This window comes from Lycium ferocissimum, chromosome 10, assembly GCF_029784015.1.
Source record: "Lycium ferocissimum isolate CSIRO_LF1 chromosome 10, AGI_CSIRO_Lferr_CH_V1, whole genome shotgun sequence".
Taxonomy (NCBI): domain Eukaryota; kingdom Viridiplantae; phylum Streptophyta; class Magnoliopsida; order Solanales; family Solanaceae; genus Lycium; species Lycium ferocissimum.
In genome coordinates, this window is record NC_081351.1 from 40,613,049 (window position 1) to 40,673,570 (window position 60,522).

The following is a 60,522-nucleotide window of genomic DNA, read 5'->3' on the forward strand; positions in this document are numbered from 1 at the left end:
AAATCCTTCAATTCCCCAAATTTTTTAAAAAATTTCCCCATTTTTTTTTGTTGGCCCCCCCGACCTCCTTCTATCAGCCCGCCCACTTTTCCAAAAAAAAAAAAAGAAAAGAAAAAAGAACACACCCAAATGATAAAATCTCAAAACTCACCTCAAGTTTAATCTTTAAATTTAAGGGATAAGGCACCGTTACCCCACCGAACTATGCCGAATTGCTGAGCACACACCTTACATCTTCCCCAGGTCCTATTACCCCCTAAACTTATTTAAAACGGAATAATTACCCCTCTCTAAACGATGCCCACTCTCATATGGGAGAGTGACACTACACTCCTTGCCATACACGTGTATTTTTTTTTTTTCTTTTTTTTTTTTAATTTTTTTGACTTACGTGTCAATTTTTTTTAAAATAAAAATAAAAGCCGAATTTTCATTTAAAAAAAATGAGTTTTAAAACTTAGTCTTTTTTTAATTTGAAAAATTCATTTTTTAAACCCATTAAAAAAAAAACTAAAAACATGGATTAAAAAACTGAATTTTCTTTTTAAAAAGGATTTTTAAACCCTTTTAAAAAAAAAAAATTTGTTTTTTTTTTTAAAAACTTGGATTTTTTGAAAAAGAAAAAAAAAAGCGAAAATGATTTTTTTTTAAATATGGAAAAATGGATTTGTTAAAAATATGGAAAACTTGATTTTTTTTTAAAATGTCTTAAAAAATCTTGATTTTCATGATTTCATTTCTTAGGACACTTTTTATTTTTTCAAATAAAATGAAAAAATGTTTTTCTTGCAAAATGTGAAAAAAAACTGAATTTTTATAAAATTTTGAAAAATTAATTATTTTCTTAACATGTGGAAAACCCGTTTTTTAAAACTAAATGTGGAAGACTAGATTTATTTTCAAATTTTTAAGAAAATGCAGATTTTAAGAAAAAAATTGTTTTCCTTTTTTATGTTTTTTCCTTCAAAGAGGTAAATTACCCTCTACACATCAAGCGTTTAGGTGTGTAATTATTCCGTTTTAAATAAGTTTAGAGTTAATGGGCAAGAAAGGAAGGTGTGTAAGTAGCGAAATTTAGATAGTTCGGTAATGGTGCCTTATCCCTAAATTTAACTTCAAATCTTGGTGCAGCCAGTACTTTGTTTGATGAACATGCATGTGTTTATGAATGATGAACAACACGACTATTAAGTTGTGGGTACTACTATGATTGAAGTCAAGCAAATGCTAAAAGTTTCCGGTTCACATATTAATGACCATAGGCATGTCACCCCACAAAGACATAGGATTTAACTCCACTTAAATCCAGTGGAGAAAACACAGATTTCTTCTCCATTTCGGAGAAAGAAACCAGAGGTTGGATGGTTGGACAAGTTTGATCTAGTAATCACAACATAGTTTTCTTCATATTAATAAATTTCAACCCATTTGCATAACATCCATTCGACATACTGAGGCAACAGGCTGAACAGTGTGCAACTCAGATCAATCTAGTCCAACAACACTGAACTTTATTAGAGAAATATAGATGCTTTAGTAGACAGTAGGATAGATAACACAGTATTAGACATACCTTGCCTTCATCAGAATCTGAATGTCGCTGAGGGAAAACTACTCTCATATCATTATACAAGTAGAATCGTCTCCCCTCTTCAACATCCATGCCATTGGTCTTCGTGGGGTAGGGGCACAAGAACCAGAGATGTAGAGCATAACGAAGAACGCTAGAATTAGCACTACTCTCATTCACCTTTGAAGAACACTGTCTGTGTTAATTTTCAAGAACAGGTTGTTTCTATGGTTCAAATATTTATACTTTGTTAATTACTCTGACTCCAAGTATTGGCTGCACCAAAATTTGGAGTTGGATTTAAAGATTAAATTTGAATTGAGTTTTGGGATTTTATCATTTGGGTGTGTTTTTGTTTTTTTCTTTTTTGTTTTTTCCATGGAAGAAGATGAAGCTAGAAGCATTGATAGGCGAGGTCGAGTGAGGTGGGTGACAAAAAAGTGAGTAATTTTTAGTGGGTAATTTGAGGATTTGGGGATTTCGGTAAGATAAGCATAAGTATGAAGTTTGAAGACAACAGAGGTATTTTTATTAACTTTCACTAACGGAGGGTATATTTAACCCATAAAACAAAGTAGAGGGGTATATTTGACCCTTTTCCCTTTTTTTATGTTCACATATTAGAAAACACATTTTTAATTATTGTATGAAAGGTTAGTGTTAGAATATTTATTTGAGTTAATTATTATATGACTTGTGGTGTATGTTTGAGTTAAAAAAAAGCTTCACTGAAATTTTAAAAAAATGAAATAGTCGGGAAAAATTATATTTTGCAAAACGTGGTAGCCAACATTTTGCAAAATATGATTTTTGTTTGTAATTTTTTTTTTAAATTTTGAAATCATCTGACAATTTTTTTTTCCGTATAACGTTGGTTTATCGTGGAAAAGGAAACCCCCTTTGATTTTTTATTTTTTTTTGGTGGCAAATTCATGCCCTTTAGTCTTCGGACTCTTTGATATTCGTACTAATTGCAAGTCTCTGTCTCATCATCAATATAGAAGCAATTGCCTATGGTCTCAAACTTTTATTACATAAATATACATGGCCTGACCCGAGGTTAATGGGTGCTCGAGCATCCGTCAAACACTAACTTCTTACTCCCTCCGTTCCAATTATGAGGGCTGACCTAAGTCAAACTGTTCTTTCTTTGACTCAATTTCAAACATGGATTATTCAAGTATTTTACAATAAAATTTAAATATTTGAAAGTTACGAAAAAGTACTATAAATCTGCATAACTAATAACTCACAACAAATGAAAAGAGTTGAGCAAAATCATAATCAAAGAAAGAACTGTTTGACTCCCCAAATAGATCAACCCTCATATAAATTGGGACAGAGAAAATATTGAATTAAATTAAGACGGAGAAAATATTGAATTAAATTAACTCATAAAGTATAGGACTATTGAATAGCTTTAAACTAAATTCAAAATTCGATGAATATAATCCGGATTACGAGGGTGTTTGGCTATGGTTATAAGCATTTTTCGGCTTATCTCAACATTTGGTAAAAATGAAAGTGCTTATAAGCCAAAAATAACTAAATAAGTCATAAGCCATAAGTTAGTCTCCCCCCAACTTATTATTTTTGAGCTTATAAGCACTTTTAGTTTGATCAAGACTTTTACTATTCTATCCATAATATTATTTCGTAATTCCTGAAATACCCTTACTCTAATTAAAACCTAACCCTCTCCGTCACGTCGCTTCCTCACCTTACGTTTTTAAAACGTAGCAGTTCTCTTCTACCAACGTTAGAAACATATGAGAATCTGAAGCTCTTCTCCATTAGAAGCAGTCGGATTGCTCAGGTTATTTGTAATAGCTGAATGTTTTAATTTAAGTAGCAACAAACAAAACTTCATTAATTGCATATGTGTTTATTCTATTCAAATATTTTGTGTACTATTTGAGTATGTTATACTAACGAACTTTAGTATAGTTATTAACTATTTTATTAATTTATCTTATCATAAAATAAATATATTCATAAGAAATATTTTATCTAATCAGTTTTAAAATAAATATATTCATAAGAAATATTTTATCTAATCAATTTTTTTATACAAAATATGAGGCATAAATTATTGTGTATTTGAACTAATTTGGGATTTAAAAAATTATAAAAATAACGTTCTTATTAGTGTAAACAACTTTAAGGGTATTTAAGTTATTTTAACAGAAAAAATACTTATCAATATTTTTCTTGCCAAACACTTCAGCAGCTTATTATCAATTTCAACGCTTTTATCCAAACGCGTAATTATTTATTTATCAAATCAGCTTCAGCATTTAAAATACCTATCAACAGTTAATGCTTTATCATATAGTTACTTTAAATCACTTAAGCCAAACCGGCCCTACAAAAAGTAGTATTCCCCTGTAACATTTTCTTAAATCACTTAAGCCAAACCGGCCCTACAAAAAGTAGTATTCCCCTGTAACATTTTCCTTATATGCTCTTTTCTATATTGAGTGGAGTCAATCATTTTCACACGCCGTCCATTTGGCAATGCCCACTGTGGTCCATCCCATAACCAATACCATGTGCTTTGATTTTTCTCATCAGTATCCACGTGTTCTTCTTGTCTTTATGTGTATATAAATAAGCCTATAAATAATGAACAGTGCACCTCTCAGTTCTTGCTCACAAGTGAAAGCAGTCTCAGAAATTATATGCATAGTATAGCTTTGTAGTAATTATATAAGTATTTTATATGTATTTGCTTTTCTAGGTTCTTTTAGAAAGAAGGAATTAACTTTGCTGCCATGGAAGTTCAAGGAAACTCTGACAGTACTTCTCTTTCTAACCAAAGGTACTTCTTGAAAATTTCATATTGCTCCAAGTAATTATAATGCAATTTGTTTTTTTTTTTTCCTTCAATTGGGGTATTCTCTTTTCTTTTTCAGAGTTGGTTATTGCCTTTTTATTTTCTGATGTTTTTTGGTAAGATAGATGTCTTGTCCTTGACACTGTGAGCTAATATGTCTTTTGAATAACTGCTTAATGCTTATGGTCTGTTCATTTGTCATATGGTGATTGATAATTGATGTTTAGTTACTCTTTTTTTTTCTTTTTTTTTCTAGGGTAAATGGGTAAAAAAATGCCCCTCTCCTTTGAGAAAATGGCTAAAAATATCCTCTGTTATAAATTTGGGTAAAAAATACCCCTCTCGTCATTAAAGTTTTCAAATATACTCCTGTCTTAACGAAAATCCTCAACATAACCCGATTTCATTTTTAAATTCACTCCATTTAAATCCGACCCAACTACATAGAAAACTCATATGCCATCAACTTGTTTCTGAGTCCTACATCTGGATCCACTAGACACAGGAGTGAGTAACCGATATGCGTTTTTTATTTAATTGGGTCAGATTTAGATGGAGCGGGTTAAAAAATGAAATCGGTTTATGTTGATTATTTCCGTCAAGACAGGGGTATATTTGAAAACTTTAATAATGATAGGGGTATTTTTGATCCAAATTTAGAATGGAGGGTATTTTTAGCCCTTTTCCCAAAGTAGAGGGGCATTTTTGACCCTTCACCCCCCTCTTTTTTTTTTTTTTTAATGAGATCTATATTGAGGGTGAATTTTGATTGAAAATTTGCCAAAACCTAGGAGCCACTATGATGAAACTGTTTCATTGAGAAGCAGAATCTGTAACTACAGTGTAAAGCTTCTTCCTTTTGGTTCTTTTTTGTAGGGTTACTCTAATTTTTTACCTGCTTCCATAGATTTTTTTTTTTTTTTGATAAGTCAGGATAATTTGATTGCTAATACACCAAGTTGGTGTCACTGCACATTGTGGATTTATATCAAACCTTCAAAAGAATTCAACTAATTGTCTGTCGAATATAGGATATCCTTTCTGTGCCAAAAGTACAATTGCCACAAACAGGAGCAGCTGATTTTCATAGTGGACATCTAGTTCTTTAAAACTTTAATATTCCCTTTTCTTGAATTTTTTTAGATCACTTAATTATTTTAGAAAAATTTAACTTTATTCCTCTATCTTACTTGAAGGAGAGCCTTGGAGTAACGGTAAAGTTGTCTCCGTGTGACCTGTAGGTCACGGGTTCGAGCCGTGGAAGTAACCACTAATGCTTGCATTAGGGTAGATTGTCTACATGACTACATCGCATCCCTTGGGGTGCGGTCCTTTCCCGGACCCTGCTAATGCGGGATGTTTTGTGCACCGGGCTGCCCTTTTTTCCCCTCTATCTTACCTGTTTTTGGTAGATTCTATATTATTTAATCAAAATAATTTGACTGATAGCCGGTAGCGCTGCACATTCTGGACATCAAGCTTTCAGAACAATTCAACCAATTTTCTACAGCTGGTATCATCCTTCCTACGTGAAAACACAATTGAAACAAAAAGGCGATACTAATTTTCAAATACTGGACTTTCTACCTCTTTGAAGATTCTTCCTTTCATTTCTTTCTAAGTCATCCAAAAACTGCTCAGAGAAGTAGCCTTGTACAAATCCATTTCTTTTGGTATCCAACTTCTTCACACTCCAATGTCGACGATGTTCTGAAACATTTTTAGATAGCACCCATGCCATTTCAGACACACGAAGGATCGGCAGAAATGCGAAGCTGTGTATGCCACTTCCTCACTAAATGTGGTTCATATACAACACCAACTAACAACTAATAGTCTTCTGTTTCTCAAGTTGTGTGTCATTAGCATAACATTCCAACACGCATACCTCATGAAGATCTTAGGTGCTTTCATCTTCCATATAGTTCTCTACTTGGACTAGAATCACTTATATCAATCAAACAATTATAGTGTGGCTTCGCCAATAACCTCTTCATAGTTAAACCCCTTCAAAACACTGTTTTAAACTAGTTTAAATTATGTTTGAAATATTTATTAATATGGTCCCATTTCCGGTCTAAGATAGGTTACCGAAAGGATATCCCAAAATACCTGGCATCATCTCGTCGAAGAAGTCCAGCTACTTGCGCCTCCTTACAATTGTAATCTGCAGCAAGCAAGGAAACTCATATTTTAGAATTGAGTTCCAACACCACATATCCAACCACAGATGTATACTGTTGCCATTAGCATCGTAAGACATTCCATTGGTTCATGATTCCTTTCTGTAAAGGTCATGATGCACTTGGAGAAGCATTCCTGTTGCTGACATACATATCTTGTGAGGATCACCCTCTACCATAGATAATTCTCTTTGCAACTAGACCTCCATAGCAGTGGCGGAGCCAGGGTTTTTACTAATGGAATTCAATATAGGAAGTAAACACATGAAGAAGCCAAGGGGATTAAACATAAACTATATATACATAAAAAGAAATTTTGACCTTGTACTTGTATATACAATATAATTTTCCTGCAAAGGTGGTTCGGATGAAACCCCCCTTGTGCTTCCTACCTCTGCCACTGCTCCACATCCATTTTCTGAAGATGGACTTATTGCAGATGAGAAATATGCGGATGTCTCGGCCTCTCCCCTCGGCTAGAGCTGTTAGCTTATTCTATTCCACAGATGGTATCTCCTTGCCCCCATTACCCTTCCCATAAGAATCCTCTCATTATTTTCTTGATTCTGTTAGTATATATGGCACGTTTAATGAATAAAAACATAAAAGTAGTTGGTATACTCGATATAGTTGATTACTTGATTTACCTTTTTTTTTTTTTCACGAATACTGGATCTTAGACCACTCAGTCTCCCTTCTATTATGGGGACCAAGGTCCTAAATTCTACATCTTTAAACTTCCCTCAAAAACAAAAAGAGTCGTGACATGAACGCAGTGTCCGTGCTCCTGTCTTTACCTCAAACCCAATTAGGTAAGGTCTTGGCCTTCTTACTTCTACACTCCTTTTTGAGATTTTCTATTATCAATAAAAACCTGCACATGTACATTGCCTGGGTGGTTATATTTAAAATCCACCAGGGATGCACTGTTTAAAGCACCTATTTATGAGATGGATCTGTGAAACCGATTGCTTTACTTTTCCGCTATTTTGATCCTAGTGGTGTGGTGCTAAAAAGATAGACTTCGATTCTAGATTTTGACCCTTCCCAGGTAGTTTGAGGTGACATTGATTCACGATTAATTTTTACCCTTCCCAGGTAGTTTGAGGTGACATTGATTCACGATTAATTTTTACCCTTCAATGCAGTTTTCTTTCTTTCTAGCATCTGATCCTGTGGACTAGAAAAGCCATGGGGTAAGTGTGTCGTTCTCATGTTCTGGTCAATTCTTACCATTACTTGGATTAGCATATTCTCAAATGAAATTGCTAAATTATGCATTCACCAAATCAATATTTGATGTAAATGGAGCAGCAAATGCATTTATATAGTCTCGAACTGGTCTAGATTTGTGTAAGGTACTCCCCACTGGTTTTGTACCTATATCATATCTTGTTTTTTCTCCAAAATCCCATCAAACGAAATTCTTCATTACTTTTTCTTCAACTATGGCTTGGGAATAGACTGTGTCGTAGAAAAAAATAATTCAATGTCTGATCAAATGTATATGAACTTGGGAATCAAGATAGCATTTGGAGAACCCGTTGTACTTCCTCTAATAAGTCAGATTTCAACAAATTTTTTGAAATCATGATGTTGGGAGAAATGTTTTATCCGATTTGTTCTATTAGGCTATTGCTGGTCAGGGATGAAGTTAACTGAAAGCTGAATTTACTATCACAGGGAAAAGAAAATAGATACTCTAGTCTCTAGGTATCTTAATGATAGGCATCAGCTTTGATGACATGGGAAATATATATTTTAACTTTTTCAAGTTTCAAACGATAAGATTTCAGATATAGTCTCATGATAATTAATTATTGTTATACTGTGACCTTTAGCATATCTACTCTCAAAGTTATCTTTTACTGATCTTCATGAGAATCTATACAGCCTTATTTTTTTCATTTTGGTTAGTCCAATAGCCTTGTTGTTAATCAAACGAAAAGAAGATGAAAACTGTATAAATGCGCCTAGGATTTACTAATGCCTTTAATGAAGTGGCATGATTTTCTATCAAAGTTCTTCCTCATGTTTTATGTTCAATTTATTTGCTTGGTTCGTTTCCTCTAATGAAACTTAATTAAAATGCTTTTATATGATATTATTGTATTTCAGTAATCAAACTACTTGTGAAGTTGTACTATTAGATCGAGCTCACTTTTCTCTCTCATTATTTTCTCCTTTAGGTCATAAACAACACTGAGCGTAGAAGAAAGTGACAAAAGAATTATAACAATTAAAACTTCGAGATAATATTTGTCTTCCTTTTTCCCTGTGCCCACCCTTTTTCTATCTCTGTTGCTCTGTTTGTGATCATTCCTCCCTCCTCTCCCCCAAATATAAGTAATGTCTTTATTTTATAAATTGTTTCTTGCTCAACGGTTAAGATGCTGACTGGAATATAAGAGTTCACTTTGTAATTTCATCTGATATATCAGGTTATTGGGAAAAGTCGCTTTAGTCACCGGAGGGGCAAGTGGCATAGGAGAGAGCATAGTGCGTCTATTTCATAAACATGGTGCAAAAGTATGCATTGCTGATATTCAAGATGAACTTGGACAGCATGTTTGTGGGACCCTTGGTAATGACCAGAATGTGTGTTTTATCCACTGTGATGTTACTGCAGAAGCTGATATTAGTAACGCAGTTGATTTTACCATTCAAAACTTTGGTACACTTGATATACTGGTTAATAATGCCGGGTTGTCTGGCCCCCCTATTCCAGATATCCGTGACTATGAACTTTCTGTGTTTGAGAATGTGCTTGACGTGAACTTGAAAGGTGCTTTCCTTGGAATGAAGCACGCGGCTCGAGTAATGATTCCGCTAAAGAAAGGATCGATAGTATCTCTGTGTAGTGTCGCGAGTGTCCTTGGGGGCATTGGCCCGCATGGTTATACAGCTTCCAAGTATGCTGTTTTGGGACTTACGCAAAATGTTGCAGCTGAGATGGGAAAACATGGTATACGTGTGAATTGTGTTTCTCCTTATGCTGTTGCAACTGGATTAGCTCTTGCTCACTTGCCTGAGGAGGAAAAGACCAATGGTGCACTGGAAGGTTTTCGTGCTTTTGTTGGCAAGAATGCTAACTTGCAGGGTGTGGAATTGATGGCTCACGATGTTGCTAATGCTGTGCTTTTCTTAGCCAGTGATGAAGCAAGGTATATTAGTGGGCATAATCTGATGATTGATGGTGGTTTCTCTTGTGTTAATCACTCTCTTAGGGTCTTCAGATAGGTACATGTTGATCAATCTTTTAGTGAACTTTCAGAGATTGTCACACTGTTTGTGATTTTTCCATTAAATTAAGACTACGTATTTATTCTTTTAGAAAAGGAATATCTGGTTGTAATCTGGTCTTTCATAGGATTATGCCCAAAAAAGAAAAAACAAGATAGGACTATGCCCAAAAATGAAAAAACAAGATAGTTCTCTTACAGATGTTAAAGGATGAGATTGGCAAGTTCAGATATAGTTGCTTTGTAGCTTGGTGTATAATCGTGTGTGGTGCTGGTATTTGTTGTGACATAGAAATTAACTTCTTCAGTCCTAAGTGCATGTGCAGCTGAGATGCGCCGATGCGCCAGTGAGGAGGTGTGAGAGGATGGCAGTGGTGGGCCTGAAGAGAGGGAGGGGTAGGCCAAAGAAGGCCTGGGGAGAGGTGATTCGGCAGGACATGGAGTTACTCCAGCTTACCGAGGACATGACCGGTGATAGGAGGGGGTGGAGGTCGAGTATCAGGGTAGAGGGCTAGTGGGGGGCCGCGAGGTTTCCTTTCTCGTATTAGGAGTATTTTATCCTGCTTCTATGTGTTGGTCTTGCCAATCTTTCTTTGTTTTATCATGACTTCGTTTCTTTCGCTTATTTCTCATTTTCGCATTGTTTTGATTTGCTTGTCCGTATGTCGACTCTTTTCCCTTGTTTTCCTTGTTTTCTTTTGGTAAGGTGTCTTTTGAAACAACCTCCTACCTTCCAAGGGTGTGTCTGCGTACACTTTAACGTCTCCTTTAGCATCTCCACATTGTGGGATTCAACTGGATATGTTGTTGTTGTTGTTGTAGTCCTAAGTAATTACCTATCCTGTAACCTCTTAGTTTAGATATCTTAGTGTATAAACTTGAGTTAGCATTTTGGGATCATTGCTCATTTACCTGTTATCACATATCTGGGAACAACTGAAAAGAACAAAAAGCATCCTTACATATCCACGTTACAACATCTAAAACCAAAGAACAGATATTATGAGGATTCATTGTACATTGACAAGTTTTATGTTGGTTACTAGCCTACATCAACTATCTTCCTTCATCCAGGCTTGGAACCGGCAATGTGAGCAAGCTCATGTTGCGGCGAAATTCTTATAGATCCATGTTATGGTATATAATTTCTTCCGATAGTGCGATTTTTCCCCCTGTTACAACTTTGTTTTTACCTTTAAGATCTTCAAGTCTTGACATAGGAGACTATTAAGATCTTCAAGTCTTGACATAGGAGACTATTCCAGCAATCTAGGTTTCAGATTTGGAATTTTATTGCTGTTCGAGAACTCCCCTTGAAGTTCCGCAGATCTTGTTTTCATTTGAAAGGCTTTGCAGTTTGCATAAATAGACTTCCTTCTGAAGCTGGCTTAATATGCACATATTTTGGTTTGGATTTGGTGTGCCTTGTTGATTATGAGATGAAATTAAAAGATCCATCTTCTCTCAAATGTCCTTTCATTTGTATTAGCATTGTTGGCCTAAAAATCAACATTACTACTATATATAAGAGAAGATCTCAAAGTTTTGTAGTCCTCACATAAATCTCTCGTCTCTTTTTATCCCTAATTGAAGTATTAATTACTTTGCAAATCTTGACACATTTTGGTAAATTTTTAAGAATTTTAAGGACTTTTGGCATGCTACTAAAGATGATGATGACATGGAAAAGGTTGTGGCCCCCACAAAGCACACTCAGACATAGTTGAGTCTTTTATGTGAAAATATTACTATTCAAACTTATTTTAAATTATATTTTTTCTTAAGAATTTAATATAGACACGTAATAAATTACCATGTCATTTAAATTCTATCTAATATAGGCTAAATTATTGAGTTAAAATGTTATTCTTATAATATCATTTATTATTTATTAATATTATTTACCATTTATCATTTGCTATTTTAAATTTTTATTCGTTTGATTAAACATATTTTTTTTAATTTCTCATGTAATTTTAGGACGTATGTCTTTGGCAAATATAAGTAATTAATAAAATTTCACTTAAGGTAGGGTTAAGCTTTAAATTAAAAAATAGACACAAATAACTTGTATCATTATTAAATAGGGAAAAGTTATTCTTATACTATTACCCCCCAAACTATATTTCATAAGGTGTTAAGTTTTACTACGACACACCTTTCCTTTATGGTCCTATTACCCCCTAAACTATTTTTTTCCTTATTATTCTTTAATATTATTTACCCTTTAACGTGTAACAGTGCGTGCGACACACATATGTTAAGCGCGTAAGGAGTAAAAAAGAGAGGTTATAACGAATAGAACACCACATGTCACTCCCCAAAGTCCATTTGAAGACTACTTCGTCCAAAACACACTTAATTTCATCAACTCCATTACAAACTTTCACCCATTTGCAAGAGCTAATTTTGGTGGCAAATTTTTCCATTTTCGATCAGTGTAAGTTAATTATCGTGTAAATTCTTAATCTTTTCTCCCTCTCATTTCGAATTTCAAGTTTAGGGTTTGAAATTTCTTCCTAATTCGTGTATGAAATGTTAGGGTTAGGAATGGCGAATAGCTTGTTGAATAACTTGTGTATGGATGAAGAAGATGCGATGCTCATATGTCCCAGTGCGATGCAAACATGGCATTTTGCTGAAAATGCGGACTTCGGTGAAATCGCAATCCCGGAAGGAGATTTTGGTCTTGTCCTCACTATGGGGTTTGTGTTCATGTTCTAATTTGGTTGATTAATTTTAGTGTTAGTGTTAATTTGAAGTGATTGTATTCTTTAAATTTAAAGCCACCAATTGGAAGTTTTCAAATGGAGAGATAAGCAAAGTGTTGATGAAAGATCAAAGTTTATTATTCCAAGATTGGTGAACAAAATCAAAGAGTTAGAAGAAAATTACGAGCGTGTTAGGTTGCATTTGCCCGAACTTGAAAGTTTTAAGATGCGTAGTTTGATAATCTCAACATGAATTCACTGAACTTGAAGATTCAAAAGAGGATGAAATTTATTGGATGAGCTTGAAAGTCTTAACTTGATATGATAATCTCAACATCAATTTGGTTGAGCTTGAAGATTCAAAAGAGATAGGTGATTTGAATGAGGTTCCAAGTTTCAAAAGAGGAGACGAATGATTTGGATGAGCTTGGAGATTCAAAAGAGAAGAGTAATTTGAAAAGAGAATGATATGAATGAAAAAAGAATAGCAACTCGTGTAGGTTTAATAGAACTCCTTTGCATAAGGTGTTTTGATGGTTTGTGTATTTGTTGTGTATCTTAGTGGTTTAATCCAAATGGGCAACTTGAAGAAAAATCAAATGAAGTTGCCATAGTACTAATAGAACCTCGTTTTGGTTGTCGTAATGGAACTTCACAATGATCTCGGATAGGCTAAAGTTAGATTTGTTTTGTTGTAAAGTACATTTTGGTATTATAATGAAGCATGACTTGTTTGGTTTATCCTACTTTTCTTGTTGGTATTATTTGAGTAAATTTTGGCAATTTTCAATTTTGGCAATTTTCTTTTGTTATTGATTGAGTCAATTTGGCGGGAATAAGATCACATATATGAAGCATTTTGTTTCAAAATGTTGAGGATGGGGGAGTGTATGCGGATCGCATACAATCTTTAAGAAAAGCTAAAAGTTACTTAGGATTTGAGGCATAACTAAAAGTCTGCCAGTCGAATAAGGCGTAATTTTTCCTAAGACATAGTTTAGTTATGCCTTGTGATACATTTTAGTTAAGCATAACATTATGAACGTTTCGAGCAAAAGAACTTTTCCTTAAGGCATAGATTTTGCCTTATAAGGCAAAGTTTAAGTTATGCCTTAAGGAAAAGTTCGGCTTATGGGTATACTTTTAGTTATGTCTTTTTGGGGCATACTTTTAATTAAGGCATAACTAAAAGTTTACCTTGAAAAGTAAAAAAAAATAATAATATATATATATATATCCCTTCCATAACTCCCTCAAATCTTTAGTTAACATAATAATTTTGTATATCCTCCTCACAGGATATTGGTCTTATTCTTAAACATAACTAAAAGTAACGATTTTCCTAAACTGGAGACTTTTAGTTAAACATAACTAAAAATCCTTTTGCTTTTGTTTCAAAATGGACCAACTTTTGTTTCAAAATGGACGATTTTTGAGTCATAATGCACAGATTTTGAGCCAAAGCGCACGAGTTTTTGTTTCAAAATGGACAGATTTTGAGTCATAATGCACCTCTTCATTTTGAGTCAAAAGCGCACCATTTTTTAGCATAGATTTTGCTTAAGGCATGATTTTGCCTTATAAGGCAAAGTTTAAGTTATGCTTTAAGGAAAAGTTCCGCCTTATGGGTATACTTTTAGTTATGTCTTTGGGGCATACTTTTTAGTTAAGGCATAACTAAAAGTTTACCTTGAAAAGTAAAAAAAATAATAATATATATATATATATAAGGCAAAGTCTGCCCCCTTCGGCAGACTTTAGTTAAACATAACTAAAAGTTTTTAAAAAGGTTATTGTTAAACATAACTAAAAGTCTTCCTTTCATGGACTTATTGTTAAACATAACTAAAATCTCCGCCCTTCCCAAGCATGAGACTTTTAGTTAAACATAACTAAAAGTCCGCACCGATTTTGTTTCAAAATGGACCAAATTTTGTTTCAAAATGGACCAGATTTTTAGTCATAATGCAAGCATTTTGAGCCAAAACGCACCGCTTTTTGTTTCAAAATGGACGGATTTTGAGTCATAATGCACCAGATTGAAGAGTCAAAAGCGCACCATTTTTTAGCCAAAACTGCACCGGTTTTGAGTCATATCACATAAGTTTTGAGCCAATGCGCACTAGATTTTGACCCCAAAACTGCACCATTTTTTGACCCAAAATCGCACTATTTTTTGACACACTGTCGCACAAGCTTTTGAGCCCAACCGCATTTTGAGCCCAAAAACATGATTGTTTGAACTAAAAGCACTCTCGATTTTTTAGCTCTAATATTTAACATCAACTTTTGAGTAAATCTGTCCTGTCAAAATCGAACAAAAGACTTAAACATCAACTTCAATCATCAAACATCATTATACATAGAACTCACATTCAGACCACATAAAATTTCGAAAACAGAATTCAACATTGCATATAAATACTAGAATTAAGACTCATTTCTTACAAGAAAATATAGTTTCAAAAATATAAAAATGGTACAACGAATACCTTTTACCAACATGAACAAAACAATTTGACATTAACAAAATACAAGATTTCTAAATTAACAAAATCAACATTTGATATCAACATTATAGCTTCCAACCGGGTCTCTTGGCAACGAAGGAAGGAGTGGTACTTTGACTTGCATTGTTTGAACCATTAGCCCTATCATATCTTGATCTCTAATCTCTTCAAGCCTTCTAGTTGTGATTGATTTAGTTCCTTTCCATTTCGATTCCACTTGTTGGTTTGAAACCAATATCACCGTTTACATAGTAATGATCTTATTATCTTTCTTGGTCCAAAAGAGATACAATTCTCTCGACTTGGTAGTCCAGCTACAAAAGAAGATTTAATAAGTTGAATTTATTATAAAAAAGTTGATATATAATGTAATGTATGTACTTAAACACACACTATGTTGTTTGTTTCCATCCATCTTTCTTAAACACACACTATGTTGTTTGTTTCCATCCATCACTTCATAACCTATTAGCCCATTAAATTCAATGGAACAGTCCATTGACTTGTCAATGTTATCCTCCAATATCTTCATTCCCATTGGAGAGATGTTGCCTATCCAATATCAACATTAACATATTCACTCATTACCCCACCAACATATTTTGGTTCATCATCATCTCCAAACACTAAGTCCCACCAGATACAATCTAAGAGTTATGAATGTAAACCCACTCATAACTAACTGCAAACAAAGATAAATAACAACAAACTAAGTAATCAAAAATTTTGAAAATTCTATTTTCGATTCATCAAACATCGTAAAACCTTAAAAACCCTAAATTAACAAAACCCCAATTAAATGTAGTAAAGAACTAACCTTTGGACTAAATGCAAACTTAGCCTTCCAACTGACCTTGAATTTACAAATTGTAACACCGAAGAAATCACAACACTATTCTTGTTTTGAACTGGAGCGAAATTGACCCTTTTGGAATGAAGAACTTAAGATGCTAGATGCTTTTTTCCACTCTATAAAATTCAATTTTAAGATTTTGGGATATAATCTTCAATGATCAAAGAAGGTTTTTTATCAATTGATTTTTTGGTTCGGGTGAAATTTTTGATCGGGTAATATTTTGGGAAAAGTAAATACGATTTAACCAAGGTCAATAAATTAAAAGGGGAAAGAAAGTAGGACTTGGGGCCCAAGGCGCGTGATCACACACCACAAATATAATTGGGATAGTGTACAATAAGCCTTCACGTCGGCGTTAAAGGTGCAAAGAATTAAGGAAAAAATAGTTTAGGGGTAATAGAGACTTGTGGAAAGAAAAGGTGTGTCATAGGAACTTAGGGTATAGTTTGGGGGGGTAATAGTGCCTTTCAAAAGTATAAAAAATGTAAATTATAGTCCTTCCGTCCCAATCAAAAAAATGAATTTCAAAGTAGGGTAGTTAATTAATCAAAGTGTACGTGCATACACTTTCAATGTAAAATATATCTAATAAATTACTACATATTAAAAGAGGAACTATAAAATATAATTTTGTAGATATTCTGAATTTTTTTGAGAAGAAACTGTAGTCAATTGTAAGAAGTATATATTTTACTTTTTTTAATATTAAAATATTTTGCAAATATATGGGATATTAATATGTTATACAATTTAGGACAAAATAGTTAAGTTTAACATGAAAAAGTTATTTCAATGTAGATTTCATTAAATGGTTCATTAAATTAAGATAAGAAGTTATTCTAACATGCATCTGTTGGAAGGAAAAAAAAAAGCTTAAAGTAACAACAATTTAATTGCATTGACTTTTCGGTATTTTTTTTGTGTGGTTTAATTTGAAAGAACAGCTACAAAAGTATTTGTCAATACCAAGACTTTTAATAATTATATTTATTTATAAGTTAATTTTATTGATTTCATCGGATAACGGTATTTTTCAAAGTGTTAAACCGATGTTACAAAAACAAAGAAGTAAGAACAAAAAAAAATTAAAAAGATATTTAAAAATTTAATCATTAACGCCGGTTTGCACGAGCCAAACAACACTAGTGAATTAAGATGCTGGCTGTTTGTCTGATTGGATAGTAAAGTATTGTGTCTTTGTATGAGAGTATCCTTTTGGTCTAATTAAAAAAGGCCTCTCTTTTTTTTTTTTTTGTTGTATATCTGGTGTATATTATTGGATTATGAGTAGCAGTGGGGGGTCTCTCTCATTCTCTATGTATGGAAGCAATGCTCACTGAGAAACAGAGAAGGGGCATGCATCATGCAGGATTTTATGCAAGCAGAATCGATCTATGATACAACTAAACTAATGAATGAGAATGTGGGTTTTAAAGAAGGCTTTACTTCTTACCCAGAGATGTTTACTTTGCATCATTTTCAAACAATGTCGTGTGTATATATATTAGTAATTTGTTTATTTTTTTCAAAAAAAATTACAGTGTGCATATAAATATTTATTGATTTTATAAGATGCTTCCGGTGTTGTTCATAAGCGTCGGATGCGTTATTGCGTCAGAGTGGATTTTGGGCGTGAAAGCATTAGAGCACCACATCAGAAGCAGCCAAACATAAAATACAATTCATCTCCTAGGACAAAGCTTTGTTATTTTTTAACAACATATCATTAAGCTAGGTTCCCTATTAATTAGCCAGGCACCAACAACATTTTTCACGTCACACAAGCACACACATTAGGACACCAATTATGCAAGAGATGAGGTAGAGCTTAAAAGTTCACAACAGGTACCGATAATTTATAAAGTTTCTATTAGCAACTTGAAGAATAAGTTAGGTAACCCATTACGAAATGTTACTAAGTGCTTAAAAGCTATTTTGGCTTAAAAACACCTAAAATAAGCCAATCCAAACAGGTTCTAAACCTTGTATGTATAAGTAAGTAAATCACAAATGCCTTAAGCAGATGGAATTAAATCGAGTCTCAACAACACGTACAATGTAATTCCAACTGACTAGTGTTTTTCTATGATTTGCTTTGCAAATTTAATAAGGAAACGCAAATCCTTTTTCCTCGTGAATTTCCTTTTCATTTCCGTAATATCCAAATCCTAGGGTTAATATATAGTGCCACCCGAAAAAGGAATTGAAAGAGAAAAGTCCAAACTGAGATTTGTCAAGGAGAGTTTTTTTTTTTTTTTTTTTTTTTTTTTTTTCATTTTTCCATCTCGTAGGTGAAATTCATTGGCATGATTGATACGAATTCGCAGAGAATAGGCATACTAAAGGGTGAATCAGGTAAAAGCCACAAATAGTCACCTTTCAGCCGCTATAATTAAAAAATAGCTACTGTCATGAGATCTTAAATTTTATAGTAGCACTCAAGAATATTATTATGAAGTTTCACATAAAGAATTTGAAATTCCTTGACAACGTCTATGTTTCAAAGACAAGAACAAAAAGTGATCAGTAACTGTTATTTCTACGGATAAATAGCTCCTTACTAAAATTTCACGGCTGGAATCGGAAATTTCTAGTTAAGGATACGGAGAGATCCTGATTAAGAAGAGCTTATGAATGTTGTGACTTGTGACTTGTATGCAAAGTACTATTGGCAATTGACAATCTCTTGTAAAGTTTGCTGAAACTTGGCCACATGCTATCCACAAAACACCTTTCACTATCCATACAATCTCCACTTTCTGATAAACACTTAAACCATACAATTTTCCCTCTTCTTCAAGAATCCACAAAAAAAAAAAAAAAAAAAAAAATTAACAGAAAAAACACACATATCAAAGAAAAAAAATGTCAGTAGCATCATCATCTTCATTCCCATGCATCAAAATTCAAAACACATCTTCCCCAATTCCTTCTTCTTCCAATAATTTCAGTTTTTCTACTAAACTCACCATAAGAAGTTCTCAGGCTGATGGCCCTTTAAGAAGACCTATGGCACAACCACCTACCCCTGTTAAACCTGTCCCACCATCATCACCACCACCACCTTCATCTTCTCCTCCGCCTCCGCCGCCTAGTGCTCCGGCCAAGCAGGCTCTGGATGACAAGAATGTAATTACAATGGAGTTTCAGAGGCAAAAGGCTAAGGAGCTTCAACAATATTTCAAGCAGAAGAAGCTTGAGGAAGCTAATCAAGGACCATTCTTTGGTTTTATTGCCAAGAATGAAATTTCCAATGGCAGGTAATTAATTAACAATTTAAGAGAATTTGGATTAGTTTAATTGCTTGGGGTTCTTTTTCCTTTAATTATTTGAATTATTCCTTTTGAGAGTAGTGACACTGTGTGAACAGAGAAAAAAGAAAATCAATTTTGATATGAATTATTTATCTGATTGACTGAATACCTCTTTGCAATGTGATACTAGTATAAAGTGTAGAACTCGAGCCTGGAATTTGTTAATTTAAGCAAATTTTGTATTGGCAGTTATTGATCATATTGAGAAATGAGAATATCTTGGACTTGTATTGAGAATTCCACTTAGCAATCTATAGAACATTATACTAGGTGTAGTTTTGGTTTTGGCCAAAATCTTGAAATGGTTTCATTTGAAGGCTGAAACGAAGCTGGAGTGAGAAGTGTTTTATTCGTCTGATAATTTGGTATATAGACTCTTAACTGATTAACGAAAATTTGATTGTCTTATCTACTCGGACTTAAAAGGTATATTTACCAAAGAGGCTACAAGATCCCATTTTGAATGGGCAGAGCAGCAGAAAGAATTTGACTAGAAATATGGAATCACTCTAAGTAACAGGCTAATAGCTATATTATCTTTTATATTTTGTTAATTAAATGACTATTAGTAATTCAGTATTTATAGTTTGCTAAGAAGTTTATATGACTGATTTTGGCATTTTGTCTAAGTTGTTCCAAAATGGTAGTTGGCAAAACAAGCTAGCAGAGGTTGATGCTTTGATTCAAGTTGGATTAGATGAAGATCTGGCTAACCAAAGATTTATGTCAGTCAAGTTAAAGTTTTGTTTCCTGAGAGACTTGGACTTGATTATCATTTAATCCATTGAATTGAAGAGACATTTTTGGTCATATAATATACTTGTGGTAGACCTGGCAGAAACACATGCAACTGACTCCTTGAATCTTCCTGTCAAAAAGAAGCTTCTAAGACTCGGCATTTCCTCGAGTGACTTAAGTTGCTGCTGCATAGAATTGTTGCCTATAGACAAGTTTAAAACCTTGACGTAATCTATACAACTCATTCTGGCTGGTTCGGTGAGAGCATTATATACATGGAGTTGATGTGCTTTCTTAGAGGTGTATTTCCCGGCTCACTGAGATTTGATTTTCTTAAAGGCGGGTTCGTTTTCTTAGCCAATTTAGATAATGGACAGTATGAAGTGAGGAAAAAAGTGGTATTTTCTCGATAGAATGTACAACCACTTATGCAGCCATGCTGGTTGGAGTGAGAAATATAGTAGTAACAACAAACACTGCAGTTCCCATTAGGTAACAGCGACTTTAATACCAGAACACCAGAAAGACTTTGAGGTGTATGATGAACGATCGACTATAACTCTCATGTCTTAACAGTTTTAGAGACTTAGATACTTAAAGAGAAAACCCGGAGAGCAAAATATTTAAAGATATGAAAGACTTCTTCTCACTTAGAAGTTGGACAGAAAATGTTGGTTTAAGTTACATCAAGCATCAGTATTATCTCCTGTCGTCCAAATAATAATAATGAAAGAGTATGTAGCTGACTTTCTAAAACAGTTTGTGGTAGCACTTCCATTTGCTGTTGTTTATTGTCAATTGCATAGAGGTGGTAAAAAGGGTAAAAGACTTATATATCTTGGAACTATGTTACTCGGACCCTCCAAAAATGTTCCAACATCCGTGCCTAATCTTCCAAAATGCATAGATTTTGGAGGGTCATATCCAATAGCCGACATTATTTTTGAAGAGTCTGAGCAACATAGCCTTGGAACATAGTATCTTAAATGCTAGTTTGACTAACTACTTTTTTTGCTTTGATATGACCTTGAATTCTTTTTCATTTGACGTAATAAGTATTAACTTGTACTGATATATGTTGGTTGAACAGATGGGCGATGTTTGGTTTTGCTGTTGGGATGTTAACAGAATATGCCACTGGTTCTGACTTTGTTGATCAAGTTAAGATCCTCCTCTCAAATTTTGGGATAGTAGACCTGGAATGAGGTTCCTCCTTATCACAAAATGCTGCCATAAAATACTTTCTTTTGTAATTTTATGTAAAAGAATCCAATTGCTTTCTTTAATTTTCTCACTTGAATTTTCAATTTTATTTGTTTGAGCCCCTTCATTGCAGTATATACAGTATTACTAACACACTCCTATACTTATGAAAGAGCATAAAAGTTTGTTGGTTTGCATGCGGCTTGAAAGAACTATTAGAAATTCTCTACGTTAATTGCAACTACATTAGAAAGCCGTTTGCTTGTTGCAAAACCTTAACCTTTGTTTCCAACAAAAGTGAATTGCTATTGTTGTATTTTAGGCGGTTCTGTCGTGCTTGTTTTTGTATAGGCTTAGAGACCCATCTCGAAATAATGAAGTTGCCTAATATCTCCCTTATTGTCTTGCTTGCTTTCATACAATTAACGTTTGTGACATTCTTCTACGTCAAATTCTCGTAATTACAGAAAAGAGAATAACTGAGCCATATTTTTAAATATAAGCGTTTTTTTTTTTAGCTGGAGAAGGGGCGACCGTAAACACACACACATCAAAAGCAGGCACATCTTTGTATTATGGTAAAAGATTGGACTCACAAATCATACATACTCGTACCTGGATTAGTGTTGGGTTATAAGTTTGGGTTTGGTGTGTGAATGGAAATGAAAATTTGAACAAGGTTCTTTTTACAAGGGAACTTTGTCCTCATTGATTAAAGTGAGAAAGTTATTGTGCTTATATAAACAGACACTTCTTCTAGCTCTTAAAGAGTTCAGAAGAAAGCAAACCTCATCCCGTCGTCGTTGCCCGATTACCGATCTGATTGAATGATAATTATTTTGGACCAAATATTCTATTTTTAATTTTTTTTTCGTGACTTTTTCCATTTCGAAGACTCAGCTTGCTACGAACATGCCCCATTTCCTAATCGTTTGCTATTACAGAATAGTTTTTGGTTCTATTCTGAGAGGAATTAATCCAAATACCTTGGGCAACTGTGATTGTATTAAATTCCTGCAACTGCGATTGGATTAAATTCCTTAAGGACACGCAATGAATTCTGTGGTTCGATTTTTTTTCTTGTTTAACGTATTTCTATTTTCTAAGTAGAAAACAAATTATGTTTAATTTACAACTGCTTTTGAATATAGTTTAATAGAGAAAATTAAAATAGCAAATCAACTTGATCTCCGAACTTGATCTTCCTGCCCTCAAACGGCACAAGCAGAACCATGACATTGAAATTTCAGCATACCAGAACAACCTCCAAAATCAGATCTTTTAATTTGAAGGCTATCAAGTTTGACAAATCCAAATTTCTTAAGTGTCCGAATGAATTTCCTCAACTTTTAACTTTCTAGCTGTGCCCTAACACAAATAGCCTTTTCCTTGGGACCAACAACAATGTTTGCTCCAGTACGAGGATTTTATTAGCACTTGGTGTAACTCAGATAACGTTCTCATTAATACTGCACTAGGAGAAGTGCTAGTCCTCTTAGCTTAGACTGCATAAGAAAATTTTAGTGCTTCTTGAAAGAAAATCATTATTACTATTTTCATATTTATCAAAATCTTCACATGATTTTTCCTCTTTAGGTTCTTCTAAAGAGGGAAACTTTGATTCCTTACATGATTTCTCTTCTCTTGGATCCGGAACGATTTGATGTTAATACACGAAAGGGAAAAGGGTCAAATATATACTTTATTTTATTAGCCAACTTTATCATCCGTTAGTGATAGTGAATAAATATACTCCTACCGTCTACAAAGTTTACACCCGCACCCCTATTTGGATGGAAAGCCCCAAATCAAATTAAATTACCCAATCCCTTGCTTACCCGCCGCTACCCAGCCCGATTTCATCTTCTTCTCCAAGTAAATTTATCCGTGCCGTAGTCCTTATTGCTTAAGAGAAAACACTAAAAAACTACCATGCCATCAAAGATGAGAGAGATGGTAAAAGAAGCAAACAATAAGAAGGAAATAACAATACCAAAATTGACTCCAATATAAAAAGAGAAATTTATCATGATTTTAGGTGAACAAAACTTTATTTTCCAAAGTGCATCAACATATTAACCATGCTAATACAATACCTGATAGATTTAAATGAAAAAGAGAGATAACAAAGGCAACATCATCACACTCCACGTGAAATTGATTTTCTTCAGAAAAAGAAGAAGAAAAGAAGTAGCATTACAATAAGCAAAAGACTCACTTTTAGGGGACACAGTGCCTTAGCGTGAAATCCATCATTAAGATTCAATCTCAAAATGTTAACAGAAGATATAACAAAGTAGGTTAAATGTAAATGATCTCTGAAAAAACCGAGAGATTTGAAAGCTCAAAGTTGATGTTAGCCATGGTTAGAGTAGAAAAAATTTGAAAATGGGTTTTGTTGATTTAATGTTTGGTTGAAGAAACTGATGGTTGGGATTTGTTCACTGAATTTTGAGGAAGTTGCATCTCAAAATTTGAGCTCATTTGATTGCGAATTGAAGGAGATTGGATCAAACTTTTTGAGCATTGTTTTGGAGAAGAAATGAAATCGGGGCTCGATCGGGGCGGGTCAGGGAAGGCAATGGATATTTTTTTAAAATCGGGTAATGTAATTTGATTTGGGGTTTTTAATCCAATTAGGGGTACTGATGTAAACTTTATAGATAACGGTGGTATTTATTCACTATTACTAACGGAGGATAAAATTGGCTATAAAACAAAGTAGCTGGTATATTTGGCCCTTTTCCCTCTATCAAAATACTTACAATTGTTCTCAAACTTATCAGAATGCAGGAAAATCATTACTACTGGTTTCAAGATTATCAGAATCTTCACGTAATTAAATTTAATTTCAATATAGGGAAATCATTACTAGTATCACATTTTTTACTAGAATCCATAGATAGCTATGGGGTTTCCTTACTTGAGACAAAATCAAAGTGTTAACCCTACGACGCCTAATTAAAATTAGTGTTCTAAAGTTAGATTTTAGTAAGAGACTTTTTTTCATATTTATTGTTTATAATATAGTATTCTTAAAAGACATAAAACATTTAACTTAACATAGTACTATTATTATTTATATTGTAAGAATTAGTTCAAGTTAATACGATGTTAGCCAGTTGTTTGCAATATATCACTTTGGATATGTGTTGTAAAAAATTTAATCTACTAATATGAAGATTTAAGTAGTTTAATTCATATATCTAGAATATTTATAATGTTCAAAAGATTGAGTTTTTTTTTTTCTTTCATTCTTTTTTTTAATATAGATAACAACAACATACTTAATCCTACAGAGTGAGATCTGAGTCTTTTTTTAATATAGATATTTTGCTTTTTCATTCTCTCTATAAATTTCAATAGTAATAAGCAAAAATAAAATAATAAAATATATTATTTAAAAATTTTGGGGCTCAAAATTTTAGAGGTCTAAAACAAAGACTTTACTCGCCTCCCCTTAGCCATGCCCGGTCAAGACAAAAGAGTTTGAGAAAAGATAGTACTCTAAATATAATAAAAAAAAAATGTTTTTTATGGTTGTTATTTATCATATTTTGTGTTAATTATGTTTCTCAAAGTTATTACTTAAGAAATAAAACAGAGTTTCCTGATTAAATATAGTCGATCTAGAAAAAGCTAGCGCTCATTGGACCGTTAGTTAAAGTCCAAATTTATTTCATTGTTGTTCTTTGGATTTTAGAATGGGTTATCGCATTTATAGTATTAAAATTACAAAAAAGTTATTAAATTAAGTTTCCTAAGAGAGCCGAGTAGTTTTCCTTAGTAGATGCATTTGACAACTAGAAGGCGTTTAGAATCATACTTCTCAACTATTCCATTGCATACTAGAGAAAATATAGGATTTTAACTAAAAAAAAGAGGAAAATGTCCAACTTTGTCTTTCTACTTTGCAATATGGTTTAAAATTTTCATTTGTTAATAGTTGGGGTTAAGTATATCTTGTCGTTATAAGATTGGTCCAGATATGGTCTTATTCACTAACGGCGTGAACTATTCAACGCGTGAATTTCGTTTACAAGTAAAAATGAATTTGCCCTACACTATGCCAATGGTCCAGATTTTCCCCCAAATTATGTGAAATTCTCCCGATTTTATTTTGCTCAACCACAATCCATCATTACTCTAAATCAATCACTGCATGAAATTGATTATCTCCACTCTCGAAAACACCACTTGGTCGAAGACCACTGGTACTCCCCGGCCACTTCACTCTGACAACATTCACGTAAAAGAACAAAGAACACAGAAAAGTTCCATACAAAGACAACTCCATTAAAATGATCTTTACCACATCTTCATTTTTTCCATTTTCTCCTGCCACCGTTTTTACCTATGTCATAAGACCATCAGTGCTCAACACTGTAGCCCATCTAGATTGCTAAAGTTTGAAGCTAAATATATACTGCGCTTACTAGGTTTATTTTAGTACTAGGGGGTTGATGAGGAGCGTTGACTCCACTATTGATGATCTAAGAAGGATGGATGATGGAGTTGTATCGATAGCGTTTGATAAAGTTGAAAATTTAGCTTAGTGGTGTAATTGTTCATTGTTTAGTTCCATCCAGAATGATTTGAGGCTTGAGGCGGTTAATTCGATAGAGACATTGTCATTAGAGGTTCTAAGTGTTGATGAAGACAATGTTACACATTGATCCCTTCTTCAAAATTCAAGGAAAACTTTGGGCCATTTTGCATAGTTTCAGGGCCGATTAAATTTGACCTATTGCCTCGTAAGAAAATGTCCATAAATTGGAAAGCTTTCGTTATTAGTAAATAAGAGAATATTTAGACCAATCATGTAACTGAAGGAGTATATTTGATGTCAATTATTAACGGAACAAATTTGGACCATTTCACAAAATTCAAGAGCTAGTTTGAACTTGTTCTCTTTTTTAAATCTTTTGCAGTTTTTCCCGAACTAATAAAAATATTTCGTAGATGTCTTTCAATTTTAGACAAAACCAGAAAAACTTCTCTACGGTATATGCTGATATAAACATGCTCTTTATTATGTACGTGGTTACGTACACTACATACGTACTACTATATAGTAAAATTTTCTTGCTTAAGACAACACATTTTTTTTTTCGGAGAAAAGAAAGACGAAAGACAACACATTTTGTTTCGAAAAAAGAAAGAAGAAAGACAACACATTTTTTGGCAATAGCTGCCAGACCTACATCATTAGCTCAAATTAAATCACTAAAAATAGTTTGCCACAGCAATAAAATAGCTGTGGCATCGTATCATAATTTACTAAGATTAATTCCGCCTCTTAGTACTAACACAAAAAAGAAGACGACACACAATGATGATAAAATCTTAGCTTCCCTTGTCAAAACGTTTTATTTTACTTGAAAAGATGTAGTAATAGAATAGGTCAAATTATAAAAATATATATTGAAGTTAATTTTTCCAGTGTCATGAAACTTTTGCAACATGAGTTCTTAAAACTGAAAAGGGAGAAGCGGAGAAAAGAAAAAGAAAATCAACGCATACATAGAAAACAAGGATTTACTAACATATATATATATACATTGACAATGTAAAATATGATTTTACTACGGGTTTATTTAGATTGTAATAACAAGTTGCCTGCCATATTTCTCATCTTATTGATTCCACTTATTATGAACAAGTATTTATAATTATCTTTTCAGTGATCTTAAAGTATAACAGTGTAAATACTCCGGAAACAAATATTGGCATTTATAACCTATTTAACACGTGTTTAACTCATTTTATTTGAATAAGCTAAATTAATATGCCATCTAATGGAGTACACAACAACAACATGAAGACACAGCAAGATTATTCTGAAAATGACCGGCCTGCCGGCTAATTTCTTGTCACTTTCATCAACTTTCCTCTATTTCTCAAGATATTTTCTTTTAGTTTTTACTCAGCCTGCAGTGTGTTCATTTCCTTCTCTGTTCTCCATTTGTCTTCTGTTTGTTGGATTTGATCAAGAATTCATGACCTCTTCTTGAATATGTCACAATTCGTAGTCGGTTAGGTTAAGTTTCTAAAATCTATTTATTTCGAGAAGTGACTTTTAGTCAGAAGTGTTTTCTAAAGAAGTACTTTTAGAGCTTCTGTTTGGCTAATCAGTTTGAAAATCACTTTTGTTAATATTAGAGCAACAACTTGGCCAAGATACCAAAAGTCTTCCGGAAAAAAGCTACCGTTTTCAGCTTCTATTATTACTCAAAAGAACTTATTTATTCCTAAAACCTCGGCCAAACACCTCTCTGACTTTTAGCTTCCCAAAAGCTTGGCTAAACGGGCTATCAGGCATCAAGATAATTATAACTATTTGAGAAACTTGAAAAGATATTGCAGCTTATGGGGTGTGCTCAAGCAAAACCTGCGATGGATTCGCCGCCTCGGGGATTAGAGAAGTTGAAGTTGGAGAATGGATATGCTGCTAGAGGTGATCAACAAGTTAGGCCACGGAGGTCTACTGGACAGAGGCTTGATCAGCCAAAGGAGAAAAATATTCCTGATTATGGTGATGATAGGAGACTACTGAGTGATGGAAAAAGAGATATAATTAATGAAAGGAATTTGGTGATCACAAGTGAAGGGGAGACAAAAACTAATAGTAGTGACAGTGGTCTTGTAGCTGATGTTCCTAGGAAAATTAGCAAGACAATAGCTGAGGATGAAGAGTTAATAGATGGATGGCCAAAATGGCTAGTTGATAATATTCCAAGAGAAGTTCTGGCTGGTTTAGTCCCAAAATGTGCTGATTCTTATGACAAAATTGACAAGGTTTGTCTCTTATTAGTTTCACATTTATTTTAACTGTGGAAAATTGGTATTAAAGTTAGAGTTTATGTTCTGTGCGCTAAGAGTATAGCAGAAAGAGTTTTTACACTGTCAGGTTAAGTTAAGGTAACTCTCCATATGGTAACCTGAAAAATAGAGTAATGACCTGTTATAACTGGTTAGATTTCACTAATATATAAATTAACTCTTAAGTTATACTCTAGCTTTCGCTTCTTTGCTTTGTTCCTTCATTTGATAGCACTAGCAATTTCCAGTAAGTATTCTTGTTTAACTAAGAAACGTCAGGCTTAAATTAGATTGTGTCTGTGCGCCTTCTTTTTTTCTTTTTGCGAATGTATTGGACGCAAAGCTGAGTACTGTAATTGAATTTAATGTATGCTTTTGATATTTTAGGTAGGTTCAGGGACTTATAGCAACGTGTATAAGGCGCGAGATAGGGGTACTGGGAAGATTGTGGCCTTAAAGAAAGTTCGTTTTGATACCTCGGAACCGGAGAGTATAAAGTTCATGGCACGGGAGATTATGATCTTGCAGAAATTGGACCATCCAAATATCATAAAGCTTGAAGGGCTGGCTACTTCCAGAATGCAATATAGTCTTTATATAGTTTTCGAATACATGCAATCTGATCTCACCAGCATAATATCTCGGGCTGATATGAGGCTCAATGAAGCACAGGTCAGCACAATTGTCAAGCCATTCTTTTCAATGTTTGATGTTTGCCATTGCAATTGCTGATTTTGAAAGCATCTGTCGTGTTTCAGATAAAGTGTTATATGCAGCAGCTGCTCTTGGGGCTGCAGCATTGCCACGAGAGGGGTATTTTGCACCGAGATATTAAGGGATCTAATTTGTTGATTGACAAAGATGGGATGCTAAAAATTGCTGATTTTGGACTTGCAAACTTCTTCAATACTGGAAAAAAGCGTCCTCTTACAAGTCGAGTTGTCACACTTTGGTATAGAGCTCCAGAATTGTTACTAGGTGCTACAGATTATGGGATAGGTATTGATCTTTGGAGTGCAGGCTGCCTCATGGCTGAAATGCTTGCAGGCCGGCCTATTCTGCCTGGTCGCACCGAGGTACTAGCCTAACGTTGAAAAAAAAATCCAATTTTCTTATTAGATAAACATTGATGGCAATTTTTTCATTTTGATGACCAAAATTCAGTACGGGCGCTAGCCGAAATATACAAAACCTAAACACTGATTATGTATATTATATGTATACATGTATATTTTAGGTATAGTGTATGTATATGTATGTATAGTTAATGTATATATACATGTATATTTATACTTAACATACAAAAGCTATACGTTTTATGGCTATTTTGTAAATTAGATTACCGAAAGGCATTGGACTATAGTTATCTCAAATTGATCGTCTGGATCGTCAAGAAGCTAAGAACTATTGATATCTCATCAATTTTCATTTGATTCAAGCACGTTCTGAAGGATATTTTATGATACAATAATTATTGAAAAATGCTCTAGGTGGAGCAGCTACACAAGATATTCAAGCTGTGTGGTACACCTTCAGAAGATTACTGGAGGAAAACAAAACTTTCAACTACCTTCAGGCCACCATATACCTACAGGTCTAGCAAGAAAGAAGCTTTCAGGCACTTCCCTGTATCTTCTTGGAGGCTCCTAAACGTTCTTCTTGCGCTAGATCCTGCAAATCGCAGTTCTGCTGGTTTAGCTCTCCAAGACGAGGTAATGTAAATTGAAATATCAAATTCTGTGTCATTTGAACGACAAGTTTATTATCATACTTTAATTTAGATCATTTCTTTTATCTCTTGATTTTGGATAATGTTTCGATATAGTTCTTTCATTCAAGTCCCTTGGCATGTGAACTCTCGGAGCTGCCTGTAGTCTATAAGGAGGATCCTGAGGCAGTGTTAAAGCTTGAGAGGAGAAGGTAAGCGAGCTCGTCTATACACCCAAATTGTCTTGTTGAAAATGTTAGAATTCTTGTTTACCGTTGTTAAAGCCAGACATTTGTCGAGGGCATGGACTGAAATCTCTTAATATAGTCTTGTACAATCCGCACTTAAAAAGTTAGCTTTTGCGTTTGAGTTAGTCCAAAGTCCATTTTCTTCACAACCGCTTTTGTCCTTCACTGTTTCTAAAGGTTTTATGGAGCATTCTTACACGACCGATAATATTGTATCAGGATCAGTTTAGATTGCACATTTTTAACCAAGAACATGTCAAGCTGGAGCTTAGTCCAAATATTTAACGTTTTCTGATTCTGATTGGAAACCCCAAATGGACTACCTAGTTTTTGGAGAACAAGAAGAAAGATACAAAATTGCAGCAAAAATAACATAAGCCTTATCTAAAACACTACCCTAGCAAATAATAATTGACTTTCTACTAAAAGTTTCATGTCCTGGCACCATAAGCAAATTACATTGCCTGAATCATCTAATATCAAACTTAAATATCTGTTTAAAGTGATTTGACTTTCAAGTTCCTATTATTCCATTTTCCTTTCCTGCAGGCACAGGACTCGACAACGCTCTCAATCACAAAAGGAACGCAAAAAGAAAGTAATAGATTCGGAGGAAACAAAACCAGATACTGGTGGCTCTAATGAGGTACATTTCTTAATTTATGTTAAGATCTCGGTCAACCAAGAAACCAAAAACAACAAATGAAAACCTGGAAGACAAGCATCATTGTTTAATACGGATTTGACCTATATCCACTGACAGTATGATGAGAAGTTTATAACCATCAGTCCAATTTAACGTACTACAGAAAGTTGCTTTAATTTCAGGTTACCAATTTCACTTATTATGAGTAGTTACTTAAATGACCTGATAGAAGAAAAAACTCTTACAGTGTAAGCGTTTAAAAGTTAAACCCATTCAATCTTCTGCGTATTGAATGTTTCAGGAGCCAATAAAGAGTAGAATTTCAACAGTCCTTAGCCTACTAGAGCCAGGAAGTAGCACTACTACTACTACAACAAGCACATCCTCAAGTACTTCAAAGCCAACTGAGAAAGTAGAGAGTCCTCAAGGTTCACCAAGAAGTACTGAATCTCATCCTGATGCCACTAGGAACATCAAGAATAATAGACCTCCATTGCCAAATGCTAGAAGAAGCAGAGCTAGTAAGTATAGCAGCAGCAACAACAAGAAGGAGGCGACGAACAAATTGAGTAGAGTCCAAAGGTCTCAATCCACCAAACATTTCCGAGATCTTGATAATAAAAAATTCCATAAGCTTCATGATCTTGTTGACTAAATCGCTTACAACATGTTAAATTACGCTAATAGTGTAAAAGTTCTTTATCTTTTGCCAGTGTACATAAGTCTTTTCTTCTAAGATTTGGCTGGCAACTTAACGATCGGGTAAATAAATTGTGGTCTATGTTAACCGTTACGCATTACATTGGTGTATTATGAAACAAGACACATTGTCTAATAAACAAGTATTTTGAGGTTATGCTATTCTTAAACATTAGAGTATTAGACAGATAAAGACCTGCAAAAAAATAGTTTTTGACTTTACATTTTCAACAATGTGTTTTTTTAAATATCTGATTGTAAAATTCTATGCCGGAGTTTCACATATAGGGAGTTCCGAACAAATTAATGTAAATTCAAACTTTGCAACACTTGGCCTAGTTCTATTGAAGTAGCCTGTCCACACACAAAGCTGGCTTCCTCACAACATAACTCATTGTGTACGTACTTTTGAAATTATAGATTCAGATTCAACATTTATTAGAATTTAGTATTTTTCACATATGTATTTAAATTATGTAACGAAAATACTGGGATGTTGAACCCGCATCACAAAAACTGCATCCACCACTGTACTCGTTAATAGAGACAAATTTCACGTGAGCCCTCACCTGTCACGTGGGAGTACTTTATGTGTTAATTTTGATTAGACACTGATACTAAACAAGTTGCTCTAGAGTTCATTCTTCACTCCATGTACTTACAATCTAAATCCTCAATATTTTTTTTACTTAGTATGGAATTGCTTACCTTATGCAGGCATGTTATACTAAGTATATTTATTAAGATGATTATTTTATGCTCTTTTAGACAAGCTAATCCGTGGTTCAATTGACGAGGTTAGATAATACCCTTTGCAATTTTCCATCTTTATATTAGTAGTTGTTCAATTTTTCATTTCTATAATCAAACTTGGATGTCTCGGGACTTTCTCACTTCTTACTTTGTTTTTTGACCATATTTAGTGGTCGAGCTTTTATCCCTTCGCCTATAGACAGAGGCTCATGATTAGGTATAGAGCCACGTAAAATTGCCAATTTTACCACCAGAATACCTGTGAGATATTAATCGGCCTTTCAGATGCCTTCTTCCTAAATTGGACATATGCTGATTACAAACTACCATTTGAATCGTGATAGAATAATATCTAACAGTTTAGAAGTTGTGGGGATTGTTGGGTTAGAATGGACAGTGGCAGAGTTAAAATTTTCATTAAGGGGATTCAAATTATAACAAATAAACACTTGAAGAAGCTAAGGATTCTATATATACATACATAAAAAATAATTTTAACCCGTAAATTTTCTGGCAAAGAAGTTCGTCCTTTAGCTCCGGCCCTCACAATGGACGAGTATGAAGAGAAAACCCTGGTCCTAAATTCAAATTCACAGCAAGTTGTTTCACATTTAGCAAAGTAATTCATTGTGGACCAAGCTTGTCATGAAAAAGGGGTGATGCTTAGAATCAGAAATTTGAATGTTTATTCGAAATCAGGAAAGACTATTTTAACACTAATCAAGCAACTTTGTATTATCATTGTTGCTTCTATTTCCTTGAAACCAAAATTCTTAAATTAATCCAGATTGATACTTGAAATAGGAAAGGGAAAGAACCCACATTGATCATGCCTTTTTATCTTTTTGGGACAAGAGATTTCTTTTACTTTATCGTCATCTTAAGTGTTTTGAAATATTTTAACGCCCGATCTAATCTATGAATGCGCTTAAGTGATTGATTGGGCGTACATCACCATGTGTGCGGTTCAATTATTCTCCTTCCCTCACATTACACCTCCCCATTTTTTTTTTATTTAAAAACAAAAAAATTGTTTATAGAAAAGTGAAATCCTTATAAATAGTGATTAAGATTTGAATATTTTTAAGGTACTCGTGGTATCCTAGCGGTTAATGGATTAAGATGAAAATTAAGAGAAATAGAGTTCAAATTCTAGTATAGACAAAAAATACTTGGTAATTTTTTTTCTATCTACTTAAGCTAGCTAGTTTAGGTGGACATAATTACTTGATTCATGTGTTGGTGGGAGGTAATAATACAATAGGACAATCTAGGTGTAAGCAAGCTAATCAGCAAATAAAGATCAGATTTTTTAGACAAGCTAATTCGTGGTTTAATTGACGAGGTTAGATAATACCCTTTGCAATTCCATCTTTATATTAGTAGCTGTTCAATCTTTCATTTCAATAATCAAACTTGGATGTCTCGGGACTTTCTCACTTCTCACTTTGCCTTTTTCCCATATTTAGTGGTCGAGCTTTTATCCGTTCGCCTAGGGACAGAGGCTCATGATTAGGTATAGAGCCACGTAAAGTTGCCAATTTTACCACCAGAATACCTGTGAGATAGTAATCGGCCTGAACCTTTCAGATGCCTTCTTCCTAAATTGGACGTATGCTGATTACAACTACCATTTGAATCGTGATAGAATAATATCTAACAGTTTAGAAGTTGTGGGGATTGTTGGGTTAGAATGGACGTGATGAGTTAAAATTTTCGTTAAGGATTCAAATTATAACAAATAAACACTTGAAAAAGTTTTAAGGATTCTATATATACATACATAAAAAAATAATTTTAACCCGTAAATTTTTACGGCAAAGAAGTTCGTCCTTTAGCTCCGGCCCTCATAATGGACGAGTATGAAGAGAAAAACCTGGCCCTAAATTCAAATTCACAGCAAGTTGTTTCACATTTAGCAAATTAAAGTAATTCATTGTCGACCAAGCTTGTCATGGAAAAGGGGTGATGCTTAGAATCAGAAATTTGAATATTTATTCGAAATCAGGAAAGACTATTTTAACACAAATCAAGCAACTTTTTATTATCATTTTTGCTTCTATTTCCTTGAAGCCAAAATTATTAAATTAATCCAGATTGATACTTGAAATAAGAAAAGGGAAAGAACCCACATTGATCATGCCTTTTTATCTTTTTGGGACAAGATTGATTATTCTTTTACTTTATCGTCATCTTAAGTGTTTTGAAATATTTTAACGCCCGATCTAATCTATGAATGCGCTTAAGGGATTGATTGGGCGTACATCACCATGTGTACGGTTCAATTATTCTCCTTCCCTCACATTACACCTCCCCCATTTTAAAAAAAAAAAAATTGTTTATAGAAGAGTGAAATCCTATAGTGATTGAGATTTGAATATTTTTAAGGTACTCGTGGTATCCTAGCGGTTAATGGATTAAGATGAAAATTAAGAGAGATTGAGTTCAAATTCTAGTATAGACAAAAAATACTTGGTAATTTTTTTCTATCTACTTAAGCTAGCTAGTTCAGGTGGACATAATTACTCGATTCATGTGCTGGTGGGAGGTAATAATACAATAGGACAATCTAGGTGTAAGCAAGCTAATCAGCAAGTAAATATAAGATTTTTTTCAGGATAGTTAAAGCTCAGCAAATGTTAAACGGTTTATAAATCTTAAAAAAAGACGGCGTAATTGTTCTTCAAGACTATATGAACTAATCAGATCACGAGAATATGAGACGATTACTCTTCTTTTTGATTTTGAATGTTGCGTTCTGATCTGATAATTAAAAAGAAAAAAAAAAGATAATCATAAAAGTAGAAGATAGTCAACTAATTAGATCTAAATTTTCATATATATACTTGATGATCATTCATGCATGACACTTACCCACAATTCAAATTCCATCAAAATGAGCAATACCATGAAGAAAAACCTTGACTATTCAAAGGGTAATTAACCTTTTTTCTTTTCTTGAACTTCAAACACTGTAACGAATATCACTAATTTTAGTCTTGATCCACTTGAAGCTCTCTCTCACAGTAGCTTTTACTTTACCTTCTCTTGTGAACATATTATATGCTGCAATTCTCTTCTTCCTCTTTATTTCAGGATCATTTGCTGGTGCAAATCCTTTTGTTGTTGGACCATTAAACGTGTATGCATTTGATTGATCATCTTGAAAGTTCCCAAATTCTCCAGAATAATTTGAAGATGAGTATTGTGGATAAGATCTGCTCTTTTCCATAACACTTCTTTCTTGTTTTTCTTCACCTTTTCTTGATTGCATTTGTTAACTATGGGGGCAATTTATCTTTTCTTCTTGTTGGAAAAGTTCATAGCATATATAGTAAGTAGGGCATGCATGCTGACATACAATGATGCATATAAAATATATGACATGCATAATCACTTAGCTTAGGTTTGTTGTACATTTCATGTCTCTAAAAAGAGAGGAAAAATAAAAGTTGGCTTTGTTGGAAGGGAAAAGGGTCAAATATACCCTTCTACTTTAGTTTAATAGTTAAATATACCCTCCGTTAGTCAAAGTAGATAAATATACCTCTTCCGTTAGTCAAAGTAGATAAATATACCCCTTCCGTTAAGAAAGTACACAAATATACCCCTCAGTCAACAGAATCCCCAATTCCACCATTAATTACCCGATTTAACTTTAAAAAAAAACATGCTCGACCCGCCCCGACCCGCTCCGACTAGCAAATTAAATTCTTTCCACCCAAATATACCCACCACCACTACAACCTACCCAACACAACCACCACCACTACTTCCACCACCACAACCAGTAAATTCTTCATAACCATCCTTAATCATAACCCCAATTGTTTTGTGTCTAAAACTTCAAGAGATTGTTGATTTTTAGTTTTAAATTTTAGATTGGAGGACCGTTGTTTAGAAAGGAGGCTTGTGGCAGGGATTTTCTAGCCTTTTTGAGCCTAAAGCTTTCATTTTTATTGATTTTAATGTTGCTAGCTACCTGGATATGTGATACAGTGATACTTGAAGAAAGTTATCTCAGTTTGCTCCAAGCTAAAACTCTCTGTTGGATACCTAAGTATTTTATAAAGTATATTATAATAATCATGTTTGACTGATGACAATCGTGCTTTCTTTGGTATTTTGCATATGATATTCAATACTGTATTAGGGATTTAATGTATTTACTGAGATCGAATGATCTTTTTTGTTTTGTTCAGTGATGTCCGAGAACATGGTTAAGGATGGTTATGAAGAATTTACTGGTTGTGTTGGGTCGGTTGTGGTGGTGGTGGGCATATTTGGGTGGAAAGAATTTAATTATGGCTTGCTTTCGGGGTAAAGTAGTATGAGTTTTTTTAAAAGTTAAATCGATAATTAATGATTAATCGGGGATCCGTCAATCGAGGTTATATTTGTGTACTTTCAACGGAATGTATATTTATCTACTTTGACTAACGGATAGGGTATATTTATCTACTTTGACTAACGGAGGGTATATTTAACTATTAAACTAAAGTAGAGGGGTATATTTGACCCTTTTCCCTTGTTGGAAAGTAGATCCTTATAGCTGTAGGGATCTAGTAGCTCAGTTGGTTGACTATCTGAACTTTCACCTTATTGGTGAGAGTTCGAATTCCCACATTGTAATCCCCTTCCCCTATGTAATAAAAATATTTTTTTTTAAAAAAAAAAAAAAAAAGATCCTTATAGCTAGGCAGGCATTCATCAATGAATGTGATTTATCTTTTTCAACTTTTGTGGTGGGGGTGGTGTACATATTGATGTAACATCTTTGTTTCTTTTTCATTTTTTCCCAACTCTTTATTACAACTTTTCTATTGAAATCAAACTATTCTACGTAGTGTAGTTACCAATATAATTCACGATAACTCTCCTCGGAGTCATATTTAGAATTTGATGGATTTGGCTTTTAAAATTTTAAGTATTGAACTCGCAATACCTTTCAAATTATAGATTCAGAATCTAATATTTGTTAAAAGTTTATAGTTATTCACATATATATTTATGTTCCGTATCAGATTGAACCCACAGTTCAAAAGCTACATCCACCTCTTGACTTTCATATTTCTTGAAATAATTAATTAATTAATTAATATCTTATAAAAAATGATAAAATCTAAATTGTAGAATGATAGAGAGGCATGTAATATTAACTTAGTTAGACTTGCCTAAGTTTGCCAAATGTTTCCTAACGTTAGGCAAGAAATTTCTAAGAAGATGATGTATGGAAGAAAGAAACTATGAATGGAGTGTGAGGGCCATGTGATAATGTTGGGGTGTTGGAGGGCTTTTTGTTACCCACGCTGAAAATGATGAGAGCCAGTGAAGGTGATGGCAGTGGGGACTTTATGTATTAGAAAAAGATACTATTACCTATTATTTCCTTCCGTCCATATTATACAGTAGCGTTTTTAGCTTGGATACACTCCTTAAAGAATCACTTATCCTTTTAAAGTAAGAAATGTTTTCACTAAATTATCCTTAATTAAATATTACTCATAATTAAATATGATTTTTGATTATGTAAAAATTGGCTTATCTAAATACAAGTAAATAAAAGAAAAAAACAATTAACATCTTCTTGATTATATTAAAAATTATTTATTTTAGACAAAATATAAAAGCTAAAAATATCATATAATATGGATCGGAAGTGGACATTTAACATTTGAGGGGTTTGGCTGTAATGGGTTCACATGGTGGTGGGCAATGCAACAATTCATGTGGGGGCCAAATTCACAATTGTGTCTTCTAAAAGGATAGGTATTTAAGTGCTTTTAGAATAAAGGCAGGAAATAATGCAATTCCAATTAGTAAAGTATTTATAGTCCACATTTTGGTTTGTTTGTAGGGTTACTATAGTTGAAAGTAACATTTAGTTAATGGCCAACTTGTTTCATCATTTTTTGCTTTTAAGCTTTTCGTTGTGCGAAAAGCCTTAAGTTAAGAGATTATATTCACTTTATTTGCTTCTTAATTAGGCTAATCATCATTACCACAAGAATTGCTTTAACATGGATAGAAATCCACATTTGAATTCTTGCTAAAATTTTTAACAAAAGATGGGCAACTTTATTTCTACTTTGTCTAGTTCACATTGTATAATAATGCATGAATTATGATATCGATGTTCTTTATTCATGCTTATTATTGTTGTTGAAATATGTAGATTTGTCGATGTGAAGCAATAGTTAATTCTAAACAAATAAGTAACAGTGAAAATTTCTCGATTGCTTGATTGTTCAACAAATAAGAAATTTCAAATGTTTCCAGATGCTTCATTCACACGGGTGTGGGAGACTGGGAGTATATACTTGTCTAGTATAAGAAAAGACTAAATTGTCCTTTAGTCAAGAATACAAATCACAACCTATATACTAAAAAGTCAAGTTGCATACACCGGATTCTAGTTAACTTTTTTATATTGTTATGCAGTACGTTTTCCATCTGCCACCTATGGAAGTGAAAAGAAATAATTTTGCTTTTTTATGTTCATATATTGGTTAATAATGTACTAGTTTTGATCTTTTGTTAATGTGTTGCTGATCGTTACGTTGAATTTAGTCCTTTGGTAATATATTGAAAAATTGACACATGCTATTGTGTCAGCATTGTAGTATATGCGATGATTTAGCGTTTGTATTATATTTGGTGAATGTTTGTTTGTACTTTGTGATATGTATGTTGTTTGGTTTAGGATTGTGTTTTGTGATATTTGGAGGTTTAGATTGTCTTTGGTGGATGTTTGGAGGTCCGGTGGATGTCTGTGCACATTAGGAATGTTGTTTGTTTATTGTCAACTAGGGAATTTGTGGAAGAAACACCTAATAGAAAAAATAATTATTCATAAATTTAGTCAAAAAATAATTCAACTTTACGAATACACGATTCTCTTAGTCTAATATAATTATTCATGTATCTAAGGACTCTATTATTTTTTTCTAATTAGATTGTATAACTTTAATTCAATGAACTTTTCTTCTATATATTCAAGTAAAAGAAAAGAAAAAAAATGAAGGAAAAAGTAATGAAACCAAAAATAAGAAGAAAAAGAGAAAAGAAAACCCTCAATTCCCTTTCCTTTTATTAATTTTTTCATTCCATTATTTTCCTTTTTCTTTTTCTTTCCTTCATTAATCTTCCACTCAATCGACCTCCTCCCCCTCCTTTGTAATCTTTTTCATTTTCTTAATCTTTTTCATTTTCTTTCCTTTTTCATTCTATTAATCTGCTACTTCCTTTAATAATTTTTTCCTCCTTTCTTCTATGGTTACTTAAAATTAAAAAAAAAAACCTTGTTCATACTTACATTTACAAATCTCTAATTTCCCCTACTTCTTTATAAAATACACAATAAATGTACTCCTATTTCGAGAAAAGTAACTCTCCTAAAGAGAAAGATGCATTCAAGTTCCAAAAAAGTAAATAGCCGAAAAGGCAAAAGAAAATAGATTTACTTTTTGCGTAATTTATCATCATTTTTTCACCAAAAACATTTAAGCTATGTTTCTTTTAACATAATTAGTTCGGAGAAAGGATGAATAACAATTTTATGGAGCTTTTCCAAATTCAAAAGATTCGCGCTTTCGTCTTAGGAGTACTGCCATTTTACAATCAAGATATTAAGTTTTCATGCTTTTGTTTCTATTTAGCACAGTCAGGTAACTTACAGTTATAAACATCTATTTTCTTCCCCTAATTCACTATAAAATATATACTCAAATTTTAATTCTATTTCGTTATTTTTGTCACTTGTCTTATAAATAGAGAAAAGTAACTCACTAAAAAAGAGATATATCCAAGTTCCAAAATAGCAAATAACCGAAAGACCAAAAGAAAATAGAGTATCTCAAAAAAAGTTCATGGCACATGGTCGATATATGACAACAATCATTTTGAAGAAAGTTAAGGAATTACACCTAAAGTAACAATGTTCTAGACAAACAAATTATAAAAGATAAAAAACATGAAAAGGGAAAAAAAAATTCAAAAGGGATTTTTATGTCCTCCATATTGAATCGGCGGTACGAACACAAAAACCCATTACGAATGGAAAGAGGGATTACATATGGTAACTTGCAAGTGAGAGAAGTTAGCGGAAGAAAAGGAGGTTAATTATGTTATTTCTATCCTTTAGAAGAGGGAGTAGGGGGCACTTTCGTCGTCCGTCTGTGGATCCCCCATAAAAATAAAAATAAAATTTTTGGGCCCCATATTAATCAAGCCCTTAAAAAAAAATTGTGGGCCCCATATTAAACAACATCGAGTATTAAAAAAAAGTGAAACTCACCACATCCAAAATCGTAGGAAAAAAAAAAGGACTCCTATATTAACAAAATCAAGAATATCAAAAAAAGTGAATCCCATATTTAAAAAACAAACACCGTTAAAAAAAATGTGGGCCCCATATTAAACACGATACGTATTCGTAGCAAACACTAATATAATAAAGATTTAGATACAAGACAAACTACAATCGTTATATTAATCGTATTTCGAACATACTTCATATATATATATATATATGCATAAAAATAGTGTAAACTAATAATGTCCAAAAGCGCGCCTATACTAAATAACACCAAGCAATATAAAAAATGAAAATAAAAAAAAAGGATAAAACTATATAAAGTACGGGTTTAGACTCACGCTTCATCGTCCGTCGTCCAAAAAAAAAAAAGGTGGGCCCCATACTAAATAACACCGAGCAAAGAAAAAAATTGGAACTCACCATCTCCAAACTCATGGAAAAAAATAAAGTGGACCCCATATTAACGAAATCAACAATATTAAAAAAAATTGAACCCCATATTAAAAAAATATAATATTAAAAAGAAGTGCGACTTTTTATTCGTAAAAACACTAATATAATAAAGTTTTAGATACAAAGACAAACTACAATGTTATATTAATCGTGTTTTGAACATAATATACGTATATATATTATATGCATAAAAATAAGACAAACTAATAATGTCCAAAAAAAAAAAGTAAGACTTACAAAGCAGGGACCCTATACTAAACAACATCAAGCAATATATATATAAAAAAAAAAAAAGTAAAAAAGTGGAACCCACCATCTCCAAACTCACGATAAAAAAGTGACCCCATATTAACAAAATCAAGCAATATAAAAAAAAAAAGTGAATCCCCATATTAAAAAAAAAATAATGTCAAAAAAAGATTTCCTTTGTATTCGTAGTAAACACTAATATAATAAAGTTTTAGATACGGAGTACAAACTACAATGTTATATTAATCATATTTTGAACATAGTGTGTGTGTGTATATATATATATATATATATATATATATATATATATGCATAAAAATAGTGCAAATTAATAATGTCCAAAAAAAAATGCATCCCATATTAAAAAATCAAACAATATTCATGTAATTTCCAAAGTATCTCATCGAGTCAATAATGACGTGATTCATCACACGTGCGTATCAATTCATTGTGAAAGAAAATGAAATGCTTTTCTTCAAAAGGTTAGGTAGTCAAACCATACAATTTTCTTTCTTTTTTTATATTAGCCCCAGATCTAATCTACTATTAAACTCGTTGTATTTGCTATTCCGCCATGTCATTTATTTGTTATGTTTACTAAAATAAATATACTTAAAATATTTATATTTTAAAAATAAGATAGAATTTAATTACTTTTTTATTTTTATTCTTACTCCAATAAATGTGAAAGAGATTAATGTCGTAGAAAAATATATATCAAATGGAAATCAAATAATGAATAAGGTAACTTAGTCAAATCATAATTCTAATCGACGTTTTCTTAAAAAAACCATACAAAAGACAACATGACAAGAAACGAGCTAAAACCGAGAATATTTACCAAAAATTAAAAAATAGTATTTCTTCGTTTAAATAAAATCAATTTCTTACTTTGTTTTGTTTTAAACATGTAAAATTAATTTAATAATTTAAATTAGAATTATCCAAATCAAAATTTGATAAAAAATAATAAGTATTTTACACTTTCAAATTAATCGAATTAAAATTAAAAGTATCAACTGATGCTTAAATATTGCTATTGTTTTATCTCAAAAAAGAGATCGAAAATAGTTTCTTTTTAAACAAGTCCTTCTTTTAAAAAAATATTAATAAATTTGCCGATTTTGTATTCGTGAATAGAACCATTAATATAATAAAATTTTAGACACGGAAGACAAAACTACAATGTTATATTAATTAATATATATATATATATATATATATATATATATATATATATATATATATATATATAATCACCATTCAAAGACAACTATATACACATACGCACTATAATCTAAACATAAGCCAGCAAGCAAGACGGCATAGACCGCTAGTGGAGATTAAAAGACAGGACTCTTGGAAGAGGAACACTGATTATTATCAGAAGATTAAGTGGGCGTTTGGCCATAAAAATTATTCACTTTTTTCCGGAGTTGTACTCCGAAGTATTAAAAACAAGAAAAACTTGTTTTTCAAAATTTTTCAACTTTTTCACTTTTTTACACTACATTTCAACAAAAACTACAATTTCAAAAATTATGGCCAAACACAACTCCAACTCCAACTCCAACTTCAAAAATTCTAAAAAAAGTGAAAAAGTTTTTGGTGTTTATGGCCAAACGGGCCCTAAGTAGCCGTTTGGCCATAAAAATTATTCACTTTTTTCCGGATTTTTTTTTCACTTTTTTTACTTTTACGTGTTTGGCCATAAATATTCGGAATACAACTCCGGCGTTGTATTCCGGAATACCAAAAACAAGAAAAACTTGTTTTTCAATTTTTTTTCACTTTTTTACACTACATTTCACCAAAAATTACAATTTCAAAAACTATGGTCAAACACAACTCCAACTCCAACTTCAAAAATTCCAAAAAAAAGTGAATTTGTTTTTGGTATTTATGGCTAAACGGCACCTAAAAGACAGATTTTTTGGTTTTTCTTCTCAAGCAAACAAAGGAAAAATTGAGGCAAAGGTAAAAACAATTAACAAATCAGATATATATGAATCCTAAAAAATAATTTTTGATGGAGAAAATGGATTAAAAAATACCAATAAAAATACAATAGTTAAAAGTTAAAACCTATAAGCAATTTCAAAGTCCTTCCTCTGCATTATAAAAAGATTAACAACCAGTACGTGTTCATAACCACAACCAGTGGGTGCATTAAAAAAAAAGAAACATTACACAAATACTAATTTTCTTCTGTGTTTTCTAAAAGTGGGGAAAAATTTAAAAGATGGAAGATTGAAATGAGACAGACATATATCAAGATCATATCGAAGTAGCACTTCATTACAAAAAAAGGTACAGGATACGGAGTCGATATATGATAACTTCATATTTCATCATGCAAGAAGAAGTATATAAAAAGAATTATTAAATTTAAATGAAAATCGATTAAAATAGGAGGATAAAAAATGAACACACCTCAATCCTCACGAGTGATTGCGGCCAGTTGTGAATAATTCTACCGGACTTTGAAGTAGAATGCAAAATTTGAAAGCCAGTTGGGGTTTTTTGTTTCCTAATTGAAACTGAATTGTTAAGGACTTCTAGTAAGTAGTATTTTTACCGTAGAAAAGAACGTAGAATTTGCCTCCTAATTGGTCACTGTTTGACAAACCTCAGTAAGTGAAGAGGTGCCTTTTCAGTAAGACGTTTGTGTTTTGTTAAGTAATTAATGGGAGAAATAATTTAATAGAAGAAAAAAATACAAAAAAAAAAAGAGAAAAAACATAAATGTAATTCTTGTGTTTAGGATGTGTCATGTCACCGGGCTTTGTCCTGCAATTATAGCCTTTGTCCTGGAATTATATAGATATATAGATTTGTAATTGACATGTCATGTGATCACCAACTCTATACGTTGTGGTTGAGCTCGACTCGGCTGGGCTCGGGCTCAGATCGTCGCGCCGGCCTAATGGTCATCGTAGTGATCTGTCACCGCCTCTAAACGTTGAGGATTATCCCAATCAAAAAATGCGCGGATTGCCATTCATATAGACTAGTCTTTAATTTTTGTCCCTCAAATCGGCTTTAATTCTCGCCCCTCCTTCTCATTTAATGAAAATTTGTGGGCCAAAGTATCCTTATTCACTGGTTTATGAAACTAGAGATTCAGGTTCGAACCCGAGCAGAAGAAAAAAAAAAATCGCAAGGCAAGATTTCATAGTAGCTATGCCTATTCGGGAGGAGTTATGCCTTAAAGGCATAGTTCTATAGTATCCTACAGACTATGCCTTAAGGCATACTTTCTATGTAGTTTCTTTTCCAGCATAGCTTTGTAGGATAATTTAATTTCTACAGAGATATGCCGGACAAGGCATACTTTACATAGGAATAATGCCTTAAGGCATAACTTTTGCCCAAATAGACATAATTCTTATGAAATCTTGCCTTGTAATTTCTTTTCACTCTAGTAGAAATCGAACCCAGAATCTCAGAGATATTTTCGGCCACTTAAAATGCCGAAGGGTAAAAGTTCAAGACCAGGATTTGAGGGGCAAAAATTAAAGATCACCCCGAAATAGGGCATTTGTGCGAACGACACACTTTTCTTAGGCCACTAAAAATATACCATCAATATTCTACATAATAGTCACCTCTATATCATCATTTTACTGTAATATAATGAGTTTTCTTTGAAATTGATTTTTATGTTGAATTTTTTCTCTATAACTACTTTTTAGATATAATAACAACATTCAACAGATTACGTATGATTAAACATTCACAACTTTTTGAATATTTTTTATATATAACAGTAAAATAAAATTTAGATGTTAAATGTTGTTTTAGATGTATAATATTCAATTTATAAAAGGCAAAAAACAATCGAAACAATTGATGTTATGGAGAGATTTGATGACTAGAAGTCCAAACTAGTAGTAATAGCAAAGGATACTAAGTTTATGCCACTTGATAATTCCTAGACCAGGAGCGAAATTGATCATAACATATTGAATACGGTACACCCAACAGAAGGTTTTTAACTGCTCAACAAACCATAATAACTTCAGTTAATTATTAAAAGCCAAATTCAACACCCAATTAGGTGCCTCAATTTTTGCCAGTATAATTTTAAGACAAGGTGCCATCGACGCAAATCCATTGACCCACAAAGAGAGCAGTGCAGTTGAGGTTTGGATTGATAGCTCTAAACACATCATTGGCCAAACTAAACCTTTTGGCAATGCGGAAACATGAGTCTATACTCCTCACCTTCACCACCTTCAAACATTCTAGTTATCTTCCTGCACTTGGACTTGGACTCCCTGTTTCAACAAAATCAATTGGTCAATATAAAAAAGACAGATTCAAAAGTTGAACCTAATATATGCATACGCTAACACATCCACACAAAATTAAAAAAAAAATCGAGCCAAAGGCAATTAGTACGCGTGCACCATTAGCCGTTTATGTTGGATTGGACTCTCTAGCAATGTGTATTAGAAGAATGAGTAGTATTTAGGGCTTTGAACGGTGTAAAACACTTTCTGTATGAAGGAAATAATTTTTGAAGATTTTTCTTGCGAACTTCTTTTATGAACGATTAGTTTCTGGCGAAAATTATTCTGAAAGTTACACCTGTTCAAACAAGTCATATCCATTAAATAAAAGTAGCCACATATTTTTATACACTACTATAAAGCAGGAATTACCGATGGAGAAATTCTACAGCTAAATAACATATATTCGCTAATCCTATGTAGCCATGAATTATAAGAAAAAAAAAAATTAGGTACGAGCAATTTAGCGACAAAGTTTGTAGCTAGTTTCATTATTTTTTAGAGATAAAAATTGTTCGTCGCTAATTTTTTTTTTTTTTTGGGTTGCAATGACGGTCCATAGAAAATGAAATAGGAGGAGCAAGTCAAGTCTTACCAAAAGAAACGACTTGGCATTGAGCCAAAGTGCTGAAGAGAAGAAGCAAAAGGATCATGAAAGTCAAGGCGTTGAACATATTAGCAACTCTCTCATTTGCCTTGGCCATCTTTTTATCTCCTCTAATGTTTTTATTTTCTTCTTAAAAAATATAGCTAAATTTTTTGATGTGATGTTCAAAACAAGTAGCCGTGAGAATATATAAGGGGAGTTCCAAGAATAAGAACAAAAAGGAATTAGTCTCAAATTCAAATTGCATTCGGCGTTTAATTTCAAGAAGACAAGTAATACAGCCGGCAAGCGGCAATTGGGTGAATTGTACAAAAGAATGAAACAAAATGATTTTATGAGAACAAAAAACATTTCTTACTCTACCTAAAAAACATTAATTTGGTTGGATAATGAGTGATTGACATCAGTAAGCTATAAAGGAAAAATTCTAATATTTCAAAAAGAATGTACAAACTCAGAAATAAGCTAAATTAAATTGATCAAATTTAACATGCTAATAGGAAAGATGAATTTTCATTTACAACAAGCAGAAACTCAACCAACACTTTTCTTGGGATTGTTTTCACAGCTGCAGTACATATCACACCTGGAATGAAAAAAACACGTGAAGATTTCAACAGAAGAGAAGAGCTAAGGAAGCAAGGGTTAGAGAAATAGTTTCAATGCTTCATATAGTTGGCCAAAACTGTAAATGAAAAAGAGTACTAGATACTTTAAATAGTTATCCATGTTAGTCTTAATGTGAATACAGAAGGACACCGCCCAAGCCATCCTCAAAATGAGCTGTGGGTAGTTAACAGTGTATAGGATTACGCAAAGTTTATTTTTGTAAGATCTTGTCTCTAGAATCTGTAGACATGTGATTTTTTACTCTCTCAGGACTTTTGCACTGTCTTAGTATCTGATTTTTCTTTTTAGTCTAATCTTTGACATTTTAACTTTTATTTCATTTTTAGTAGGTTTGTTTGTGGAGATGAAAAAGGACAAAAAAAATTCACTATTTTTAGAGTACAAGTTTTGTATTTAGAAGAAAGAAAAATTAAAAAAGTAGGTTTCTTTTAATCTAGCTTTTTATTTAATTACTTATTTTTTGAATTTTTCCTTAATCTAATTATTTAATTTTTTGTATAGGTTTGGTTTAAAAGTAGTTGATTAATATATTTATTTTGATATTTTCTTATATCGTTCTAATGGAAAAGAAAAACAAAAAATGGAAAATGAAGTAGGTTTCGAGTTTTAATGGTTTGGTTTGACTTGGTTTCAGGTTGGAAAAAAAAATAATAATTGGTTTGGTTTGGTTTTAACTAAAAAAGTCAAACCGAAACTAGCTTTTTATTTTTAAAACATTTTATACATAAAAATATTTTTTTAAAGTAATTTATAAATATTTCTTAAATTTTTTCATAATTTTTTATCTATTATTATTATTCTATTTATTTTGAATGTAAAGTTTTATATTTCCAAACCAAAACCAACTTTGCTAACAAAAGGTTTGATTTAAAGTAGTTGATTAAAAAATATATTTATTTTGATATTTAGCATCTTAGTATTTTTAGATTATGGTCATTTTCTTTTATGGCTTGTTAATTAGCAATATTTAAACCGATTATATTAGCTTTTGTTGAAAAATCGAACCACATTTTGTGATTTTCTTAGAAACACCTTAATTATATAATTGTATATTAGGACTAAAGAAATATGAAATAAAATTTATATGTTTTGTATCAAGACTATTCCGAAAAAAACCCGAAAAAACCCGAAAACCAAACAACCTCAAAAAAAAGCCGAACAAGCCGCAAAACCCGAGATTAAAATCGAATTTTAAGTGTATAAATTTTAAAAGCCGATTGGTTCTGTTTAAAAAACACACCAAAAATACCATGCATGATCGGCTCCTAATTAGCACATCTAAAAATCGGATACGTCTAAACACACCAAAAATTCTCGGCTCCGGCACATCAAAGGGATACGCACATACTAGTATAGGATAGCTCCACAAATATATACATATAGCACCTTCATCATCAAGGAGGATTCACGAATAATACATAGTACCTCTTTTCGACGGCCAAAAACACCATGTATAGTAAAAGACCACCTCTGTCACCTAAGGCCTCATTGAAACAGCCCCTTTAACCAGCCAAAAATATCCATAAAACTAGCTGAAAAAATTATCCCATATACCACTTACGACGAAGCAGAACGCTTTTTCTCAGTTTCCCGGTGAGGTTCAAGGGAGTTCGAGGTCGCAAAGTCAAGGTTCCCGTTCAAGTTTTTGTTTGGTCGACAAAGTTCCAAAATCCAAAGGTGTTAAAGGTCCAATCTTTACTTATTCTTGATTAGTACATGAAGTTCCATGTTCAAAATTATGCATTTAATTGAAATTCGGCATTTGCATGAGATTTTGTACTAAATGATTATGTTATTTTTCTCCAGATTCGTATGTTTAATAGTGTATACGTTTGCCTTGTGTTTGTGAAGTTTCGTGCCTGCAACCTCCTCTGCAATTCACTTTCTGTCATGGAGTACTTAATGCTCTCAGTGTTTTATATAATATGAATTTAATAGTAATTTCATGTTTGTTAAACCACTCATGCACGGTGTTCTTAATTTTTGAAACTACTACAAGTATTCTCGGATTAGTCAAATCATATTGAATGAAAATGATGCTAACAAATTAAAAATTAATGTTCTTGTGTTTTAGTTTTAAAATTATCATCATCTCTTGCCTCAACTTGGATTCAATAATCTCAATATATAATGATTACATCTCAATCCTAAGCAACTGGGGGTGGATCATGTAAATTCTTCATTGGTTAGTTATTTCATTTAATTTAATCTATTTTGTACCGTGAGGATATTTCATAAATTGAACAGTTTTTGTTTAGTTATTTCATTTAATTTAATCTATTTTGTACCGTGAGGATATTTCATAAATTGAACAGTTTTTGTTGACGTGACCATTGCCATTGTGGATTAGGTTTTTCTAACTAATTATTTCTGAGAATATCAAAGTTTTGTTTAATTAGTTGGCTTTATTCAGCAATTGTTGCTCTAGAAATTCCTCGTGACCAGTTGTATAATGTACTATAGTCTTTTAAAGAAAATATGTTAATGCATACTTCTATTTACTTGGAATGTAAAATTGTGACACTTTAGTTTATGATATGCCTTCAAATGTCATTCTTTTTAGTTTTAAAGATTACATTAATAACTACATGAGGACCAATATATCCTTAAGCATGGAACTAAATCAGACAACAATCAGATGAATTTCTGGAAAAGGAATTGAAATTTCAGAAAATGAGAAGGACAACAATAGGTCTTGGGTCTTGAGAAACTCTTTCTATTCGTGATGAAAATTTAGGATTTTGGATTAGATAGGCGTTAATCGATGTTACTTTAACGCTTTAACTTGAATTCATGCTAGAAATCTTATCTTGGGTGGATTGGTGAAGCCCTAGGTCGTTTTTTTTTTCCTCAAGCACTATCTGAAACGCTGTAAAAACAAATGAGTTTCTCTCTCTTCGAACTGCCCTTTTATTTTACGCATTTCTGGGTCACATAGGCCAAAATTTAGCGTCGCGCCACGGGTCGCATGGAGCCTGTGCGGCAAGGGGGATTATCAGAGACTTGATTCTGCACAGTTGACCCAAATTTAGCCTGCTACGCGTGGCATATCGCGACAGAGTATTTTTTCGAGATCAGATTGCTGCTACACTAGCCTTCAATAAAAAGGTTATAATTTCTGGTAAGATTATCATAATGACGAGCGATTTGACGTAGTGAAAAATAAACTCGGAGAGCATTCATTTGATATATATTGTTTGAAGTTAGGACACGTGTGGCTAAAGTTCTTTTCATCCCTAAAACAATTTCAATTTATTCCAAACTACTTCGCATCTACTAAACATTGATCCCTACAACCTTCCAAATATAAGATTTAGATATCACACACCTTAATCACTTCAATCACTACCTTTACAATCTATCAGAATTAGTTTCTCTACCTTTAGAAGGTAAGCGTACACTCTACTCTTTCCAAACCTCACCCGTGAGACTATCTTTGGATTTGTTTGTTGCTTTTATTGTACACCTTAATCACTTTCCGAATTAGTTATAGAATGACATGAGCCTTACAATAATAAGAACAAGCAAATAATTATTACAATAACTTTACCAAAAAATAATAACAATGATAAGTGAAACAGACTTGTACTTGGGGGCCTACTTGACAGACAAAATAAATGGGCTGGACTTGGTCCAGCCCATCATTGACTCACCCATTGGATAACCATTCATGTATCTATTCAATCATTTGGAGCTTGTAGGAGCAGCTATTTAAATAGTAGGCCTCCTAAACATGTGATGGATAGTCTTAGGCTACCTATTTGGGGGCTTTGGCCCAATCTTCTCTGACCAATTCTGGAAATCCTTCGATTCTTTGATTACAAGGTTTTGAAGATTTAATACAATATTCTAATGGCATAAGTATAGTGAATGAAGTGGCTATAGAAGACGAAAGAACGTGTTTATCGAAGCGATTCAATATTTTGATAATAGATCACCAATGAAATAAAAACAAGTCACTTTTATTTACTAGATTGACATATTTAAATCCTATCGAATTTTGCTAATATATTTTTCATAACAAACATATATATGTGAAATTAAATTAATATGCACTCTGGATACCATTTTTCACAATAACTAGAAACATGAATTTAGAGAACAAAAATTAATAACATTAAAATAGAAATAAGGCTTTTTCATTTTATATAAAGAAAAATAGTATTTCTCTTTAAGATGATACAAGGTGATAAATTAAGAAGATATCTCATCTTAAAGAAATAAAACCTTTATCCAATCATTAATGGCACATTACTTTGTTGTTGTTGTTGTTGGTGGTGGTGGTGTTGAGCTCTGATCAACTTTTTCGACTTCAATCTCCTTTTCAACTTCACTGGATATCAAACTTACAAAATTATAAAAATTCAACAGATCTTTTCCTTCTACACGTATTTTACCATCCTCCCAACATGCCATTAAAATTGATTCCATTTCTGTGAATTTGCTCTCCAGACCCCGTTTCTGAAATTCTTCTTTATTCTTAGCAATAATTTCTGCAAGGAGTTTCTTGCTCTCACTCTTATCCATTGTCTTGTTGCTGTAGACTTAACACTGAGTATTATTGCACAATTTCACACCTTCCTTCAAATAGCGTTATTTATAGGTTAAAATGACATTCAACTATGGTAAGAGCATAATATTCTCAATTGCTAAGATAGATTATTAGAATCTTTGCTATATTTAATTACTTACTAAAATTCATGTTATGCAATAGATTATTAGAATCTTAGCTATATTCAATCACTTATTAATAATTCATTTTTTTGGTTTTCCACCCGATGTGCAGTATCCACGTGTAGGTGGATTATATCAGAATTCGAGCCACTTAGGGCCTGTTTCTGGGGAAAGCGCTCCCTATCAAGGATTTTTTCATATTCGGGGCTACAATTATGCAATTTACGTCAACTTTCCAAACCTTTAATGAAAAAAATATCAAAATTTAGATGCATTTTAAAATTAATTTTAAGATTATCTTTGAGTTGTTAAATTGTGATCTCGTACAAGGACAAATACTCAAACCACTTTAAATTTAAAAAATTTCGTAACATCACAAAAAAATGAACTTATATTTACTACTCTATGAGAAAAATATTATAACTTTCATATCTCAATCACTTAATTTTAGATTTCTCAATGCTAATAATAATTCAGGATGCCTAATCGTAAATTACCTTTAGCAAGCGTATGCTGATATCTCTAACCTTAATTTGAAAAGGAAAAAAAGCGAAAGAGTGAAATCAACATATACTGATTTTAAGAGACTGCTTTTATCTATCTATAAAATCACAAACTAGATAAATTAAACCAAACTAATCCAAAATCGATCGAACTGACCAAATAGCCAAGTGTATATATTAATTATAATCACCATATGTTGAATAATAATTTTAAAAATCAATGCACCAACTATTTTCAAATTTTAATGCTATCATTGAACATAGTGTTAAGACATGAAAATAACTTATATGTACATATTTTGGTCCTTTTATTTGAAAGGATGCCGACTTTGTGACATATAAACAAACATTTTAAATAGTAAATATTTGAGCAATCAAAATTAACTAATTGAGCTAATGAAGTTTAAATTCTTTTTCCTCACAAGACTATTTAATATAAGTTCCTTCTTATCTTATTGCTTACAATTCTAAAATTGTCACGATCCACATATTACAGTCGTGACGGCACCCACACTAACCCTTCTGGTGGGCGTACCATCCCATTATACCATACTTAATCAAATTACAAATCAACATAAATAATAAGAACAATCATTATTAAGTCTAAGTCATATCATAAATACCGAAAGTGTGAAAAGTACAAAGTCATAATACATCCCCCAAGAACTGTAGTCACTGTACAGGAATGACTAGTCAAATCATGTCTAGTGGAATGAGTAATAGACAATAAAAAGATAGACTCCGAGTGCTTTGGGGCGGGCGGGTAGCCGACCCCTCGAATCTCGGCAGTAGCCTCAAGGCTAGAATCATGGTTTTGACAAGGATCCGGGCTCAAACTCTGCACTCAAAAAAAGTGCAACAGCGCAGTATCAGTACACACACGTACCGGTAAACTCATAGGCCGACTAAGATTAGTTCACGCATATGAAAACACATAATCAATAAGTCAACAGATAGACAACAATAACCATCAAGAGTTACATAATATCACAAAACCAAGTGAAGCCTAAGGCTAAGCTCCTACACCACAAGTCTATCAAGTCCTCAATAATTTCTCATAGTAACCACAACACGAATATAGCCAACAATCTAGTCAATCGATGTATGATGTGATAATGAGACATACAATGCAAATGAGATGGATGTTGTGCAATGCAATGGCCAATAACTCAAACCTATAAATACATGCTACGGACGGAATCTCAACGTCTCAATAGTCATGACCCATGGGGGACCAGCGAAGTCCATGTACCGTCACCGTATAGCCTGACTTTACCGCCATACGGTGACCCTGCCACTATACATTCGCATATACCTCGGATCGATAGCAATATCAATATACTTTTATCTTTCTCTTTCTTTCTTTTCAAACGTTTCCATAACCTTTTTCCATCAAAGTATTCCAAAATTCCTTTATCAACCTATTTCCATCATGTATGAATGTATGTATGCAAGAATGAAAAATCATTGCAATCAACACAAATGAATATGCTATGGAGATCACGAAGCACCATAAGTCAATCAATTCTTCCATGAATCATCAATCGTCATGGAAACGTATCAAATATCAAGCCCCAACTACTACACATAAGTCTATCACATCCCACTCCTCCAAATCATATAATCAAATACACCACATGTCAATCAATGCATAAATAATTGTGACAAGCCCACATAATCAGAAATCATACCAACCTAATTGGATCACAACTACACACCATGTCTAAAGACCTATCATGCTTTCCCGTCAATACTACGTAAAATATACAAATCGCTAATCAAAGTTTAACTAAAGTAAGTCATAACCTACTTCGATGCCGAGCACGAGCCTCGAACCGTCAAACTTGGGCCTTCTCCTTTCGGAGTGCTTCTGAATGCTCAAAGTCTAACAATTTAATGATCTACATCTATATTAGACTACGAATCCAATGATATAAATATTGCTATACTTTTAGAAAACCCCAAATTACCGTAAAGGTGAGTACGACTTTACAAGGGTAAGACGAGAAATTATAAGTTGGGAAAGGTCTATTCGAAGTTTAATAAGTCAAATTACTCATTATCAACGCCCATTAGTACCTAATTAGCCTCAATTTCATCAATAAATGAAAACCCCCAAATTAGAAAGGAACCCTAATTTCCATGACTTTGATTCTTGAAATAAAGGAAGATTCAAGCCTAGAAGCTAATTACTCAATGATTAGATAGTAGAAATCAGTAAATAAATCAATACAACCCAGTTAGATTAAGAGATTTATAGTCAACATCCTAGAGTTCATAAAGTCATCTCCCCAAATAGCTCATAACTACCATAGATTCCATTCTTAATCATAAGAAAATCATAAAGAGAGGAGTAGGAAGATTCTACCCCAAGAGCTCTGGAAATCGCCCACACAAACACTCTTTAGATTAAGAAATTAGGGAATGGAATGAATGATTCGAAGTTGGGAAATAAAAAGAAAGGTTTCTGTTCAACGATTTACGCATCCGCGTACACCCCGTCTCGCTTCCGCGAAGAGGGCTCCGCCTCTGCAAAACCACTTAACCACGTCATCACTCGTGTCTGCGGGCCAAGTCCCACTTGGGCGAACTCGTAGATGAGAACCAATTCTCGCATAATCGGGACACCAGAAAACCAGAAAATTCTGGTTTTCACCAAGTTCAACCCAAAATCCCGACATCCGTATGAGATTTCCCCGAAACAAACCAAATGCATTAGACACACGTAAAAACATGCTATGAACTCAACCGTGGCCTCAGAAATCCCAACGGATGTCATTTTGACCTGTCAACCCCCAAACCCCCAAAGTCAAGTTTCCAACCAAGTGCACAAAACGCCCCCGAAAGCTTCGGGAAAAAAACCAAACACCCCATCAAGTCGTAAACGACCCTCCGAAGCTCACGGAATCGACAAAATTCCTAAAAAGGTTCGTTTACCCAAAACTCAACTATTAGTCAAATGTTTTCACTTAAAGGTTCTAATTCTCTCAAATCTTATTAACACTCGCCTGATGACCTCGGGAACAGGGTCGACGGGGTAAAATGGTCAAAACGCGCATAATGACCGAACGGGTCGTTACAAAAACTGATACTACGTCTGGTGTGAGATTACGCATTACTCTATCTAATCTGCAATAACAAGGCAATGGATAGTGATAGATTAGAAAACTCTTTACAGTTCGTGCATTGAAGAAACTAAGTCTGGAGAAAAAAAATCAAGGAGATGAATCAATCCTAGAGATATGCTTGGAGTATAATGAATGCACGAACAATGAAAATTTGGTGAATTTCTTTAATATTATAAAGATGTCAAGCAAGAGAAGTTGAAGCTCAAAAAACGAATGTATACATTAATTATCAGCATCTGTTGCATATAATTTAAAAAACGAATGCACCTACTATTTTCAAATTCTAATGCTATCATTGAAAATAATGTTAAGACATGAAAATTCACTTATATGTATATATTTTGTTCTTTTTATTTTGAAAGGATGCTGACTTTGTGTCATATAAACAAACATTTTAAATAATAAATAATTGAGCAATCAAAAATTAACTAATTGAGCTAATGAAGTTTAAATTCTTTTTCCTCACAAGACTATTTAGTATGAGTTCCCTCTCTATGTTATTGCTTACAATTCTAAGAATGATGTTGCGTATGGTCTGCAATTATGCATTACTCTATCTAATCTATAATCACAAGGCAATGAATAGTGTTGAGTCAGAAAACTCTTTACAATCTGTGCTTTCAATAACAATAAAAGATTAATGAAACTAAGTCTGGAGAAAAAAAATCAAGGAGATTAAATCAATCCTAGATATATGCTTGGAGAATAATGAATGCACGTGAAAAATAAAAATTTGGTTTCTAGATATATGCTTGGAGAATATCATAGATATGTCAAGCAGAAAGTTGTAAAAAGAAATTGAAGTTCAAAAAAGTTGCTTTAAGCTCAACATTAAGACCTCAAATGTAGCATTAGAAATCTTGAAGAAAGCATTCATTACCTAACAATAACTATATATCTTCAAGATATATGTTGAAAAATGTGATTATCCCGCACAACAAAGATATAATAATAAGCATTCTGTATTTTTTTAGTTAACAAGTAACACTACGTACTTATAATTAAATGGTGGGTAGAACACAATTTGAAAAATAATAGAGATATATTATTGTGATCCATGGTATTTCACAACTTTCTAACAATATCTTATTGTTGCGACTTTCCAAAATCTCTAACCTAAATAGTTTCCGATTTAAGTAATTTTGAAAATACAATTCTTGTAACAACCTTGAATTTGATCCGTGTACGAATCTTGATCCAATGTGAAAAGCTCTTGTCGATTCATGGGATCAATGTAGTACTTGTTATCGAACTTGTTAGGTAATCGGATGTCTAGGACATTCGTGTTCGTGGAGTTTGAGGTGGGACAAGTTGTTTTAAGGTTGTTGGCAAAGGTTTTATCCATGGATGAATCTTGATTAGGGTAAAGTCTGTCAGTGAAAGAAGTGCAATGAACAATACCAATAGTGTGGCCACCAGAAAGTACAACAACATCTGTGGGGGTGAAGTTTTTTGTGGCAAGTGAAGTTAGAATTCCGCTTCTGTTGAATGAAGGTGGTGGAAGATTGGCTAGGGTTTCATTTCTTGTTGCAAAGTAGAGTCCATCCCTTCTACCTAATGGTAGATCATAGTCCGGACCACTAGACTGCATTATTATTTATACAATCAAACAACTTATAAGATATCATAAATAGATATTCACCATGAGTATCAATTTGTAACCTTGTAAAAATAATAACCTTGTAAAAATAATAACCAACTGGTATTAAGTTAGACTACATTGATATAGTGAAAAAAAAAATGATGTAATGTATAATCTAAATTTATTTATCATACTTATATGGGATGTGATGCATGTTGTGTGTATATATATATATATATATATATATATATATATATATATATATATATATATATATATATATATAGAGAGAGAGAGAGAGAGAGAGAGAGAGAGAGAGAGAGAGAGAGCGAGCTGTGTCCTGTCAGTATTGATTCCAACTTGGTGCTAACAATCAAAACTTTGCTTTACTGCATTTGTTAATTGTTAGGGAGACCAATTATGATAGTGTTATATTTGACCAATTAGTTTTATAAGAAAATGGTTATAAATAATAAAGAACAATAAAAGGAAAGAAACGAAATGTTATTAATGTTATGACAGTTTAGCTAAAACTTATTGACGTGGACGCTTGAATGCGAACATTATTGGGAAAGGAAACTTGTCAATTATTTGAGGCGGTTGTACTAAAGCTTATTGAATTACTAGTGTACTTGTCCGCGCCTCGCGCGGTGGAAAAAAAATAATCAAAATATAAATGACTATTTATCTTATAATATTGTGTATAAGTTATTTGATGGGAAAATTTTGTTGAGAAGCATTTTAGATTAAATATGAAAAATTTGAATAAGAGAACCATATATAAAACCCAACATAATTTAGTTCCGGTGCCAGTAAATGAGACTCGAATAAGATAAATTTGTATCCAACGAAGGACCGATGCCAGTATATGTGTTCCGTTATTTGGTTTCCTTCCCTTATGTCCATTCTCCGAATTTTGCAGTAAATTTTATTCCATCAGTCGAGTATATAGCCTAGAAAAAAAGAAGTCATTTCATTAGTTCAAGAAGCCATGAATTTAAAATATTTGCAACAACTCCAAAATACTTGCTACTCAGAATCATTCTTGAGAGGAAAACAAACAAAAATTAAAAGAGATAAAGAGATGAAACTCATCTATTCAAGAAAATGGAAAAAAAGTATTTAGAAACGATAGAGATGTAGTATTTTCTTTTGTAATTATTAGAGGAAAAAATGGAAGAAAGGAGCACTGTATTATATTGAGTCTTGAAGCACTAATTATCGTGTTTCATCATCGACATACCGCCTCATTTCATAGACTTACCGCTTCATCATTGACATATCTTCACTTGAATTTTTATATGCTATTTTTTCCTTCTTTTTCAACTATTTACACTTTGAATACTGTAGAGCCTCTTGCTCATGGTTAATGTTGACGTATATAGTGAACTGAATAGAAAATCTAGCAAATGGCGTAAAAATACCTTGATTTGGTACTTACCTATAGCTCTCCTCACTACCGTTTGGAGCCTATCGATCAGGCTATGAAAATTTATAAGTTAAGGGAGGTGAATGATTTGAAATTTATTCATAAAATTAATTTATTATTAATGTGAAAAAAACGGCTGGCTTTGGTTTCTTTAGAGAAAGCTAACGGCCAGAAGTTTAATAGTTTTTTTTTTTTTTTTTTTTTTAATGAGTTGGAAAGTGCTTATAAATTTGCAGGTCAAGATATATCAAGCATTGCATTGGTTTTCCACGTTACATGATAATGTGCTCAATTTGCATATTAATTCATTTGGTGATTATGGTTACTGCTAATTAAGAGAGGTGAGTTATGGAGATGCTTTTTTAAAATAAAATAATTAGGAAAAGTGAGAAAAAAGATAAATAGGAATAGTGGCCATAGAGAGGTGTCGCATCACCTTGCCTATGCCTAGCTTTATATTATATATAGATATAGATTAGTCAATGAAGCTTGAACAAATTTTCAAAGATGTTCCTGAGTTGTTTGTCGACGTATTATTTTTTTCTTTTTGGAAATAGTCGAGCAATCTTTATCAAATCGTCCTAGTATATCAAATTGGATTTAAGTTTTCAGCACTTATCCATGTATACAAGGCATAACTCTATATTTTAGATTACTATATCAAAATTGATATGAATAGTTATCTGATTATTACAAGTCAATTTTATCTGATGATATAAAATTTATACACCATCAATGCACGTCAAGCAGATGAGTTTCTGAAAAGGAATTGAAATTTCAGAAAATCAGAAGGACAAGAATGAAAAAGACCAGAATAGGTCTTGGGTCTTGAAAAATTCTTTCTATTGTTGACAGAGGTGGAGTCGGGATTCGAAGCTTGTGGGTTCAGGGGTTCTAATTCTTTAAAGTTACTGGGTTCTTAATTAATAATTTGTACATATTTGACAAAAAAATTAATACCAATATATGATTCGGACAAAAGCTACACGGTTCGGCCGAACTCACACCGGAAGGGCTAGCTCCACCCCTGATTGTTGATGAAAATTTAGATTTTGGATTAGATAGGAATTAATTGGTGTTATGCTAGAAATCTTGTCATGGGTGGATTGGTGAAGCCCTAGATTGATTTTTTTTTTCAAGCACTCTCAGAAATGCTGTAAAACAAATAAGTTCCTCTCTCTCCCCGATGTGCCCTTTTATTTTATGCATTTCAGTTCACACGAGCCAAAGTTTAGCCTGTCATATTGCGCGACACATCGCATGGTGCCCGCACAACAATGGGGATTATATGAGAGTTGATTCTGCACATTTGATCCAAATTTAGCTTGCTACATGTGGCACACAGCGAAAAGTATTGTTTTCGAGACCAGATTGCTACTATGCTACCCTTCAATAAAAAGGTCATAATTTCTTGTAAGATTATCATAATGACGAACGATTTGAAGCGGCGGAAAATAAACCTAAAGAGCTTTCATATTAAGGTTTAGGGTTTAGGGTTTTTATATATATCTCATAGCTCATTTCATTATATGTTGGGAGATATGATCGTTTGAAGTTAGTATGTGCGGCTAAAAAATTTTTGATCCCATAAACAATTTAAATTTATTACAAACTACTTCCCTCTACTAAACATCCCTACGACCTTCCAAATAGAAAATTTAGGTATCACGCACCTTAATCACTTTTCTTAGTTATAGAATGTTATGGGCCTTACAATAATAAAAACAAGCAAATAATAATGGGAGAATGACCTATATATACATTAGAATAGGATATATTTACAAAATATGACGATACTTTTCAGTTTACAAAACATACCAATAGATTTCTTACAAAATACATACGAAATTTTTTGTTCAAGGCTTAAAAATTTCGCTTAGAATGTTGTGTATGAAAATGTGTATATCGTATGAAATATATATATCGCTCAAATGTTGTGTATCAATGATGAAAAATATCTTCTTAAAAATTTTTTGTGTATAAAAATGTAAGAAACATGTATATCTCGCTCAAGACATAGAATTCTCACATTTTTCGTGTATGAAAACTGTAGAAAAATGGTATGAAATATGTATATAACTCTATAAAATATGTCAAAAGGTTATGTTAGGTTTTTGAAAATTTAATACAACTACAACAACATTGTACACAACTTTCATACAAATTTAATACAAATGTTTCTTCTTGTTAAATGTACAAACAAAGAATTAACACTAAAAAGCTAAATTTACGCCTCCCTTTCTCTGATTTGTTGAGCAGGTCTCTGATATGGTAGATCTACTGCTATAGTGTGCAATGGGAAGAATTATATTCTTAGATAAATCTATTACTAATAATCAATTTAACAAAGAAAAAATGCAAAGCAACAAAAAACGTAAAAATAAACACGTAGACTTTTTAAACTTAAAAAAGATCTTTTCCCCATAACATCGCTTTGTTGTTGCAATCGACAAACTATAGCTCCTGCCAAAGATTATTACAACTTTAAAATCTTTAAAATTCCACTCACTACTAATAAAAAAATAAGGCACGATATTAATAAAATTGCTAGAATAAGTCCGAACACAAATCAAGTCAAACAGGTGTGTTGAGATCCAAAAATCTTAAAATATAAAA

General features: G+C 32.8%; 4 protein-coding genes across 9 annotated transcripts; 3 read left to right on the top strand and 1 right to left on the bottom strand.

The window, feature by feature from the left end:
* The first annotated feature begins 4,203 nt into the window (after nucleotides 1-4,203).
* LOC132033860 ((+)-borneol dehydrogenase 2) lies at nucleotides 4,204-11,450 on the top strand. Of its 6 annotated transcripts, none has more exons than XR_009408890.1 (4): nucleotides 4,204-4,391; nucleotides 9,031-9,829; nucleotides 10,878-10,968; nucleotides 11,097-11,450. XR_009408890.1 is itself a non-coding variant. In XM_059423987.1 (3 exons), the coding sequence occupies exons 1-2, from the start codon at nucleotides 4,345-4,347 to the stop codon at nucleotides 9,827-9,829; spliced, it is 846 nt and encodes a 281-aa protein (XP_059279970.1). In that variant the 5' UTR covers nucleotides 4,204-4,344; the 3' UTR covers nucleotides 11,105-11,450. The 6 variants fall into 6 exon arrangements, 2 of the variants coding, with proteins under 2 accessions (XP_059279970.1, XP_059279971.1); XR_009408888.1 differs by having other exon boundaries at nucleotides 11,105-11,450; XR_009408889.1 differs by having other exon boundaries at nucleotides 10,906-10,968.
* A 7,179-nt stretch (nucleotides 11,451-18,629) lies between these two features.
* LOC132033861 (light-harvesting complex-like protein OHP2, chloroplastic) lies at nucleotides 18,630-21,290 on the top strand. Its single transcript, XM_059423989.1, has 2 exons — nucleotides 18,630-19,168; nucleotides 21,051-21,290. Exons 1-2 carry the CDS (start codon nucleotides 18,774-18,776, stop codon nucleotides 21,163-21,165), a joined length of 510 nt encoding a protein of 169 aa, XP_059279972.1. The 5' UTR covers nucleotides 18,630-18,773; the 3' UTR covers nucleotides 21,166-21,290.
* Nucleotides 21,291-26,945: 5,655 nt separating this feature from the next.
* Nucleotides 26,946-32,680, top strand: LOC132033862 (probable serine/threonine-protein kinase At1g54610). Its single transcript, XM_059423990.1, has 7 exons — nucleotides 26,946-27,961; nucleotides 28,373-28,657; nucleotides 28,744-29,061; nucleotides 29,476-29,697; nucleotides 29,811-29,905; nucleotides 30,491-30,587; nucleotides 30,889-32,680. Exons 1-7 carry the CDS (start codon nucleotides 27,533-27,535, stop codon nucleotides 31,240-31,242), a joined length of 1,800 nt encoding a protein of 599 aa, XP_059279973.1. The 5' UTR covers nucleotides 26,946-27,532; the 3' UTR covers nucleotides 31,243-32,680.
* Nucleotides 32,681-54,891: 22,211 nt separating this feature from the next.
* On the bottom strand, nucleotides 54,892-56,486 carry LOC132034901 (peroxidase 12-like). Its single transcript, XM_059425239.1, has 2 exons — nucleotides 56,063-56,486; nucleotides 54,892-54,896 (listed from the first exon to the last, which is right to left on the bottom strand). Exons 1-2 carry the CDS (start codon nucleotides 56,484-56,486, stop codon nucleotides 54,892-54,894), a joined length of 429 nt encoding a protein of 142 aa, XP_059281222.1.
* Between the last annotated feature and the right edge of the window lie 4,036 nt (nucleotides 56,487-60,522).

Coding starts and splice junctions, on each gene's coding strand:
- LOC132034901 (XM_059425239.1), bottom strand. CDS start 56,486: ATGCAGTCTAGTGGTCCGGACTATGATCTACCATTAGGTAGAAGGGAT.
- LOC132033862 (XM_059423990.1), top strand. CDS start 27,533: ATGGGGTGTGCTCAAGCAAAACCTGCGATGGATTCGCCGCCTCGGGGA. Junction 28,658..28,743: donor TGAGGCTCAATGAAGCACAG/GTCAGCACAATT, acceptor GTCGTGTTTCAG/ATAAAGTGTTATATGCAGCA. Junction 29,062..29,475: donor TTCTGCCTGGTCGCACCGAG/GTACTAGCCTAA, acceptor AAAATGCTCTAG/GTGGAGCAGCTACACAAGAT.
- LOC132033861 (XM_059423989.1), top strand. CDS start 18,774: ATGTCAGTAGCATCATCATCTTCATTCCCATGCATCAAAATTCAAAAC. Junction 19,169..21,050: donor AATGAAATTTCCAATGGCAG/GTAATTAATTAA, acceptor TTGGTTGAACAG/ATGGGCGATGTTTGGTTTTG.
- LOC132033860 (XM_059423987.1), top strand. CDS start 4,345: ATGGAAGTTCAAGGAAACTCTGACAGTACTTCTCTTTCTAACCAAAG. Junction 4,392..9,030: donor ACTTCTCTTTCTAACCAAAG/GTACTTCTTGAA, acceptor CTGATATATCAG/GTTATTGGGAAAAGTCGCTT.